Source organism: Rhinoderma darwinii, chromosome 13 (assembly GCF_050947455.1).
Source record: "Rhinoderma darwinii isolate aRhiDar2 chromosome 13, aRhiDar2.hap1, whole genome shotgun sequence".
NCBI classification, from domain to species: domain Eukaryota; kingdom Metazoa; phylum Chordata; class Amphibia; order Anura; family Rhinodermatidae; genus Rhinoderma; species Rhinoderma darwinii.
In genome coordinates this window covers 57,588,809-57,653,773 of record NC_134699.1, presented here as the reverse complement: position 1 = coordinate 57,653,773, position 64,965 = coordinate 57,588,809, and the positions used below count along the sequence as shown (strand labels likewise).

General features: G+C 44.1%; 2 protein-coding genes and 1 long non-coding RNA gene across 5 annotated transcripts; 2 read left to right on the top strand and 1 right to left on the bottom strand.

The window, feature by feature from the left end:
• The first annotated feature begins 1,573 nt into the window (after nt 1-1,573).
• On the top strand, nt 1,574-2,601 carry LOC142665923 (uncharacterized). Its single transcript, XR_012851599.1, has 3 exons — nt 1,574-2,129; nt 2,212-2,317; nt 2,406-2,601. It is a non-coding gene; the product is annotated as an uncharacterized LOC142665923 (long non-coding RNA).
• A 5,527-nt stretch (nt 2,602-8,128) lies between these two features.
• Nucleotides 8,129-19,385, bottom strand: LOC142666391 (zinc finger MYM-type protein 1-like). Its single transcript, XM_075846421.1, has 2 exons — nt 19,131-19,385; nt 8,129-10,980 (listed from the first exon to the last, which is right to left on the bottom strand). Exon 2 carries the CDS (start codon nt 10,950-10,952, stop codon nt 8,253-8,255), a length of 2,700 nt encoding a protein of 899 aa, XP_075702536.1. The 5' UTR covers nt 10,953-10,980; nt 19,131-19,385; the 3' UTR covers nt 8,129-8,252.
• On the top strand, nt 19,188-60,877 carry FAAP100 (FA core complex associated protein 100). Of its 3 annotated transcripts, XR_012851676.1 has the most exons (14): nt 19,189-19,715; nt 22,142-22,324; nt 23,279-23,397; nt 23,792-24,684; nt 25,843-25,996; nt 29,741-30,456; nt 31,017-31,141; nt 32,736-32,852; nt 33,532-33,621; nt 34,734-34,940; nt 38,874-38,953; nt 40,792-41,005; nt 43,894-44,002; nt 58,259-60,877. XR_012851676.1 is itself a non-coding variant. In XM_075846423.1 (10 exons), the coding sequence occupies exons 2-10, from the start codon at nt 22,172-22,174 to the stop codon at nt 34,863-34,865; spliced, it is 2,499 nt and encodes an 832-aa protein (XP_075702538.1). In that variant the 5' UTR covers nt 19,188-19,508; nt 22,142-22,171; the 3' UTR covers nt 34,866-35,338. The 3 variants fall into 3 exon arrangements, 2 of the variants coding, with proteins under 2 accessions (XP_075702538.1, XP_075702537.1); XM_075846423.1 differs by lacking the exons at nt 38,874-38,953; nt 40,792-41,005; nt 43,894-44,002; nt 58,259-60,877 and having other exon boundaries at nt 19,188-19,508; nt 34,734-35,338; XM_075846422.1 differs by lacking the exons at nt 38,874-38,953; nt 40,792-41,005; nt 43,894-44,002; nt 58,259-60,877 and having other exon boundaries at nt 34,734-35,338.
• Nucleotides 60,878-64,965: the final 4,088 nt, after the last annotated feature.

Below are 64,965 nucleotides of genomic sequence, written 5' to 3'. Positions count from 1 at the left end.
TTTACTCCTGATCAGATCTAAGGTCTCTTGTACACAACTGTTGTGCCGTTTTTTTACGGCATCCGAGTGGCACCCGATAGTCTTCACGGACCCATTCACTTTAGCGGGTGAATCGGGTCGGTGAAAAATGGTCCGAGTCTCCGATCCGAGGAAAGATAGAACATGTCCTATCTTTCCTCGGATCACTGGCGAGACTCGGACGACACACACGGCCGTGTGCATGAGGTGTAAAACTCCTGTACCAACGGAAAATCTCAATGGTCCTGTTCACACCTGTGTCGGAGGCTCCGCCACAGATTCCGTCATTTTTGCTGGACACAATAGCGCAACACGCAGCTCTACTTTATCCGTCAAAATGACGGATACTACTAACGTCAATAGATTTCTTTTGGTGCCATTGGTTTGCATCATGTGATGGATCCGGCTCTTCCGATATTCTCGTTGTTCTGGATTGAGCAGCATAACAGAACAGTCTGAGCCCCTTATACATATAGGACCTTTTCACATGCTTATGTCACTTCCGTTTTTTACCAGTTACTGGGAGCGCAAACAATGAATATAGACCATTTACGTAACATGACGTGACTTCCGCTCCGCACCCAGTATTGGCTGGAGTGAATTACATACACGTCTTATAACCCGATCAGTATGAATCCCACACGACCCATTTATTACTGAGCGATATTCACACGTTACCTTTATTCTGTGTGTCGCTACGATTCTGGTCACACCACATATGTAGAGGTTTTTTATATTTTACTACTTTTGCACAATAAAAACAATTTAAAACAAAAATAATTCATTTTTGCATCGCCTCCCCAGAGCCGTAACTATTGTATTTCTCCGTCGACGTCACTATATGTTTGCTTGTTTTCTGCGGGTCGAGTTGTATTTTAATGGCACCATTTTTGTGTGTATATATTATATGAATTAACTTTTAGTATATTTTTTTTTGGGGAGGGGGGGGGGGGCAGATTTTTTTTATGGTCTTCACCATGCGGTTTAAATATTGTGTTAATTTTATTGCTCGGGCCATCACGATCGCGGCGATTCCATATATGTGTCTTTTTTTCACTTATTAAAAATAAATAATAATTTATGGAAAAAACTGACAACACATCGGCGGCCGGGGATCACATTCGTTGGCTGCCAATGGGTGAAAAACATTAAGCGATTTTTCTATGGGGTCACATATTACACCACTTTGCGTGAGAGTCCATGAACACGTATGTAAATGCCTGTGTTGTATGTTTTATGGGTGCGATTCTACATTTTAGAAAGTCTGTGGCATTGACCACATTGATTTGGGAATTCTTTGAGGTGATAGAAACCTCCCCAGAGGGTGTAGTGTGACCCTACTGTCTGTATTCTTGTACCATATTACATTTTATATGGCCGCTCGGGTGTAACGGTTCACTGGGTTACGCTTCTTGTGATGTCATCCAGAATGTGGGCAGATTCTATTTCTCTGCACTGTGAAGAACCTGAGCGTGATGTCATGAGGGGCGTGGCCTGTAATCTGGACGTGTTCCGTTTCCACATAATGGCCAGCCGGTTATGACATCAGAAAGTTTATAAATTGGGGTCACACATTGACCACGGTGTCAGTTTCTCTTGCTGGCTCTCATCGTGGGGGCATCGCGTAAGAAGAGGAGGTTGGTGAAGACGTTTCCCAAAATGAGCACTGTAGAGAAAATGGAGGTTGGCGGACGCCGGCTTCCGGATGATGTGGAGATGGTAGACGTGGAGGACAAAGACGAAAAAATGGAGGTTGGCGGACGCCAGTTTCCGGATGATGTGGAGATGGAGGACGTGGAGGATGAGGGTGACAAAATGGAAATTGGCGGACGCCAATTTCCTGATGATGTGGAGATGGAGGACCTTTCGGGGGCACCGGTTATCATCAGGGCCTCAAACCCCCGGAAGAGAAAGCGGCCCTTTTAATTCCATCTGTCGCTTGGGGCCCATTTACCATCAGGGCCCCAAACCCCCGGGAGAGAAAGCGGCCATCTTAATTCCATCTGTCGCTTGGGGCCCATTTACCATCAGGGTCCCGAAACTCCCGGGAGAGAAAGCGGCCCTTTTAATTCCATCCTTTGCTTAGGGCCCATTTACCATCTTTAGGTGAGGTAAGTGCCGTCCACTGATGATCTTCTCCCCTCACATCTCTTCTACAGCCACCTGGGCACTGAATTTCTTATTATTTTGTAGTGGTCACCCCAACATCGTGGCCTTTACCACCTAAACCATCTGAAATTCCCACGAAGACTCCTCCAGTGCGGAGAACCAGTGACGAGCAGAACAGAAGCGAGATCCGGTAAGTCTGACGTCTTCTGCTCCGTCTTCAGCTTCTGGTGGTGAAGGTTTTGTGAATGTTTTTTGCTTATTGGATTTTTCTTTTCTAGGATTCGACTATGAAAAACGTGAGAAACATGAAAAACGTCCCGGTCTCTTCTGATCCAGGACTGAGCTGTGTAAAGGTGGACTGACGGCCATATCCATGTGTGAAGACGGACCCTCCCCCTCTTCATCTCACCCATCACCGCTTGTTAAGGGGCCGGAGCCACAGAAGACATCGCAGCAACTCTACCACATTCTACAATAAACATTTATTTTTTTTAAACTTTTTCGTTTACTTTTTTACTCTTGCATTGGGCAATCATCCTGGGAATCTGTATTTTACGGGGCACTCGGGCATAGCGGTTTTGTCGTGTTTTCTTTCCACAATTTATTTAAACCATGCAGCCGTTAATGCGGAGTTCTGGTGTTCAGTTTTGTGAAATTGCTGCGTATTTTGCATTCGTGGCAGAAAAATGTTAAAAAAAAATCTGCATGCTCCGCACTTAAAGGGAATCTCCGACACCATCAATATCTGATCATCTCCGGGGACCTCCAGCATTAGTGGGGGGTAAATTGGTTGTCCGGGATTTTCAGCCCATGCAAAGCTGGGTTTACACGTTGCGGTAATGTGTTGCTCGGTCCAAAGGTTTTACCCCGAAATCCAGCATTAGTGTCCCCCTAGCAATGATAGAAACCCCCCCCCCCCCCCCATTAAAGCGGACCTCCTCTCCTGCCACATCTGTTTTAGTAAAAACAAAATAAGGGCCAGTTCACACTGTGTGAGTTTTTTTTTACGTGTTTTTTTTTTTTTACACGGAAAGTGTCGGAAAACGCGCCAAAAAACGGCCAAAAATGCCTTCCATTGATTTCAATGGGAGGCGGAGGAGTTTTTTTTGCGAGCGGAAAACCAGTCTCGCGGTAAACAGAAGCGACATGCCCTATTTTCGGGCGTTTACGTCTCCGACTTCCCATTGACATCAATGGGAAGCAGAGAAAGCGTATGTCTCAGTTTTTTGCCCACCGCCCGCAACGTACGTTGGCGAAAAACGTGGCAAACGGCGTGCAGGCAGATTAAAACCTGCCTCAAAATTTCATACGGAATGTTGAGGCAGAATTTTCTGACTTTAAAAAAACTCAGTGTGGACAAAGCCTAATAATAAACCGTACCAGAATCAAAAAATGTCACTTCACCCTCCAAAAATTGAATGAAGAGATCAAAAAGTGGCATGTACCTAACAATGGTGCTGATCGAAACTGCAGTTCGTTACGCAGAAAACAAGTCCTCGCACGGCTTTCTTAATGGAAAAATAAAAAAGTTATGGCTCTTGAGCCTTATTCACACGAGCGTATTTCATGTCCGTGTTACGCGCGTTAAAAAAACGTCCGTCGCGAGGACCTATGCAATTCAATGGGGACATTCAGTGTTTTTCACGCATCGTATGTCCTAAGCGTGAAGCTCACTGCATGTCCTATACTTGTGCGTTTTTAACGCATCACGCACCCATTGAAGTCAATAGGTGCGTGAAAATCACGGACAGCACACGGACACACATCCGTGTGCTGTGCGTGATTCACGCAACCGTTCCTAAAGGAATGAGGGAAAAAAACCAAACACCTCCTCAAGTTGTTTTTGCTGATGTAAAAAAAAACGCGTGATACGGATGACATACGCGCGTAAAAACCACAGACGCGCACCGTACACGGATACCACATGGAAATGCAACGCAGGAAAACGCTACGTTTTTTATGCATGCAAAACGGACACGTTCGTGTGAATAAGGCAACACCAAAAGTAATTGCTTTTTTATAAAAAGTATTTTATTGTGTAAGTGCCATAAGACATAAAAAAAACAAAACTATAAAACATCTGGTATCGCCGTAATCGTATCGCGCCGCAGAATAAAGTGAATCTAATTTATAGCGCACGGTGAACGCTGTAAAGGAATAAACAGTAGAATTGCGGTTTTGTAGTCACCACGCCTCTTAAAAATAAAATCTGATAAAAAGTGGCATGCACCCCATGAAAACTATAATAAATTCCTCAAGGGGTCTAGTTTCCAAAATGGGGTCAATTTTAAGGGGTTTCCCCTGTGCTGGTACCTCAGAAGCTCCGCAAATGCGACATGGCGCCCAGAAACCAATCCAGCAATATCTACATGCCAAATAGCGCTCCTACCTTTCTGAGCCCCGCCGTCTGTCCAACCAGCAGTTTATGACCACATGTGGGGTATTGCCGTGATTTTAAATTTCACAGCCTAATTCCACAAAATGCAGCAAAATAAATAAATAAAATGTACGGTCTAAATGCCCACTATACCCCTTGATAAGTTCCTCGAGGGGTGAAGTTTGCCAAATGGGGTCACGTTTGGGGTTTTCCAATATTTTGGCACCACAAGACCTCTTCAAACCGGACATGGTGCCTAATAAAAAAGAGGCCTCATAATCCACTAGGTGCTCCTTTGCTTCGGAGGCCGGTGCTTCAGTCCATTACCGCACTAGAGCCACATGTGGGATATTTATCAAAACTGCAGACAAAAAAAATGAAATTTGTAATTTCACCTCTACTTTGCTTTAAATTCCTGTGAAACACCTAAAGGGTTCATAAACTTTCTAAATGCTGTTGTGAATACTTTGAGGGGTCTAGTTTCAAAAATGGGGTGTTATATGGGAGTTTCTAATATATGGGTCCCTCAAAGCAACTTCAGAACTGAACCCTTAAAAAAAAAAAAAAAAAAAGGCTTTTGAAATTTTATTCTAAGGGTATGTTCACACGCTCATGTGAATCCGGCCTGAGACTGTGTTTTCAGAGAAAATAGCCTCTGATTTTCAGGCTTCTTTTAATCTGGAGCTTCTTTTGCGTCGTTTTTCATGGTGTTCAATGGAAAAATCAGCTCCAAAAAACGCCTCAAGAAGTGACATGCACTTTTTTTTATGGAGCATCTTTTTACGCTCCGTTTTTTAAAACTGCGGAATAAAAAAAAAAAAGACACCCCATAAGAACTAAATGCTGTTTTTCCCATTGATTTCAATGGGCAGATGTTTGTAGGCGTCCAGCTTCCGTTTTTTCACGCGTTTTTCGAGGCGTAAACGCCCCAAAATACGCCTAAAAACACTGTGTGAACATACGCTTAATATGAGAAATTGCTGTTTATGTTCTAAGCCATGTAATGTCCTAGAAATTTTTTTTTTTTTTTAAAACGGATGCCAATCTAAAGTAGGCATCTGGGAAACGTGAACTAGTAACTATTTTGGGTGGTATAACCCTCTGCCTTACAAGCAGATGCATTGAATATTCAGAAAAATGCTATTTTTTCTTCAAATTTTCTCTAAATTTTGCTATTTTCCACAAATAAACACTGAATATAAATCGACCAAATTTCACCACTAACATAAAGTCCAATGTGTCACGAGAAAACAGCCTCAGAATCGCTTGGATAGGTTTATGCATTTTGACGTTATTACCACATAAAAAAAAAAAAATCATGACATTTCACTTTATTAATTTGTTTTTAGTTAATTTTTATTAACACACTTTCTTACTGTAGTGGGGGCTGCCATGTTTTATTTCATTTGTGTATGTGTCTCTTAATGACACACAGATGGAATATGGCAGCACAGGGCATAGGACACGACGAGCGTCTCCCGTTCATTGTATCCCCGGCTTCGGATATCTCACTCCGTACTGCGCAGTTCAGAGCGACCCAGCATAGAAGCTAGTTTGTAGGGGGAAACCCAGCACCATTATCAAGACCGGCCGCACTGCAGGTCAGGTGTCTGTCTGTCTGTCTCACAGCCCCCCCGCCCCCCACACACCTGCTGTAACCGTGTAGTGTTTGTGTGCAGCAGAGCGGTGTCCTATTTTTGTGCAGCAGGGTGTGCATTGGCGCCGCTGATCCTTCATAGCCGCTTAGCTGTTTTGAAGAATCAGCGGCGAGCTCCCCCCCCCCCCCAAACATGGAACTGTGCCCCACACAACCCTCCCCCCCACTGTTAGTTTTTTATGCAAGCGTTTTTATAAAATCGTTGTGTAAAAAAGAACGGCTCGCTTTCCCATTGATGTAAATGGGAAGCATAATCAAGTGTTTGACGTTTTTTTGGGACTCCCATTCACTATGGGAACATTTGGAGTTTTTTTTTTTTTTTACGTGCAAAGGAATTGACTCGACACTTCTTTATTTACACAACGCGTTTTTTAATAAACGAGTGTGTAAAAAAGTGCGTTGTACGTACTAACAGCGCACGTTACCAATTATTTAAATCAAAAGCGCAAGCAAGCATTTGGATGTGGTTTTTGCCACATAAAATGCGCAAAAAAAAAAAGTGTCAAATACACGACGTGTGAACCTGTCAACTGAAGTCGGTCACTTCACTTTCATCATTCTTAGACCGGATTCACACGAGCGTGTGCGTTTTGCGCGCGCAAAAGCACCGTGTGTCATCAGCATATGGTGCGCGGCGGCGTGATTTTCGCGCAGTCGCCGTCATTATGACACTCTGGTTTTGTTTACAAACAGAAAAGCACGTGCTGCTTTTTGGTTTGCATTTATTTATTTTACTACTGTAGCGCGAATCACACGCGGCACCCGGAAGTGCTTCCCTGTGCCGAACGCGATTTGTACGCACCCATTGACTTCAATGGGTGCGTGCTGGGCGAAACACGGCCAAATATAGGACATGTCGTGCGTTTAACAGTCTGAACAGCCCCATAGACTAACATAGGTCCATGCGACGCGCGTGAAAACCACACACGTAGCACGGATGTATAACGCGTTCGTGTGAATAAGGCCTTAGGGTATGTTCACACGCAGTGAGCAAAAACGTCTGAAAATACGGAGCTGTTTCCAGGCGAAAACAGCTCCTGATTTTCAGAAGTTTTTTTTAACACGCGTTTTTCAAGCGTTTTTTCAATGGCGTCAATGAAAAGCGGCTCCAAAAACGTCCCAAGTGACATGCACTTCTTTGACGCGGGCGTCTTTTGACAGCGACACGTAAAAATACACCTCGTAGGAACAGAACATCGGAAAACCCATTGAAAGCAATGGGCAGATGTTTGTAGGTGTAATGGAGCCGTTTTTTTAAGGCGTAAAATGCCAGAATTACATCTGAAAACACTCCATGTGAACACACCCTCAGTCTTTTCAGCCGTTTTTCGGGCCGTATAAGTCTCGAAAAAGGGCTGAAAAAATCAAAAGCAGAACGCCTACAAACATCTGCCCATTGATTTCAATGGGAAAACCGGCGTTCTGTTTCAACGGGCCATTTTTTTTACACCTCATTTTCAAAGACAGCACGTAAAAAGACGTCCGCGAAAAAGAAGTGCGCGTCACTTCTTGAGCCGGTTTTGGAGCCGTTTTTCATGGACTAGAAAGACAGCTCCAAAAACGGCCATAAAATACTTGTTTGATTAAAACACGGCTGAAAATCATGGAGGGGATTTCCCTTGAAAACAGCTCCGTATTTTCAGATTTTTTTTTAGTAAGTGTGTCAACATATCCTTCGCCTTTTGGTGTGTCCTATAGCTTCTGCCAGCCGCCATTTGTACAATCACTCAAAATGGCAGCCGGACAATGCGTAACAATATGAAGACACCTTTTCCTGGCTTGTAGCCAAAAATAGGGAGGGGGGGGGGGGGGAGGTGAGATTCCCTCCCACATTTACAGCAGCTGTAAATGAGCTAGCTTTACCTTTTTCACCTTGCTGTGATTCTGGGAAGTGATCCCTCTGGTGGCCAACATAGAAAAACCAGTCAAATTATTATTACATTTTTAATACTTTCCACCATGTGGAAGAAAAAATACAGCAAAAAAAAAAATCTTAAAAAAACATAATAAAAATAAGTAACTTACAAAAAAAAATTATTTGACGACTTACCCTTTAAGGGTTTAACCATAAACCTAACGTGAGTAACAAAGTCAAGTAATCGGCGCTCTGCGTGCCTTTTGGGATGCAAATGCCTGAATTGCATCATCCAAGTCTAATTTATAGGCAAGTTCATGTTCGATTGAAATCGTAGCTAATCCAACAAGCCGTTCCTGCGGCGGGGTTGAGCGCAGGTACGTTTTAACAAGTTCCAACTTTGAGAAACTGCGGTCACCACTGGCAACAGTCACCGGTAGTGAAAGAAGAATTCTGAGAGCGATACAAGTGTTGGGAAACATGGTGGACATCTTGCTCCGGCAGATGTACCCCAGGACGCTCTTTGGAGTGTAGCAGTTTGCGGGAACGTATCTGGAGAGCGATTTCAGCTCGTAACACAGGTCAGCTCCATCAATGTCACGCAGGTGGTCGTGCGACAGCCGTTTTTCGAGATGATCACACTGCTCTCGAAGGTTTTCTTGGGTCAGATCCTTGATTTGTTGTAAATTATACAGTACCCCAAACGCGTTGCGGTGTTCTGTCAATTGCAAGATGCGATCTTGAACAGTCTGCACGGCGGAATCAAGAATCCGGGTAAAGAACCCGACTTTGAATAATTGTTTCGGATCTCTTATCGGTTCATCTTGCGATTCACAATCAAAGCGTCTCTTTCTGCGACGCGTTTTACCTTCTTCCGCAGGTGGAAAGTCTCCTTCTATTTCCAATGCTGCTGCCAGGCCCTGTGCTTCTCGGATAATATTTTCCAATTGCTCATCTGAACAGTAGCGTTGCAGAAATAATTTACAGGTCTCTAATTGTTTCATTGCCCCCGAAATATCCAAGTCGATCTCCTGAAGTTTTTTACTTGCGATGTTAATTTCAAATAAAATGTCGTACCACGTAACAAGTCCGCACAAAAATGTGAAGTTGCAGATGTTCTTCCGGATGCCCCTAATCTCCGCAACGGTTTTTGAAAGAGCAGCCCCTTGTAGAGTGCTGTCCTCCATAACATCTGTAAGGGCGTCATCTATCTTTGAGATTTGGTTGCGGATAGCCCTCACCGCCTCTACGCGGCTCTCCCATCTGGTGGTACTTAATGAAAGGGATTCGTGTGAAGCGCCAAGGTTATATTGAAGAATAGCCCACCGGTGAGCGGAAACCGAAAAAAAAACATAAAGGCTTTGAATTATGTTGAAAAACTCCACCGCTTCCACACAGGCCGATGCTGCATCACTGACCACAAGGTTTAAGGGGTGCGAGTTGCAAGGCACATAGAAGGCCCGCGGGTTTATATGCCGCACACCAGCTTGTACCCCGTTAATTCTACCCTTCATGTCGGAGCCGTTGTCGTAACCTTGCCCTCGCATGTCCTTAATATCAATACCATTTTCTTGAAGGCTTTGTAAGAGTACTTTGGTCATGCCCGATCCTGCGGAGTCATCGATTTCGAGGAACCCTAAAAAGTGTTCCTTTATTTTCACCTCCGGTGGTTCATTTCCGTAGCTTTCCTTGACGGTAACAAAACGTACCGTCAGAGTCATTTGCTCCTTATGACTTCTATCAGGCGTGCAGTCCAGGATTACAGAATAGTATTTGGCGGCATTTAACTGTTCGAGAATTTTCCGCTTGATTTGCGTCGCTAATAATTGGACAATCTCATTTTGAGTGCCGCTTCCCAGGTAGTGAGTGTGAACGCTATGGTTGGTTATCCGCTTGAGGTGTTTGTCAAGAACCGCATCAAACTCGGCCATCGCCTCCACAAACTTGAGAAAGTTGCCGTTGTTCGCTTCATAAAGCTTTTGAGACCTCCCGCCAAACGCAACGTTTTGAACCGCCATTGTTCTGATCAGAACAATCAACCTTTTTAGGACATTTTGCCAATGCTGAGTTTCCGATGCAATAAGTTCTTTCTTTGTATCCTCAATGGTTACATTCAGCCTTAGTCTAGTCTCCAAGTCCTTCCATTTGAGGAAAGCTCGCTCATGGTATTCCGTCTTTTCATGACTAGCCAAATTACGAGAAAGATTTTTCCAAACACTTGTCCCGGTCGTGCACAGCCCAGATTCGTCTGATCCATGATGAAACAATTTGCAGCACAAGCAATATACAGAATTGTTGGTGGTGGAGTACATCAGCCATTGCCTCTCTGACATCTCCCGGTTAGGCAACTCTCTGCGATAATGTTTCCGGTCAAAGCTTCGATTGCGTTTGTCCTTTGGAAACGTGAAGGACATAATCTGCTGCGGACCATTCAAAATAAGGAATTCTCTTAACTTCTTGCTTTTTTTTGGCCACAAACCAGGATCGTGAAGAAGTGAATTGCTGAATTCGGAGGCGGCTTCAGACGGCGTTTGCCGCCACTCTGTCACCTCATCGTCGCTATTTTCTTCAACTTTGATTTCCGTTTTTAATGTTAGTGTTGAAACGGTCCTTTGTGGGACTTCCACATATCTTTTTGCTGCAGTAACTAGCACTTTGCGGCGCGCGGCTGTGGTGATGTGTAGTTCAGGTGCATACGAAACCGGCGAAGATGGAGATGAAGGTCTGGACAATTCTTCAGTTACTGCCGGACTGCTAGAAGAAAAACTACAACTTGCTGCAACATCAGGACCAAGGCCTTCATACTCGTTTTGGCCTTCAGAGGATTCGTGCAAGAACTTCCGAATCGCTCCTTTCTGTATTATAAGAGCGGCCTTCTTGGCTTCCCTCAGCTTCCTGTACGCTGCTCCAGAAAGTCGTTTCCGTACATCAGACATTATTCAATTTCCAGGTATGCGCAATTTTCTAGGGAAAGAAACAGTAAAGACTTGATATAGATTATGTCTTTTACAATATATATATAAAAAAAAGAATACATATAAACTTATTGTACGAGAGCACTGGCAGGGGACTGGGTCACAAACTAATGCTTGCCTGCTAAGACTGGAGCCTGGTGGTCTCTCTTGGCTGACACTCAAGACAGGCTAAACTAATCCACAGCGGAGCCTAGGCCTGCCTGGAGCTGGAGGAGAAGTAAAAGAAAACCGTTACACGGGCGGGAGGGCGAGGAAAAGAAGCTTTGACCATACGCTTCCTTGTGACCTCGATGTCCTCAAGTGACCTGGCGGGGAAGAAAAGACAGCGAGACTGCCGCCCCCCTTGGTAACTAAGTGTGCTGTGCCAATCAGTGCAAATAGCACGGCTGCGCTGCACTGCCCTGTATCTCTCCTCGGCAGCGTGACGCTCTGCAATTACATTCAAGCCAGCCCAGGACGGTACGCACATAGCCCTGCCTCGAAGCGGCACATCCTGGGCTGGTTTCTTTGCTATACCTGCTGTATTGTTGTGGTCTGCCTGTGCTGGCTCGATGCCAGTGGTGGATAAATATGATCTTAGGCCCTCGGCTGTACACAAGTTATGGGCCCACATCCCACATGTAAGTATCACCTGCATGTCAAAGTACATCACATGCCACTCTGCAGACTGTCTCTTACCTGATCATCTGCTGCCACTCACACTTCCCCACAGCCCCCACCACTGTAATGTACATAGATTGTAAGACCAACATTACAAATAATACCTCCATACTGCTACTGAATAATACCCCATACTGTTACTGAATAATACCCCCATACTGTTACTGAATAATACCCCCATACTGTTACTGAATAATACCCCCATACTGTTACTGAATAATACCCCCATACTGTTACTGAATAATACCTGCATACTGTTACTGAATAATACCCCCATACTGTTACTGAATAATACCTCCATACTGCTACTGAATAATACCCCATACTGTTACTGAATAATACCCCCATACTGTTACTGAATAATACCCCCATACTGTTACTGAATAATACCCCCATACTGTTACTGAATAATACCCCCATACTGTTACTGAATAATACCTGCATACTGTTACTGAATAATACCTCCATACTGTTACTGAATAATACCCCCATACTGTGACTGAATAATACCCCATACTGTTACTGAATAATACCTCCATACTGTTACTGAATAATACCCCCATACTGTTACTGAATAATACCCCCATACTGTTACTGAATAATACATTTATACTGTTACTGAATAATACCCGCATACTGTTACTGAATAATACCCGCATACAGTTACTGAATAATACCCCCATACTGTTACTGAATAATACATTTATACTGTTACTGAATAATACCCCCATACTGTTACTGAATAATACCCCCATACTGTTACTGAATAATACCTCCATACTGTTACTGAATAATATCCCCATACTGTTACTGAATAATACCCCCATACTGTTACTGAATAATACCCCCATACTGTTACTGAATAATACCCCCATACTGTTACTGAATAATACCCCCATACTGTTACTGAATAATACCCCCATACTGTTACTGAATAATACCCCCATACTGTTACTGAATAATACCCCCATACTGTTACTGAATAATACCCCCATACTGTTACTGAATAATACCCGCATACAGTTACTGAATAATACCCCCATACTGTTACTGAATAATACATTTATACTGTTACTGAATAATACCCCCATACTGTTACTGAATAATACCCCCATACTGTTACTGAATAATACCTCCATACTGTTACTGAATAATATCCCCATACTGTTACTGAATAATACCCGCATACAGTTACTGAATAATACCCCCATACTGTTACTGAATAATACATTTATACTGTTACTGAATAATACCCCCATACTGTTACTGAATAATACCCCCATACTGTTACTGAATAATACCTCCATACTGTTACTGAATAATATCCCCATACTGTTACTGAATAATACCCCCATACTGTTACTGAATAATACCCCCATACTGTTACTGAATAATACCCCCATACTGTTACTGAATAATACCCCCATACTGTTACTGAATAATACCCCCATACTGTTACTGAATAATACCCCCATACTGTTACTGAATAATACCCCCATACTGTTACTGAATAATACCCCCATACTGTTACTGAATAATACCCCCATACTGTTACTGAATAATACCCCCATACTGTTACTGAATAATACCCCCATACTGTTACTGAATAATACCCGCATACTGTTACTGAATAATACCCGCATACTGTTACTGAATAATACCCGCATACAGTTACTGAATAATACCCCCATACTGTTACTGAATAATACATTTATACTGTTACTGAATAATACCCCCATACTGTTACTGAATAATACCCCCATACTGTTACTGAATAATACCTCCATACTGTTACTGAATAATATCCCCATACTGTTACTGAATAATACCCCCATACTGTTACTGAATAATACCCCCATACTGTTACTGAATAATACCCCCATACTGTTACTGAATAATACCCCCATACTGTTACTGAATAATACCCCCATACTGTTACTGAATAATACCCCCATACTGTTACTGAATAATACCCCCATACTGTTACTGAATAATACCCCCATACTGTTACTGAATAATACCCCCCATACTGTTACTGAATAATACATTTATACTGTTACTGAATAATACCCCCATACTGTTACTGAATAATACCCCCATACTGTTACTGAATAATACCCCCATACTGTTACTGAATAATACCCCCATACTGTTACTGAATAATACCTCCATACTGTTACTGAATAATACCTCCATACTGTGACTGAATAATACCCCATACTGTTACTGAATAATACATTTATACTGTTACTGAATAATACCCCCATACTGTTACTGAAGAATACCCCCATACTGTTACTGAATAATACCTCCATACTGTTACTGAATAATACCTCCATACTGTTACTGAATAATACCCCCATACTGTTACTGAATAATACCCCCATACTGTTACTGAATAATACCCCCATACTGTTACTGAATAATACCCCCCATACTGTGACTGAATAATACCCCCATACTGTTACTGAATAATACCCCCATACTGTTACTGAATAATACCCCTCATACTGTGACTGAATAATACCCCATACTGTTACTGAATAATACCTGCATACTGTTACTGAATAATACCCCCATACTGTTACTGAATAATACCCCCATACTGTTACTGAATAATACCCCCATACTGTTACTGAATAATACCCCCCATACTGTGACTGAATAATACCCCCATACTGTTACTGAATAATACCTCCATACTGTTACTGAATAATACCTCCATACTGTTACTGAATAATACCCCCATACTGTTACTGAATAATACCTCCATACTGTTACTGAATAATACCCCCATACTGTTACTGAATAATACCTCCATACTGTTACTGAATAATACCTCCATACTGTTACTGAATAATACCCCTCATACTGTGACTGAATAATACCCCATACTGTTACTGAATAATACCTCCATACTGTGACTGAATAATACCCCCATACTGTTACTGAATAATACCCCCCATACTGTGACTGAATAATACCCCCATACTGTTACTGAATAATACCTCCATACTGTTACTGAATAATACCTCCATACTGTTACTGAATAATACCCCATACTGTTACTGAATAATACCTCCATACTGTTACTGAATAATACCCCCATACTGTTACTGAATAATACCCCCATACTGTTACTGAATAATACCTGCATACTGTTACTGAATAATATCCGCATACTGTTACTGAATAATACCCCCATACTGTGCCCCACACAGTAAGTGCTACTTTTGTTCCCCTACACAGTGTTAGTGTCCCCTTTATCCCTTACCCAGTGATAGCCACTTTTAGAGCACCCACCCAGTACTAATACCCCCTTTATGTCCCCAAAGAAATAATGTCTCCACTCAGTAGTAATGCAGCTTTTTATGCCCCCATTCAGTACTAATGCCACTGACACTCAGTAATAATACCCCCACTCAGTAAAAATGCCTGCTATATGCCCACACAATAAGGATGTCCGCTTTTGTATGCCCCCTTTTTATTACCTAATAGACTTATGACCGATCTTTTGTAGGCCTCAGGCCTAAACCAGGCTGTGGCCTACAAGAGCAAACGGCAGAGCATAGAGCCAATGGCCAGGGGTTGGCTGGCAAATTTTAGTCTGGGGGCAAGCGCACAGCACTGGCCCAATAGTAGCGGCCCATTCTGGTGGCACTGGGCAATTGGCTAGATTGCCCCCCTAACGCCCCTGCGGAAGAACTCCGCTACCTGTCATCGGAAAAATCATCCGCAGGAGGAAAAATATTTATTGATGGCGGAGTACAAGAAAGCCTCACCTGGGAATTAGACTTTCTTGTACTTCGCCACGGGGAAACATTTTTCCCTCTGGCGGATGACTTTTCAGTTGATAAGTAGCAGAGTGTTCGTGTGCGCGCATAGCTCCGATGCCATGGAACACAAGAAGAATACACATTCTTCTTCTCCTCCTCCTCCTCTTCTGTTGCGTGTTGAAGAAAAACCGGAGGCAAACTGATACTAGAGCGGATCCCATAGTTTTCTATGGGATCTGTTCTGGCATGGAGGACATCAGTTGTGGCGCCGGACCTCCCTGGGAGCCGGATCTAAAAACGTTACTTGCAGCGTTTCTGGTTCGGGCTCCCAGGGAGGTCCGGCGCCATATCCTTTCTATTTTAATGGTGGCCAGGTGAAGCCGCATCCACCTTCCGGCAGCACCAGTCGAGAAGGAGGATGTGAGCTAGGAGCGGAATCAACGGTCATAGCATTGCCGGGATTCCGCTCCAGCTGGAGGCCCTGACGACTACCCTCCCACCCAGGGACGGCCTTAGGGGTGTGCGACCTGTGCCATTGCGCATCAGCCCAGCAGGTGGAAGGGGGCGCTGCGCTGGCTCCCTTCCCCTGCTTGTTTCAGAAGCGCCCAGGCCCGACTACTCAGTCGCCTTTCCGCCCGGCCTCTTCTTCACTCAGTGGCGTCACTGCCGCTGTAGCAGCCATAGCGGCTGCTAGTGGCGACACCGGGCATGAGGTCGCCCTTCAGGACGACACCCCCCCCCCCATGGCCGGCGGTGCCGCTAGCATCCGCTGCTAGAGTGGTAGCGACGTCACTATAGCAGAGCAGGGAGGTATCTCCCTGCTCTGCTATCTACTAGCGCCACTGTAGCTCCCTGAAGGAGCGGAATCTCCGTATGGCTGGGAATTCCGCTCCTGGAGGTGCTCCGCTTGATGTCTCTGTCTATATATATGGACAGTGACATCAGGGGCAACTCCTAAAGCGGAATCCCCACCCACAGCGTTGCCGACTCGGTGACCGGGGATTCCACTCCAAGATAAGCCAGTGATGTCACTGTCCATAAATGGACACAGACGACAGGGGATTCTCCTGGAGTGGAATCCCCGGTCACAGGGTCGGCAACGCTGTATATGGGGATTCCGCTTTAGGAGTTGCCCCTGATGTCACTGTCCATATATGGACAGAGACATCAAGAAGCAGAGCACCTCCAGGAGCGGAATCCCCAGCCAAAGGGGGATTCGTTCATTCAGGGAGCTACAGTGGCGCGCTATCTACAGGAAGGGTGTGCTATCTACATGGGGGCTGTGTGGCGCAACTTTCAAGGAGACTATGGGCTGTGCGGCGCCACCTACAAGGGGGGGGGGCACTATCAACCGAGGGCAATGCGGTATTTACAGGGGGTGTGGCACTATCTACAGAGGGAACTGTGGCATTATCCTCAGGGGGCATGGCACTATATACAGGGGGTTGTGTGGCACTATATACAGAGGGCACTGCAGCATCATATACAGGGGGTGGGTGGCACTGTATACAGTAGGGATGCACGACGCATCGAAACTTCGATACGGTTTCGATACTGTGCATCCCCAAACGGTTCGATAGCGTTATTGCATGACTATTACACAACCGCAGCCCCGCTCTATAACAGCGGAGATCAGAGAAACCTCTCCTCTCCGCCGCTATTACCGTGAATGCTGCGATCACAGCGGACTGCAGAATTCAGGGGAAAATGAGAAGGGGGGGATGCCCATTGGATCGAGTCACAGGGAATTACTGTGACGGGATTGGGGGACATACCATATATGGGCAAATAGCCCAAGGTCCATTGAAGGACCCCAGGGCTATCCTACCATATTTCCTGTTAGGGCACACTTAGGTATGTCCTAACAACTGCCTGTGTACTATCAGTATATAGATATATGCCTGTGTGCTATCAGTATATAGATATATGCCTGTGTACTATCCGTATATAGATATATGCCCGTGTACTATCCGTATATAGATATATGCCCGTGTACTATCCGTATATAGATATATGCCCGTGTACTATCAGTATATAGATATATGCCTGTGTACTATCAGTATATAGATATATGCCCGTGTACTATCAGTATATAGATATATGCCCGTGTACTATCAGTATATAGATATATGCCCGTGTACTATCAGTATATAGATATATGCCTGTGTGCTATCAGTATATAGATATATGCCTGTGTACTATCCGTATATAGATATATGCCCGTGTACTATCCGTATATAGATATATGCCCGTGTACTATCCGTATATAGATATATGCCCGTGTACTATCAGTATATAGATATATGCCTGTGTACTATCAGTATATAGATATATGCCCGTGTACTATCAGTATATAGATATATGCCCGTGTACTATCAGTATATAGATATATGCCCGTGTACTATCAGTATATAGATATATGCCTGTGTGCTATCAGTATATAGATATATGCCTGTGTACTATCCGTATATAGATATATGCCCGTGTACTATCCGTATATAGATATATGCCCGTGTACTATCAGTATATAGATATATGCCCGTGTACTATCAGTATATAGATATATGCCCGTGTACTATCAGTATATAGATATATGCCCGTGTACTATCAGTATATAGATATATGCACATGTACTATCAGTATATAGATATATGCCCGTGTACTATCAGTATATAGATATATGCCCGTGTACTATCCGTATATAGATATATGCCCGTGTACTATCAGTATATAGATATATGCACATGTACTATCAGTATATAGATATATGCCCATGTACTATCAGTATATAGATATATGCCCGTGTACTATCAGTATATAGATATATGCACATGTACTATCAGTATATAGATCTATGCCCGTGTACTATCAGTATATAGATGTATGCCTGTGTACTATCAGTATATAGATGTATGCCTGTGTGCTATCAGTATATAGATGTATGCCCGTGTGCTATCAGTATATAGATGTAGCTGCGATCACAGCGGACTGCAGAATTCAGGGGAAAATAAGATGGGGGGGATGCCCATTGGATCGAGTCACAGGGAATTCCTGTGACGGGATTGGGGGACATACCATATATGGGCAAATAGCCCAGGGTCCATTGAAGGACCCCAGGGCTGTCCTACCATATTTCCTGTTAGGGCACACTTAGGTATGTCCTAACAACTGCCTGTGTACTATCAGTATATAGATATATGCCCGTGTACTATCAGTATATAGATATATGCCCGTGTACTATCAGTATATAGATATATGCCGGTGTACTATCAGTATATAGATCTATGCCAGTTCATTCAAGTTTAAAAAATAAAAATACACATACACCTTTTTTACAATTAACATTAAAATAAGTCTCAACACATAAAATACACACATTCAGTATTACCTGCACAACTATTTTTTTGCATCATTTATGACGTGTACGCTGTAAAAAAATAAAATAAAAACATCCCTAGTGGCCGGGGCCACATTTTCAGAGCCTAAACTAACATCTTGTGGACAATGGTGGTAAAAACTGACGACTGATGGTTTTGTAGTAAAATCGTGAAACAGCCGGATGGTAACGGATACATTTTTGTCTTAGTTTTTGCATTAGTTGTAATCACTTGAGACCAAAAAAAAAAAACCCTGATGCTGATACAACCGCTATATGTGAACGCACCCAAAGTGGCGCTCAGTTTTGAATACAGTCACCGCTCACCTCTCTCGTCACTTCCCGCAGATCTCCTCCTCTCTGGCGGCGCGTGCTGCGTCAGGGACGAGTGTTCCTACAGATATGTCCCCTCCCCCCCGCTCCGGTCCGACCGTGGCTCAAAAATGCCACCCCGGTTTCCGGCTGTCGCCTCGTCTAATGGCAGATGCGGCGCTATAGAACTAAAGATCCTCCGGTAAATCCTCTGCAGCTCAATGTAGACATAACCCCGCTCTCTGCCTCACATCACCATAAACCACGCCCACCTTCCGATGCGGGATACCATGCTTCGCGTAGGGGCGGGGTCTCTACTTCACGTCAGCCAATGAGCTCAGAGCTGGCGTTCCAGTCTTCAGATGGCGGGCTATTCGTGTGAAGGTTACCATGGTACCGTGAAACCGGGGAGCGGGAAATGGAGCGGGATAACGATGTTATTTACCGTAATTGGGTTTTGCTGAGCAGCTGTCGGACGTGACAGTGGCAGCTGTGTGAGTTCTGGGACATGACAGTGTGAGCTCTGGTCTCGCCTCACTTGTCACATACGTTTGCTGCTTTACGGTAGTCGTTGAAGAGGCGCCATTTTTAATTTCTGAGGTAAAAATGTAGAAATATATCAGTACATGACATAGTGCGCTGAAAACCGGCGAAAGTTGTGGCGACTGAATGCAACTTGTCGGAAGTTGTATTTTATTATGTTTTATCTATCCACAAAATAGCATAAAAAATACAAGTAAAAGGAAAAATTGTAAAAACAATACCCCGTACATACGAAGTCGGAAGGAGCATGCCGCTGTTTTTTTCGTATTAAATCCAACACACATAAACTGTACGACATCTGCGGAGGAACCGTATAAACCGCGTGCAGCTCTCTGTACAAAACCGGGCCGTCATTTGGGCGTGTGAATGATGCCTAAGCCCCCTGCGCGCGCCGTAGCCGTAATCCTGGTCCGTAATCACAGCCGGCGGTGATCGATCAACCGCATTTGCGGACCGAGGTCCCATAATGGGAGCACAGTCCTAAAAGCAAAAAATAGGACATGTGAAGTTAACTTCACTCTGCGGGTCAATATACGATGACTGGGATACCACATTTTTATCGTTTTTTTTAATGTTTTACTACTTTTACAAAAAAATGAATAGTTAAAAATAAAATGTTGGTGTCGCCTTCTTCTGAGAGCCAGAACTTTTACTTTTCCGTCACTTTTTATTCCATTTTTTTTTTTGTGGGAAATGAGGTGAACAAAAAAAACAGCGAATCTGGTGTTTTCATAGATTTTTTATTTACGGCGTTCACCGTGCGGGTTAAATAATGTTATATTGTAATAGTTTGGACATTTACGGACGCAGCGGTGCCACTTATGTTCATTGTTTTTCAAGAAACTTTTAATAGTTTATTTTGTATATATATAAAAAAAAACTTTGTTTAACAGTTTTTTTTATCATTAGTCCTTTTAGGCCTAGGGGACTAGAAGCAGGGATCGCTTGCTGCATTTATGTATTGTGCCTTTTACCGGTTCCTATTATGCCTTTATTAGTCCCCCAGGTTACCACGACAACCATCGATACCCTGCGATCACATGCCGGGGGCTGTAAGAGTGGGACTGCTGTTAAATATTGAACAACATGATACAGTACAGAACAGCAGTTCCGCGGGGAGGCAAGGACCTCCAGCATCATAGTGTGTCTCTGATGGCAGGAGTCCCGTTCACCTGTACCGTGGTTGGGCCAGGACATCCAGTCGACACTTGGACCGTTTTTCGGTCGTGTACAAGAGCACCAAGGAAGGGTACACTAGGACGGGACTGAGTTGCAGTACCAGGCATTGCACCCTGCGAAGTGTGCAATAATTGGGTGCCCAGGTCTTCAGGCATTGCACCCTGTGTGACCGCAGAGCCAGACTTGGAGCCCCTTTAAAGAGGCTCTGTCACCAGATTATCAAACCCCTATCTCCTATTGAATGTGATCGGCGCTGTAATGTAGAGAACAGCAAAGTTTTTGTTTTTGAAAAACAATCATTTTTGCCCAAGTTATGAGCTATTTTATATTTATGCAAATGAGCTTTTCAATGGACAACTGGGCTTGTTTTCTCATTTTACCAACTGGGCGTGTATTGTGTTTTTACTAGCTGGGCGTTGTGAATAGAAGTGTATGACGCTGACGAATCAGCATCATACACTTCTCATCGTTCCCACCCAGCTTCTTTCACAGCAGACACACAGCGTGACGTCACCCACAGGTCCTTCAACCTTGTCGTCGGACAAAGAAGATACATCGGCTCCAGGCGTCCAAAAGGTTAATATGCTCGTCTCTAGGGAGTTTACTATACTTACCTGCACACGGTGATGCTGCTGCAAATTCAACTGTACCCTCTGACGCCTGGAGCCGATGTGTCTTCTCTCTTCCGACGCCAAGGTTGAAGGACCTGTGGGTGACGTCACGCTGTGTCTGCAGTGAAAGAAGCTGGGTGGGAACGATGAGAAGTGTATGATGCTGATTTGTCAGCGTCATACACTTCTATTCACAACGCCCAGTTGGTAAAAACACAATACACGCCCAGTTGGTAAAACGAGAAAACACGCCCAGTTGTCCATTGAAAAGCTAATTTGCATAAATATAAAATTGCTCATAACTTGGCCAAAAATGATCGTTTTTCAAAAACAAAAACTTTGCTGTTCTCTACATTGCAGCGCCGATCACATGCAATAGGAGATAGGGATTTGATAATCTGGTGACAGAGCCCGGGCTCAGTTCACTTGTAGTTTTTTAGGCACGTCAGAGGAATACTCCAACGTAGCATCCCATGCGCCCAGCGTATGCCAAGGGAGTGTTCTTTGGGCATACGCTGGGCTGGTACGTGTCTGCATATATTTTTTTCGCTGTATAGAAAGGCGCGGTCTGCAGTGGGGCACAGTAAATAAACGTATACTGTGCGGTATACAACGTTCTTTACAAGGGGCGACGTATCCCATAATGTATGGATTGTAGTTACTTGGTGATCTTCTCGGTTTCTTTTCTTTTAGGTCTTGTTTTGGGCTTGAAGCGATTGCAGAATGTCTCAGATCCAGCACTTGGTTACGTTACAGAGTCCAAATGGAGGCCTGTCCAAATCTAAAGCCCGTATCATATACCGGAACACGCAGGTCTATATCTGCAATGGCACCAGGTTCGTGTATGTCTTCAGCACGGAGAAGAGGCAAATGACGGTGAGACGCTTTATATTCTGTTTATATTCAGAACTATTGGATCTTGGAGGGTGTTCACACCACGGCAACCATCTTTATACTAAAATCTCATCGTTTTATGTATACAGCTCCTATGTCCTCATGGTGACAGGCTACAAATCCTGTGTAGTCTGATGTTACGGTCGTGTGTAGGGCAGCCAACACATGAACGCTCCCACTAGCAGCGTAACCGTAACTGGCCAATCAGGTAGTCAGTTTTTTAAAAAACAAACTCCCTGGTGCCAGCGTAAAGGGGCATTGGATTGGCCAAATTTGGCTGATTAGGCCTTACATACGTAATTTGGCGGACCATGGCGATATCTTCCAACCTGGTGGATCACATCTCTGGAGGACAGAAGTCTCCCATCGGCCACCACGAGCGTTCGTTTCTGTTATTTTTGCAAATAAAAATCACCCGTTTCTGCAGACTTTGACCTCGTGTTTATGACCATCTTTACTCCACTCCCTCCGCCCCTGCTTCCTCCTACTGTAGGATAACACTGCACACAGGATTTGTTTGTAATCTGTAGCCATGGAGAAATGTAGCTCTGCATAGGAGCTGTATACACAAAACAGTGGAAGATTTTGAATCAAGACTATTTGCAAAGTTGTTTCAAGGTGGATATACGCTGTCCAAGATGTGCCCGCTCCTGCAACCAATTTTTCTTTGCTCTAATGCATCCTACTATTTTGTGTCTACAGCTCCTATGCAGACCTATGTGTCGCCATGACTACAGAGTCCGAACAAACCCTGTGTATAGTCTGATTCTGCAGTCGTATGTTACTCCACTCCCTCTACAGTAGAAGAGGCGGCAGAATCAGACTACACAGGGTGTGTTTGTACTCTGTAACCATGGAGACACATAGGAATACATAGGGGCTGTATACACAAAGTGGTAGACGTTATTGAAAACCTAATATGTTCATGTTTTCCAGGCTGTCTATCTATTTCCCTCCAACGTTTGGCACATAGAATTTCCTACAAGTTCACGCCAGCTCTATGTCCTTTGTGCCCAGAATGGATTATACCTTTTAGAGTGGGATGAACAAGGAAGGTGAGACAGATCATTGAGTGTTCAATTCCACTACAGCGCCACCACAGGAGAAATGAAGCATTACATGATTCCCATCTAAGTCAATGTGCTCTCTGTGATGGCATGCCGGGTCCTCTGATGCTCTTTCTAGCAATTTTCGGCTCAGGGAAATAGATGAGGACTCCCCTCTATTTACCCAGAAGTTCAGAAAAGAGTCTGTGAGAATAGTCGTTCAGAGCCTGAGAAGTCCTTGTACGCTGGTTTCAGACGGCCATGATTCCGCTGCAATACCTGGACCGCCTACGTCTCTACCATTTATTTTAATGACCTTGTATTTGTTGTCTTTGGGATGCACAACTTGTAAAATTCCAGTCACTATTGAACACAATTTGTTTTGTTATTTGTTTCTATTTAGGTTGTTGATGGAACCCAGTTCTGCCATCAATAAAGGAGACGTGACCGTGTACCAGATGGGCCCCACGTTTGGTCGTGTGCTGGATCCGTCTATCTGCTCTTTCATGGTGGCCCATGAGGTTCTTGTTGTTGTATTAGCACTGCAGGACAAATGGAAGATCTCAGCGTTTCAACTGGAATCCCTAAAACATGAAGAGCCGTCCACAGCCCCATCCAGAGAAGTGACGTTTTCTCATAAATATGGCCTGGACCGCTGTGACCTGCAGCCCGTCCTGTGCTGTGTTTCTCTGTGGAAAGAAGAAGCAATGAGCGCTGATTCTCCACGTCACTCAGCGCTGCAGGCTGCCTTATTCACTAGACTCTTTGGGGTTGATCTTGCAATATTGGAATCTCCCATGATCCTCTGTGGGTTCCCCGATGGTCAGGTGGTGAGCTTTCCATTAGAGAGTGCTGGGGTGCGTCACTCTACAAATCAAAATATAGCCCAAGGCTCAATGAAGCTTCTTTACCACTTGGAGCAGCCTGTCGTTTCTATTGCCACCATAAGGATGCGATCATGTGACCTCAATACTGAGCAGCCCCCTGCCGAAAATACAGCGTGTGACTGTTTACTGGTTGTTGGCCAGAAGGGTCTGATCGTGTCGGTGACAAGTGGTGATAATCCAGATGCCGTGTCCTGCGCATATAAAGATTACAGATTACCCTCCTCAGTGATCTGCACTTTCTACTCCACGTCCGGTGTCTTTTGCTGCACGTCCAGCGATCTCATCCATGTGACCGTATCACACCGGGGTAAAGAAACCGCAAGCAACAACACCGCCTGCTCCACAGTGTCCTCCCTCCGTCACAATATACCCATGATAGTGGCCTTGTCACAGGTGTCCTCATTAGATGGTAAGTTACTAAAAAATGTTTATTACAAAAATCCTACTTATAGATTATGTACATATAATATATATTTATATGTTGTGGAGGAGAATTGCTATGAGGTCACCGGGAGATTTCCCAACTTCCGAGGGGTTTACATTGGGTGACCCCTTCTGTGCTGGATTGTCCGGTCATACACACTTACATGTAGTGGAACTGAATGACATGAGGTTTTAGGAGTCTCCTTTTATGCAGATTTCCCTGAGAAATAACGCACCTCAATATGTCAATGACGAGAGGTGTGATAACTGACGTCTCGTGTACCCGGATCCCCTCATTACAGGCTTCTCTTCCATTGCTGCTTCTGATGACTGCCGAGCAGCTTCTCCTCCGATGCCACTGCATAGAAAATACTCCCCCTCCTGGGACTGCAACTCATCCACATTCAAGTGAATACTGCAATACCACACACAGCCCATAGATAAAAGTGGCACTGTTTCTGGGGACACAAAGCAGACCCTTTTTTCTAATTATGAGCAACCTCTGTGATTGTTTCAGGTGGTCCTTAAAGGGATATTCCCACCTATTCATTATATATGTCATAAATGTCTGATCGATGCGAGACCCATCTCCAGAATGGGGGTCATCTGAACCCTGTCCCAGCTGGTGAGGTGGTGTCCGCCGGCTGGGGCATTCAGGTGGAGAATAACTGCAGTGGTGTTGGTTTATGTGGGTGATCCCCATTCTGGAGATGGGTGCGGGTCCCAGAGTCTGGACGCTCATCCATCAGACGTTTATGGCATTTCTCGTATTTCAATAGAAAAAAAATAAAACATTTAGCAGCCAGTTGTAGTTTTTTGGGGGCATTAATAGACTTCATCCAGCCCTGACAGAGAAGCTGCAACCAGCAAGACCAGCTCTTCAGGACCAGACTGAAGTCCCAGAGAATCCCGATACTATGGGGGAACAGGTTTACGCCAGTCTTAATAAATTCCCCTTTTTGTGTCTGATGTTCACGTCATCCAGCGTTGTGTGTAGTGGGAGACTCACAGATAATATGACGTCATGGTCTACGATGACGGTGACCAGTGCAGGTGACATCTATGAATGAGCACATCCATGTTACACAGTGTCAATCTCTTTTTAAGATCATGTATTTATTTATTTTTGGTATTTTCTGTAAAGCTACTCAGCTCGTTGCCTTGTCTAAGAGGGGACGTCTTGTGCTCTGCAAGTTACATCAGAATGAAAGCAAAGATCATCGGCATGGATTGAGCTGCGTGATCGCCGGACAGAGGATCAAAGAGATGTTGTCTGGAATTGGCTCCGTGTCAGAAAGGTGGGAAAAGATCAAGACTTTTAATAGGAAGATAAAAGATTTAAGTTATGTGTTTATTTGTATAAATATTTGGTGCAAGTTTAGACTTCAGTGGTCACTAACATTTCAACAAACATTGTGTAAATCGATAGTACAAGTGAATATAATAATCTTTGTAATATATCAGATTAGAGAATCCGGCTTCTTTCCTTTCCCATTCTCCCCTCCTAACGGTTTACTCTGAATTTACTGCTAAATACGTCCCCTCAGATGGCCAAAAACAAACAAATTCCCTGTAAAGTGTCTCCTGGTTCTGGTGTTGGGTTCTCTCTCCCTTCTTGCTTGGGGCATTACTAATGAGTGGCCGTCATCTGTCTGTCTGTCTGTCTGTCTATCTCTCTCTCTCTCTGTCTATCGAACCCAGGTAAGTATAAAGCTGGTCATACACATTAGATATATATCGGCTTAACCCGCCGATTTTCAGCAGGATCGACCGACCATCTAATGTGCATGGCAGCGTCCCGAACCACCCCCGACGTAAGGTGTCGGGGGAGAGAAGGGTCAGACACGTTGAATTTCAACCTCCCCGATCCTTTTGTTCATAGCAGATCAACCGCTTCCAGAGAAGTCTCACAGCAGCTTTCTCCCTATTGACAACACGTGGACACTCGGCTGCGTCATAGGAAAGCTGTCGGCTAATTGTCCAGCCGTCCGCTATGGTAAGTGTATGGCCAGCCTAGGACTCTGGGTTTAGGGAGTTTAACTTCATGTAATATTATGGTCTGGAGTTTGACTTTAATGTAAGATACAATATTAGTAGGTACCATTCAGATTTATAGGGTCACCGAGTTCTGCCTGTCATAGAGTTACAGCCACTATTGCTGCAGTGGATAAAACAAGTCTCTTCTTTAGTCATTTCTGTCTCTAAGCAAAACTACTAGACGGCTGCGAAGCCAAGAGAAGAAAATGGGACGTTTATAAAAAGTCATGTCTCCCAATTGTAATACTCGGAATGCCTGCGGGAACATTTCCTCTACCCCCGCTGTGCTGTCCTATATAGTGGAGACCAGCTATTCAGCACAGTACAGAGGATTCACTCTCCTCATCCTCATGAATCATCCAAACGGCTCAACCATGGAGAATCACACTCACATTTATTCTCTCTTCTCTGGGAAGACATTTAACTAGTAAAGTACCAGAGCATGGAGAAACCCCACTGTAACCGAGGGGAACGTATAAATACCTATAGATTCTCCTTGTGTGGAATTGGATGTAAGTTGTCAGTCGTGACTATTCCGCCCCCTGCTGTATGTAATGTGTACTGCTGAGAGACACTAATGAATGTGGAAGCTGAGAATAGTATTATCTGAGCGCACAATTCACAGTATGGACGGGGTGGCATTTTATATCGCAGCCATCTGCAATCATGCCCACGATACACAGTTCTTCTTTGTTTAGCACGGGGCACTTAATTGTAATGTTATCTGAATTTTGCATAAAGGGCATACACAGATGACAGAGGGCCCTGTGCAATGCAGCATGGGGGCCCCATTTCAGCATCACACATGCATCTTCTCATATTTAAAAAAAATAATGATTGTATAAAAAAAAATATCTCTGGAAGATGGTTAGGTCGTCTCTACGTTTCCTCTACAATGATTGGTGTCATCCCTGGTGGGCTGGTGCAGTGAAGGGGTTAATAGTATCATCTATGGTAGGGCAGTGCAGGGGTAATGAGAACTTCTCTAGTGGGCTAGGGGTAGTGAAGGGTTAATTCCGTGTACTGAACCCTGTAAGATTCCCTCCTCTTTCTACTCCATCTGTGGCTGTAGGCGGCTCCGGTATACAGAATCTGCATTATCAGCTCTCAGACAATGATAGAGGCTTTGTGATTGGCTGACTGGGATGATGCAGCGCCTGTGTAATCTGTGAGGGACCCGTAGAGAATGTGAGATGGGGATGGGAGAAGCGGGATACTTCTAAAAACCCCCTGTGGTCAGAGTGGACCCCTGAACAGGCTGCACAGCCCTTATTTATATATATATATTTATATACTGTACAGTATCCTCCCGTTGTGCAGTAACATTGACTTAAAGGGGTTTTCCAGTCCTAAGAAATTGATGGCTTATCCTCTGGATAGGCCATCAATACCTAATTAGTGGGGGTCCGACTCTCGGCACCCCCACCGATCAGTTGTTTTGAAGGCGCTGTGAATGAATGAGAGAAGGCTGTTATACTGTGTACCGCTGGTATGAATGCGTTGGCGATTCACAGTACGAACAGGTAAGGCATGAAGGGGAAGCAGCTCTCATATGAGCGCCACGGCCCCTTCAAAACAGCTGATTGGTGGGGGTTCTGGGAGTCTGACCCCCACCGATCAGGTATTGATGGCCAATTCTTAGGCCATCAATTACTTATTATTGGAAAACCCTTTTAAAATATTTTTCTAGATGGACCTATAATCTGATCGGTGCGGTCAGTACACAGAGCGCATGTTGATAATCTATGGGACAGCATTGATCTTTGTGGTAAATGTGTGGCGGATCATGCCCAGGCTTCTTTATTGGCTATTAGGGCTTGGCCGGGCAGTAGAAATATTTAGGACGTGTTTTATATATTTCATATCCACCAATAAGTTAAAGCTGCAAAACATTCACTGATTTTTCAAAACATATTGCACAATCCAACAATTGTACAGAAACTAAAAAGTCACCAATGTTGTTCTCATTTGGAAATCCATGTAAATGGTGATCCGGTCAGTGTCTTACTATGCAGGAGTCATGTGAGAGACGATCTTCATTACCGCTCTCCACTCAGGCCAAGAGATGAGGCTCCTGAACACAGGACTCCCCTCTATTAACCCTTTCAGGACCAAGAGTCATCGATGCCTCAATGACCAGACCTAAATTTCAAGTTTTGGCATACATTCTTTTACACCGTTATAGCTTCTGAACTATGATGGATAACGTAACAATTTTTTTTTTAGAGTTTTTCAGCTAACTAAGGCTCAATTCGCATCTGCGTCACAGGCTCAGTTCGGGGCCTCAATCGCAGATCCGGCAGGGTTTACCGGAGAAATTAGCGCAGCATGCTGCACTATTGTGTCCAGTAAAATCACAGACACCACAACGGAATGCTGACACAACCTAGTAAAGTCAGTGGGTTCCATTGGCAACCGGCGGTGTCCATTTGTTCCGTTTTTCCCTTGTTCTGCTCCTCTGACTTAGCCAAACAACGGAATGACACAACGCAGGTGTGAACATAGCCTTATCTACTATGCTTGCCTGCCTATTCTAACACTAAGGGGCACTGGGAATAATTATATAAAATACATTTTTCTCGTGCCTTCTCTCAATCCGTCTCCTCTCTGAAACACTGTGACAGAGTGAAGGAGGCTGAGAGGAGAGGACAAGCGTGAAAAGTTTGTTTACAAACATATTTTTCATAAATCACCATGATTCATTAATCATGGTGATCACATGCTCAGAAGCTGAATTAATTGGTTCGGCTATCTGGCAGCAGGTTGCTGGGAACACCCAGACCGCCGGCGTCATAGCGCTCTCCTCACCGCTATGTCGTGCCATGGGTACACGGGGCATATGCGGCTAGGAAGTGAATGGACAGATTGTCGGCATGAAAGGGTTAATAGGGTGGATAAATAGGGTTTTTCTAAGCTGGACAGCCCCTTCAATTGTAGATTTACAACTCCATACATACATAGTGTAACGATATATCCATACGTGTTACTTTTCCTCTATTTTTTAGGTTCTCTGCATTGAAGACTGTAGTGGATGAGAAGAGCAGGTCCTTAACAAGACTCAACCAAGTGATGTCACTGAGCCGGGAGCTGCTGTCCGGACAGGGGACGATCTGTCCCGTCAGATGTGCCATCAGGGTGTCCTGGACCCACATTCTTCAGGAAGCCTGTATGACCGTATACTGCAATTTGGAAAACCAGAGCGACTACATCTTGGAACATGGATGGACCTTATGTCTCCTCATAAGTACTGACCCAATCACCTCTTATTCTTTCCCTGTTTTGTTGCTAAAACCTGGGGAGACCAAGGAATTTGCATTCCCTTTACCTGGGCTTGGATCTAACAGCCTGGATTTCCCTGTTAAGATATCGGGCTCCTTATTTTACAGTGTAAATGGGTTTTCTGCAGACGGTGGTAACTCTTCAGAGCCCTCCGTGTCTTCCTCACACAATCATGGCGTCTGCCTACCTCTACAGGAGCACATCATTGACATATTGCAATGCCTGCGTATAATCCCCCGGGCTGCCTATTGCTCTGCGTCATCACGTACTTTGCCTGAGGACGCAGTGAGAGCGATTTGGAAGTCGTCTCCGGAAAGTGACCAATGTGGGAAATCGTCTGCGACTGTTTGTAACCAGAGACTTCATTCTACAATGCCTTTTAAAGCTTCCGTTCGATTGTCGGCCGTGCTGTTGGATTGTTCCTTACAGAATAAAAAATCAGGTGAGCGACTGCTGTGTATTATATCTGTATTACACACATTTAGGGGGAGATTTATGAAAACTAGTGCAAAGGTAAAGGGGAGTAGTTTCCCATCGCAAACCAATCAGAATCCAACTTTCCTTTTTCAAAGGCCCTTTGGAAAATGAAAGCAGCAGCCTGATTGGTTGTCAAGGTCAACGACTCCACTTTTCCAATGCACATCTTTCCATAAATATCCCTCTTAGTTTCCTCTGGTGCACAGGGTGGCTCAGTGGTCAGCACTTACCTTGCCGCTCTGTGGTCCTGGGTTCAAATCCGACCAAGGACAACGTGTTTGTATGTCCCCCCTGTATTTGGGTGGGTTTGCTCCAGATATTCTGGTTTCCTCCCACATACTGATAGCTTAAATGGCTTCCTATAAAATAGTCCCTTGCAGCAATTTTTAGCACATTCTGTGGATATTTAAATCTGCAGCGTGTTCATTATTCCGTGCAGATATTTTCCTGAGCGTGTGAACAGGGTATAAAAGACTTAGTTTTATGATGAATATGTAGGATATATTTCTGTCTTCTTCCCCTCAGGGAGATCCCTCTGCTCTGCTGTGCTGCACTGGCTGCTGTCAGAGGTGCTGGTAAACAAGGAAGATGTACAGGAGGTGCAAGGTTTGACCCCAGATGGAAAGGAGCTTTGTATTCGGGTTGAAGAGGTCAGTAATTCTGGATATATCTGATATCCAGAATGTATAATATATAAAATGTACACAGAATGCACATCTGAGGGGATTACCAGCTTGGAATACACTGGATTTTACACTATTCACCATAACACCATGACATGAACTCCATCTGCCTAATATTGTGTATATTCCCCCTTGTGCCTTCAAAACAGCTGTGACCCTTACGAGGCCTGGACTCCACAAGGGCTGAAGGTTCCTGTGGTATCTGGCACTAAGACCTGGGCAGCAGATCCTTTAGGTCCTGTAAGTTGTGAGGTGGGACCTCTGTGGATTGGACTTGTTTTTCCAGCACATCCCATATATGATCGATCGGTTTGAGATCTGGGGAATTTGGAAACATTCGTCATGTTCCTCAGACCATTCCTGAACAATTTTTGCACTGTGGCGGGGGCATTATGCTGCTGAAAAATGGCACTGCCATTAGGGAACACCGCTGCTATGAATGGGTGTACTTGTCTGCAGCAATGTTTAGGTAGGTGCTCCGTGTCATCTCTACATGAATGCCAGGATTCCCAGCAGAACATTGCCCGAAGCATCACACTGCCTCCGCCGGCTTGTCTGTTTCTCATAGCGCATCCAGGTATCTCTTTCCCAGGTGAGCGTCGCACATGCACCCGGCCGTCCATATGATGTAAAAGAAAACATGAATCGTCAGACCAGGCACCGTCTTCCATTGGCCCATGCCCCAGTTCTGATGAACACGTGCCCATTTCCCGTGTGTGGACATGGATCAGCCTGGGCACTCTGACTGGTCTGCGGCTGCACAGCCCCAAACGCAGCAAGCTGCGATGCTCTGCGTGTTCTGCCATCTTTCTGTCATAGCCAGCAGTAACTTTTTCTGCAATTTGTATTACAGTAGCTCTTCTATGGCATCGGATCAGACAGGTTAACCTTTTCTCCTCATGTCTATCAAACAGCTTTGGGCACCCGTGACCTTGTCACTGGTTGTCCTTCCTTGGACCACTTTTGGTCGGTACTAACCACTACATACCGGGAACCCCCCACAAGACCGGCCATATGGAGATGCTCTGACCCAGTCATCTAGACATCACGATTTGGCCCTTGTCAAAGTCGCTCAGATACTTCCATTTCTCCATTTTTCCTGTTTCCAACATCAAATTTAAGACCCGACTGATCACTCAACTGCCTAATATATCCCACCCATGTCAGACGTCATTGTAGCCAGATCATCAATGTCATTCACTTCACCTGTTAGTGGTTTTAATGTTATGGCTGAAAGTTCTATGAGCAGGACAATTAGAATGAAAACAAAGACGAGATCCAGTGTAACTTGGATTTAGTATTGAGAGATCGTCTTCCTATTTTACGGATGTTCAGCCATCACTTTTATGTTGGAAATCGTCATGGATTGTGTTCACTACGCTGACGTTTGTGATGTAAATCAATTAATGTGTAGAAATGTTTGTGTTACCGGTTACTCCCCTATTATCACCCAAGTATCTTATCAGCATTTCATATCTAAAGACAGAGGATTCTTTATTTTCTACACCCAAATCCAGGCCAGACATAGGTCCTTTTATATATGTGCTCCTTCTTCCTTTAGGTGTCTGTGGACGAACTTTCCTCCCATGGATCCATCCCTGCTGTGGAGATGCAGATCCTAAGCTCCCACTTACATGTTGTGGCTTCTCTACATCTTGCAGTTATCAGCCGTTACAAGGTAACATTGTAATAACACCACACATAATTATATATACTCCAATAGGAGACAATCTGATTGTGTGTGGCATTGCCACTAATAGTCACTGACTGGCCACGTCATTAGAGACACCCATCTAGCAGCGGGCTGGACCTCCTTTCGCCTTCAGAACCGCAGCATTTCGTTGTGTAATAAATTTCACTTGGTGTTGGAATCGTTCTGCAGGAATATTGGCGATGCGGACAGGATCGCTTCTCACAGTTATCGCTAAAGTGTCCTGCCATAGGGTGAACACTGCCATGAAGGGATGGATTTGGTTGTCACAATGCTTATGTAAGCCGTGCTGTTCAAGCGTCCCGCCACAGAGGACTCGGGGTGTCTACATGTGCTCGCTGCACGATCGGGTTACCAGTCTTCTGTCCAATGAATGAGAGACATCCAGGGAATCCTGTTTATATCCCGTACATGCAGAGCAGACCTGACTAATCAATCCTACAGGGGGCGCTCACACACAGTCAGTGACTTTATGCAGACGTGGTTTCTGAGATCATTGCTCAGGAACATCATGATGACAGATACTATAGATGTAACCGGCAGCGCTGCACATGCTCAGATCTTACATCTTACCAGAAGGATGATGTTTCTGTGCACAATGTCTCATTCTTCTTCCACCCTCATTTTATCTCATTTTGTTTCCTAGATTTTACTGCAACAAAATAATCCGAACACCGACAGTCGTTCCCCTGATTTGAGTTTGGGGAAGATTCAGCAGCTGTTCAGTGCTCATGAGGTAAGTCATTCACTCTTTGTTGCGGTTTTAAGGCTGTAAATTTATATCAAATTCATGACATTTAAATTAAACCTATAACATAAGGAAGATCATTGAGGGTAAAAATAAAGTGTAAAGAAATGTATCTGGGATAATCAGCGTATACTGCAATGCGTGTCTGGATGCTCTTAATACGCTTATCTTCATGTCCACGTTTTGCATCAACACTTTGAGTTACCGTCATTTAAAGGCATTTTCCGATGTTTTTCTTTTACGTCGTGTCATAAAAATCAGAGCTCTTGGAATCAGGGATACTCACCGATCTCAAGAATATGCCGGTCCCGGTCCTAGGTGCCCATACACATTACAGGAAATTTGTCCTGACTGCGGGATCGTCAGACAATCTGATGTGTAGGGGGTTGTCAAGTGTCTCCTCCAATAGATGTTGGGAAATGTAGAAGGATCGGGTATGTTAGATTTGAACATACCCGGGCCTTTGATCCTGCGGGAGATGGGTGTCTGGCAGCGGCTTATTTTCCTGTGCCGCTCCAGGGGATTTGAAATCTATAAAAAATTTGTGTATTGAATAAACATGTCGGGTCCTCCAGAGTGAGCGATGCTCTGTGTGCCACTTTCTGCTCTGACTATTAGATGAGGGTCCTGAATGGGAATAAGAAGAAGCGAGTCTCCTCCTTGCAGACATGATCCATGTGGATCCCTATTTTTGGGACACGTATACAATCTAAGCCGTTTTCTATTTGTGGCTTTGCTCATGTAGGGCGAGAGGAGTGAACAGAATAACCCCTGTCATATGAGATAGAAACACTACGATTTTGCAGTGTGTTTGAGGGAGCTGTCATGTAAGTTATACGGTGTAAGACTCGCCAGGGCCGGTGTTTCAAAAATGAGCAGCCTTGTAGGGACGCTTTACCAGTAACTGCGAGTCGCTATCATGTTTGCATGGGCCGATATTCCTGCAGAACTTATTTCAGCACCAAGTGGACTCTATACCACAATGAATTGCTGCGGTTCTGAAGGCCAATGGAAATCCAGGTTTGCTTGTTGGATTTAGAAATTGAAAGTCAATATTCAGTTTACACGTCTTCTAATGAGAGATCGTTCTTTATTCTCAGCTTTTACTAAAAGAAGTGAAGAACCTGAGAGAGCGCCTGGGTGTGGATGAAGACCTCATCTCCAGGGCAGCTGCCCAGAGACTTCTCCACATCTATAGAGACCTACGTGATCCAGGACTGCTCTTCATTTGAGTCTGTAATCTTCATTCCTACGCTGAGGATGGAAGCGGCCGCCAGAGATCTGTCAGGATCAGACACGTTACTGAGGTTAGATGAGAATTCCAGTCTACAAACACGAGCGCTGCCTGACAGTATGGAGACGTTTCTATTAAATATGACAATGTTATAAAAAGACAAGCAGCTTCTTATTGAAGAAACGCGCCCGTCCTTGTCCTCCGTGTCGTCCAGAATTCTGCAGCAGAAAATATCTACACAATGTAAACCACAATACAATCAATGCCGAAGATTTGTCATTAAAGTTGTAAAAAAAATATAACACGATTCACTTTATTAAGATAAGCGTTCCCCAATCATCAAAGGTTCTGCTTCTCTCCTCAAAATCATGATGTCAAAGACTCGTAGAATTTGGAATGTTCACGTACGCTTATCATTTGTAGCTTATGTTTAGTGGTCTTTCCCAGTTATCCAATAAACGTGTATTTTGAGATGATCTATTAATATAGGAGGAGGATAAGGGACCGCCAGACAAGTCTGATGCTGCTTATCTCTGTAGGAAACAAAAGGATTGAGCAGAAAAATTCCTTTTGTTTGCTGATGGCCGCCCTCCGTGTAGAGTCTTCCCAGATTTATAACCATTGTACCGCAATTGGTGGTGTCCACTATGAAAACTCTGTCTGTTTTGCAGCTTAAAGGGATTTTCCAGGAACCTGGCAAGAATGCTGCAGGAAATAGAGAAAGTGTGCGGCATGGTACTGGGATTCAAAGGGAGAATCTCTGTATCATGCGCTGCCCCCTCTGGCCGTGCGGTAGCATAACACAGTGTATCACTGCCATCTATTCTGTTGGATATGATTTAGGATTTTACTGCCAAAAGCGTAACCTTGGTGACATTTCTTCAATAATGTTTATTTCTAAGAGGTGTCTGGCAGCGGCTTATTCCCCTCTCACCATTGAAAACACATGCACGCTCATCTAAGTGTGCATGTCAATGGGGGTCGGCAGGAATAGCTGTCGGAATAGTGTACGGTATTGCACTATTCAAGTGAATGGGTTTGAACTGAAATACCAGAAACAGCCTGAAGACCAGAGTGGCGCTGTTTATAGGGGAAGAAAAAACAGACCTTTTTTTCTAGAATACCTTTAAACAACCCTGTTGATCTGTGATCTCACTGCCCCTTTACACCTATCTGAAAGTTTTCACATATAAGCGGATTTTATCGAATGTGACATTCTGGGGTTGGTCTGCGCAGTCTAGGTCACTTCTGGCATCACAAAGCCGGGAACGATGACAGATTGGTAAATTGGATGGAGTAATAGTTCGGATGCATCCTCTCACCCTAAGTGGTGTCTTTAGCCGGGTTTGGTAAATAACATAATTGTTGTGATTGAGCCTGGAAATGAGTCGTGTCCTGTGGAGCCGAGAACAATTCTCTTTGCACTTAGTGATGTCGTTAACACTGCGGATAATTCTGGTAACATTTCTAGAGATGTCAGAGAGAGCAGCAGTTTAATGGTTTCATTGCAGGTACGGCGTACGTATCAGTGTTATTGGAGTTTCCAGACTTGCTATGAATGCGGCGAGTCTCTAGATTTATTACCACTTCAAGGGTTATGTAAGATTAGAAAAAACACGGTTTGCTTCCAGGAAACAGCGCCACTCTTGTCCTTAGGCTGTGGCTGGTATTGCACTATACTAGTGAATAGAGCTGAGCCACAATACCACACACAACCTGGACGCTGATTTTGAAAGCAAGTGGCAATGTTTTTCTCCTCTCATACAACCCCCTTTTTAACCCTTTCAGGACCAGACTCATTTTAGTTTTTATGCTTTTGTTATTTCCTTTCTGCCTTCAAAAGGTCATAACTTTTTTTATTTTTTCATTGACTACCACATGTGGGCTTTATTTTTACGGGACAAGTTGTACTTTCTAATGCTACTATTTAATATTATGTGTGATGTGCTGGGAAGCCGGAAAAAAATCAGAATTGGGGAAAAAAACAGCAGTTCCACCATTTTCTTATGGGTTTTGTTTTTACGTGTTCCCTTTATTCTGCGGGTCAGTACGATCACGGTGATACCACATTTATATCGTTTTTATTATGTTTTAGTACCTTTTAAAAAAATGTAACTGTTTGAAAGGAAGAAAAAAGTTTGCATCGCCATATTGTGACCCCTGTAAGTTTTCTTATATTTCTGTGTACAGAGCTGCGTAAGGCGTCTTTTTGTGCGTGGAAAGTTGTAGTTTTTATTGATACCATTTTGGGAAATATCGGGCATTTCGATCACGCTATTTAATTTTTTTTGTGGGAGTTTAAGTGGCAAAAAAAAAAAGCAGTGATTCGGCCATTTTGACCTTTTTTCCCGCTATGGTGTTTACCGTTTTGGATACATATTTTTCTTATATTTTTATTGGTCATTTTCAGACACGGGGATACCTCATGTGTTTGTTTATTTTTATATGTGATCTAGGGAAAGGGGGTAATTTTGCATTTTTACGTATTTTTAAAAAAAAAAAAACTTTTTCTTTTTTTTTTTTACACTTTAATTTAGCCCCCCCCCCAAGGGGGCTTGAAACTGCGATCATCAGATCGCTTATGCCATGTTTATGGCAAAATTAGTGCATTGCTATTGGGACCTGCCGCAGGCAATCTCCCTATATTAGGGCTGGGAGCGTTCACAAGGCTCCCACCTGCTAGTTGAATACACGAGTCCCGCGATCTCGCCGCGTGGGAGTCGGCGACCGGCCCCGAAGTGAAAGGGGCCGTAAAAACCCCTCACATGCCGGTGGTCACATCTGAAACCGGCATCTGAGGGCTTAAATGCTTGCGATCAGAAATCGTTCCCATTGCAAGCATTGCTGCTGGGTCCCTGCTGTGCAACACAGCAGACACCCCCCGGCTATGGCACCCGCTCCGCCTGTGAGCGGACGCCATATTTAAATCCCCTTTCATGACATAGATTTACATATCTGCGGTCGTGAAAGGGTTAAAGATATCGATCGGTGATTAAATATGTGATCGCTGGGACACTCGCCAATCGCAGCGTCGCGTTTTACTATTTCCATAACTACCATTGAGCTTGTAGAGAGCAGCGTCGCACAAGCTTCACCTCTGCACCACTACTCACGGTGGGTGTGGGGGAATAGGGGACTCGTGGACCCCGTTCTAGTGATCGGCAGGGCCCCTAGCATTCAAACATTGATCAACATGTTTGGTGGGAATACCCCTTTAAGGCCAAGTTCACACTTTATGTCACTGCAGTAAAATTGCAGCATCTAGTTTTTTTTATGGAGCTAATTTTAGACACATTTCCTAAAACAAATACTATATCGCCAGTCCTGTTTTTGGTACTGTTTGCCCCGCTGCAGTACATTTAATCTGTGACAAATATGCTTTTGACAACAGAAGCCGCACCACTACCACAAAGCATTGGCATTTTGGGCATTTATAAGGTTTGGGCAACCCCTCGAAAGCCTGTGATCAGGAGAGGGGGGGCTATTACAAAGCTGAACCTCCCCTTTATCCAGCCTGTCAGGGACTATTATCATATGTGCTCAACAGGTAGTCCGAGTCTTAAAGGGAAACTCCCCAATTATGACTTAGAAGCAAATCTATCCTGATGTCCCTCCATAGGAAGGCTGGACGATCCCATTGGGCTACTGTTACCACGGGCCATTTTTAAAGGTTTCAGCCATTTTTCAGGCTTTCTGCCGGCCCCTCGACCCAGAGGAATAATTTTGTGTTTTTTTTTGTAACGAATTATAAAATACAGTGGGTTTCATGTAATAGTCCTTTTATTTTGATGTTCTCGGGAACTGATTCTGCGTTTGTCATTGTCCCCATTACGGATGTGACTTGCGGCACGGTATGTATTATAAATTGTGTCTCACGTCAAGTCTCGGGCTGACCTCGTTCTGCCCTAGATCGTCAAATTCTGCAGCAGGGAAATATAATTTTGGTGCCAGTATCGGACTGTTCGCCAGCGTCTGCCATTAACCCTCATCTGTCTATTTTCCACAGTTTGTATTCATTGAATTGGTCTTGGCGGATCCGTGCAACAGGCATTGTGAGGATCGGCGTGGAGCGCTGCATTTGTATAGGTATGACGTGTTATGGAGAGAATAAGCATCTGACGGGGTGACAGGGTTAATGCAGAACTCGTATTCCCTTTTGTTCTGCGCTGGGTGTCTGGGGGTATGGATTTAAGCTAATGGACTGGTAGCTGGCAGGCAGTTTCCCAAAAGCGCTGACAGCTTATCAATTATTGAAGCGCACTGTATCGCTTCTGAAAACCCGATCGCGGCTCAAGTCCAGTGAAAAGCTCTTTGTGTTCTCTTCAGATGTAAAAATAAGGTCATTGTGAGCACATACATAGTGCGGAGGAGGCCGCGAGCTCCCAAACCTGAGCATGTCCTGCATGTGTCTTACCCGGCTCTTATCACTGACACCATGAAAACAGAGCAGCTTTGTCTCACCTCCGCTAATGGCAATTATGCTAGGAAAGCAGGGTTTTTTCATTTTTATATATATATATATATATATATGTCTTATTATTAGAAACCTTTTAACAACGGCATTTATTTTTCCTTTTATTTATTTTATTTTTTTTTATCCCTTTTTGTCTTTTTTTATTTATTTATTTTTTTTATCCCTTTTTGGAAAAAATTGCGATTCCTACATTGTTTTTTGGTTTTCGTTTTTACGGCGTTCACCGAACGGTAAAAAAAAGACAACTTAACTTAATTCTGCAGCTCAATACGATTACGGTGATACCAAATTTCTATATATATTTTTTATATTTTACTTCTTTTAAAAAATCAAAACCTTTTTGTTATAAAAAAAATTAGTTTTGTTTCACCACGTTTTGAGAGCCATACCTTTTTTTATTTTTCCGTAGATTGAGCGGTGCGAGGCCTTTTTTTTTTTTTGCGGGACGAGCTGTACTTTTTATTAGTTACATTTATTGGTACATAAAAATTTTTGATCACTTTTTATTACAATTTTTTTTAGAGCGAAGGTGACCAAAAAAACCAAGATTTTGGCGTTTTACATTATTGTTTTTTACAGCGTTCACCGTGGAAGTTAAATAATGGTACTTTTACGGACACAGCGATATTTATTTATTTTGAATTAAAAAAAATTTGACATTACTTTTGAGGAAAAATGGGAAAAGTTATTTTTTTTAAACTTTTTAATATATGTGTATTTTTTTTCCACTACTAATAACTTTAACAAACTTTATTTTACACATTTTATTACCCCCCCCCCCCCCCAGCGATTGAACCAGCGATTGTACTAATGTATTGCCGTATATTGTAATTTTTACAGGCTCCTGTTAAGCCCTGCCAGAGACACTGCTTAACGGAGGCAGACAAAAGGCAGACCTGGGGGCATTCATTAGGCCCCTGGGCTGCCATGGCAACAATTGGCACCCTCCGATCGCATTGTCCGCCGATGAGATGTCCGCCCCCTCTTTTTCAACACTTCAGATGCTGTGGTCACGATTGGCCGCAGAATTCCGTTAGTCCCAGGTGTCAGCTGTAAAACACAGTTGACACCCGCAGTGTATGGAGCGCGCTCATCCCATGAGCGAGCTCCATACTTCCCTACAACGCTTATCACGTACAAGGGAATGGGCCCATTCCGGATTAAAACCTACCGTACCAGGCGCGGTCTACGTCCCCCAACGAACTGGACGAGAAAAGGATTTTACGGTGAGTACTCCAAAAATCCTGTTTTAAGGATGCAGTCACACACGGCAGATTTGGTTGCAGAAATTTTCTGCAACTGAAAATCCGTTCTAATCATGGGGTTGATTGTTCAGCCGGTGCCGGGTTTTCTGCAAGTTTCATTTAGATGAATGGAACTGATTTTCAATCACAGACATTTCTGCTGAGGATCATTGATTGTCATCTAACACCCGCCTGTCTCTCTTTAGGACCCAGGGCTGACTTGTCACGTGAAGAATCCCCAGCGGTCATATCACCAGTTTTTCTTCATGACGTCAAGAGGGAGTAACAGCGAAAACGGAGGAGATCAGACGTCTCTACGTTCTCCGCACCAGAAGATGGCACTCACTGTACCCAGGCCCACGTGTGATATACGCGTCACCTGACCCATGGATGTTTATGAATGTTATGGTGCAGGAAGGGGTTAATATCTCTCATTATACACCTACATTGCTTTTCGGGGGGGGGGGGGGGGGGGGACGTCATGTTTTTTTGCTTTGCTGTCTGGTTATTATAGAGCATTGACAGCTGTGTGTAATGTTGTGCCCTGAGGACTGTGTAGCCTTTTCACCGAGGCGGAATAGAATCATTTTATTTATTTTTAAGTAGGCACTGAAGGTCACTGCATCTGCGCCGTACTATTTTCTGTTTGGAGACGGACATCCATCATGGTCTAGGGGATATTTTACCAATATGGTGATTTACTCCTTGACGGGGCTGATGTGGTGCGGTGTTGTCAGTTCTATATAAACGCAGATTATTATGTAGGGGTACAATCGAGCGTTGCGGTTGATTTGCGGTTCGAACTTAATAGAAAAAAACGCATCCAAAACTCGCTTGCGTTTTACCCGAATTTGTTGCTTTTTTTTTCTACACGGTTGCGTTTTTTTTTATCCAATTGCATTGAAAATCAAATCATGATAATGCCGTTTTTGATGCGTTTTTTCAATGCGAACCGCAACGTGTGCATGGACCCTGAGGCCCCGTGCACACGACCGGAGTTTTTATCCCTTACGGATAATCTGCGGAGCCATTCATTTCTATAGTCCACAGACTCCTCTCCGTATATTTACGAATGTGTGTCTGGGCCGTCTAAATGATCCGCAAAATGTAGAACATGTCCTGTCCGCAATTGCGGCACCTACTCGACCATAGACGTCTATGGGCACGTGCAAAATTGCGGAAGGCTACACATGTGCATCCGTAGCCGTCCGTAATTGCGGCAGTGTTGCTACGCGACGGCAGAGGATTCATCAAGAAAATTGTTCCTGAGCAATCATGTGACCTTTTCAAGGGGTTGGGACATGTTGGTGACAGCGTTTGTAGCCACACTTTTTTTTTTGCGGATCCGTAAATACAGAAGCACTACGGATCATATTTGCGGACGGTAAAAAACAATACGGTCGCGTGCAAGAGGCCCAAGAGATAATGGTGCACTGCGCGCAAAATGTATACACTTATGCCAGGACCTGAGGGGGCGATGTGTGACACAGGGATTCTCTATTGCACTAGACGTAACACAATGGCCGACGTTTACTAATGCTGTACAGGCCCGCACAAAATGCGCCAAATTTATCTTTGTTTAGCGTGATCATTTTGGCGCATCTTGTATAACCTGTTAGGCGCTTTTCTCTTCCTTATACTACTTATGATTTGCCATATTTTGTCGCAGTTTTTCAGCACATTTTTGGCACACGTTGGCATATTTAAGCCACGCCCTTTCTGACAAGCCACGCCTCTTTTTCAGAACCTTTTAAAAAAGCGTCTAGTGAGGCGCACACGTCAAAATTGTGCCAATTTGCACCAAAATTTGGCCAATTTTTCAACAATTTTTAAACCCAGACACAATAGTAAATCCCCCCATTTTTTTTATTTGTGCACAAAGTTTTCCTTTAAAAATTCCATCCGGCATCCTACGTCTTATCTCTACTTTGCCTTTGTTGAAATGAGACGACCCTAAAATGATAACAGCGAGCCCATCTTTCCCAGAATCCTGAACTGCACATCTGTCTAGTTGTATAACCCTACATGAGCAGGGGGTGTACGTCTGCATACACTGCATGTGGAGACCTACTTAAAGGGAATGTGTTGCCAGAAAAACATGTTTTTTTTTTTTTAAATTAAACATTTAGTGTGTGGGTGATTAAACATTGTTCAAATTTTTTTTATTTTTTTCACGAGTCAGGAAATATTATAAATTAATTCTAATTTATAATACTACCCATTTTTGGTCACTAGATGGAGCTATTCCCAAAATTGCAGCATTGCAACATTGGGTTAAAAGCCCTCGCTCTAGTGAGCTCTCAGCATCCCCCCCCTCCTTTATCCTGGCTAGTGCCGGGATAAACGAGGGGTTTGAACGGTGTAACCTCCTACACTGTGTGTCGCCATTTTTTGAGCTAACACACAGTGTAGTAGGTTTACATACAGTAGTAAACACACACAAACACGAACATACATTGAAATCTCTTACCTACTCCTGCCGCCGCGGCTCCCTCCGGCCCGTCCGCTCCGTTTGCTGCCGCTGGTCCAAGTGCACAAATCCGGAAGCCGCGACCGGAAGTAGTAATATTACTGTCCGGCCGCGACTTCCGGTCCACAGGAAAATGGCGCCGGACGGCGCCAATTTCGAATTGGACTGTGTGGGAGCGGCGCATGCGCAGTTCCCACACAGACGCCGTACACTGAAGTCAATGGGACGGGAGCCGTTCGCAGTCCCTATGGGACTGTGGCTGCCGTATTCCATGTCTGTATGTGTCGTTAATCGACACAGACAGAAATGGAACAAAAAATGGCAGCCCCCATAGGGAAGAAAAAGTGTAAAAATAAGAAAAAGTAAAACACAAACACACAAATGAATATAAACGTTTTTAATAAAGCACTAACATCTTTAACATATAAAAAAATAATTTGTGATGACACTGTTCCTTTAACCCTTTTCATGCCACGATCCGGCAACAAAATGAGAGGCCTTTCTTTGTCCCCCCTGGTCAGCCCCAGTTATTGCAATCGCCATGACTGATGGATTTACACGGCAGGTTATATTTGCATTGGAAAACAAGACTTCTCGCAGCAACATCGAAATCACTCAAACCGAGAGGCAAAAAAAAGCCAAATTTAGCCGTCCTTAAAGAGTAAGAAAAAAAGAGGCGTTGCTGTGTAGCCCCATTCTCCTAGATAATGCGGAGAACACTCCCATACCTATATGAAACACATCAAATACCAGATTAATCCAAAAGCTCCATCTAAAGGTTTCCCAAAGAGAATAGAAACATCTGCTACTTACTGACTGTTTCCTTTTTGAATTATAGAGGTTCCCGATCAGGTGAATTGAGCTGAGGAAAACACCGAAACTTGAAAACAAAAGCGTCAGTGAAGAAGTGGTGAAGGGAGATGAGACTCAAGAGCTACACGTGAAAGGTGAGAACATGAAACCTGCTCCGATAAATCGGATCACACAACTTGTCAACACATCCATTTGTTTTCCTTTACCCACGTATGACAATTGTCTGTTATCCTTTGTATTACCATGGCACGCTGAAGTGACGTTACATCCACCACGGCCTACTGAGATTGGCCAATGTGATCACGTGACATCACTATTGACGAAAAATAAAGGATCGGTGCCTGAGGAAGCTACAGAATAAGTAAGGTTCATATATTAGAAAGGTAAAGATCCGGATTCTGGGGGAGCTCTGCTCAGTAGAATTGTATATCTGTAAAACTGAGCATGTACCCTAACAATCAATTACTCAGGTGGGACCCATCTAGCGCTGGCTCTAAGTGTTCAACAAAACTACAGGCACATGCTCCAAACTCGTGTCCTTTAGTTCTTGATGCAACTGCAGACATCAGTGTCAAGTCCATAGACTTTTTGGCTGTGTGACGGCACAACGTGTGAGGTCATATAGATGGTGATTACGGCTGGCAACATTACAACATGAGTCAGATTAATAAATTGGCCAAACCTTTTAATTAGAGGTGGCATTCCCCTTTAATTATCTTTGCTCTAAAAAATTCCCATCATCGAGCCCATGTCCCTGATAACTCTTCCCCTTGTAAATAGTGCCACACACCTCCCCTTGTAAATAGTGCCACACACCTCCCCTTGTAAATAGTGCCACATCTCCCCTTGTAAATAGTGCCACACACCTCCCCTTGTAAATAGTGCCACACCTCCCCTTGTAAATAGTGCCACACACCTCCCCTTGTAAATAGTGCCACACACCTCCCCTTGTAAATAGTGCCACACACCTCCCCTTGTAAATAGTGCCGCACACCTCCCCTTGTAAATAGTGCCGCACACCTCCCCTTGTAAATAGTGCCGCACACCCCCCCTTGTAAATAGTGCCACACCTCCCCTTGTAAATAGTGCCGCACACCTCCCCTTGTAAATAGTGCCGCACACCTCCCCTTGTAAATAGTGCCACACCTCCCCTTGTAAATAGTGCCACACACCTCCCCTTGTAAATGGTGCCGCACCAAAACGATTGCTCACGATGAACGGAGCTCCACAACCTCCTCAGTCCTGTGGCCTGAGATGCCGAGACGGGACCCTTGCTTAGGATGGCGCAATGCAGTGACGCCATCGCACCAGACTGCGCAGGGATCTAATCGGCTGCAGGCCCAACGTGGGACGCAGATACAATTGAATGTGTCAGTCGCCCATATGCCACTGGTCCGGACAACTGGAATCCGCAGTCCGCCAGTTCAGGACCCCTGGTGTAGTTTTTCTAGGGTTCCCTTATAAGAAGAGACTTTTATCTCCTCATGTTCCAGTCTTGGGGTTCAGCTGCTCATATCATGGGTTAATGTTTGCTTCTTGTATAGAGGTGTGATTGGTAATGTTGGTTCAGTATACCGGGTTTTATTCAGTGATAGTATGGTGATATGTGTTCCTTGTGGAGTGGTATTATTTGGTAACTGTAGGGCTGTATATATTATTTAGGGGTTTATTATCATACATAGGTTGATGGAAGTGAAGAGACAAATGATATGTAGGCCCCACATTATAAAATATATCCAGGGACCGTGGACTGCTGAGGCGCTGTATCGAAGCCTGTCATGTGTTATACATACACTACCGTTCAAAAGTTTAGGGTCACTTAGAAATTTCCTTATTTTTGCAAGAAAAGCACAGTTTTTTTCAATGAAGATAACATTAAATTAATCAGAAATACACTCTATACATTGTTAATGTGCTAAATGACTATTCTAGCTGCAAACGTCTGGTTTTTAATGCAATATCTACATAGGTGTATAGAGGCCCATTTCCAGCAACCATCACTCCAGTGTTCTAATGGTACATTGTGTTTGCTAACTGTGTTAGAAGGCTAATGGATGATTAGAAAACACTTGAAAACCCTTGTGCAATTATGTTAGCACCGCTGTAAACAGTTTTGCTGTTTAGAGGAGCTATAAAACTGACCTTCCTCTGAGCTAGTTGAGAATCTGGAGCATTACATGTGTGGGTTCGATTAAACTCTCCAAATGGCTAGAAAAAGAGAGCTTTCATGTGAAACTCGACAGTCTATTCTTGTTCTTAGAAATCAAGGCTATTCCACGCGAGAAATTGCCAAGAAACTGAAGATTTCCTACAACGGTGTGTACTACTCCCTTCAGAGGACAGCACACACAGGCTCTAACCAGAGTAGAAAGAGAAGTGGGAGGCCCCGCTGCACAACTGAGCAACAAGACAAGTACATTAGAGTCTCTAGTTTGAGAAATAGACGCCTCACAGGTCCTCAACTGGCAGCTTCATTAAATTGTACCCGCAAAACGCCAGTGTCAACGTCTACAGTGAAGAGGCGACTCCGGGATGCTGGCCTTCAGGGCAGAGTGGCAAAGAAAAAGCCATATCGGAGACTGGCTAATAAAAGTAAAAGATTAATATGGGCAAAAGCACACAGACATTGGACAGAGGAAGATTGGAAAAAAGCGTTATGGACAGACGAATCGAAGTTTGAGGTGTTTGGATCACACAGAAGAACATTTGTGAGACGCAGAACAACTGAAAAGATGCTGGAAGAGTGCCTGACGCCATCTGTCAAGCATGGTGGAGGTCATGTGATGGTCTGGGGTTGCTTTGGTGCTGGTAAAGTGGGAGATTTGTACAAGGTAAAAGGGATTTTGAATAAGGAAGGCTATCACTCCATTTTGCAACGCCATGCCATACCCTGTGGACAGCGCTTGATAGGAGCCAATTTCATCCTACAACAGGACAATGACCCAAAGCACACCTCCAAATTATGCAAGAACTATTTAGGGAAGAAGCAGGCAGCTGGTATTCTATCTGTAATGGAGTGGCCAGCGCAGTCCCCAGATCTCAACCCCATAGAGCTGTTGTGGGAGCAGCTTGACCGTATGGTACGCAAGAAGTGCCCATCAAGCCAATCCAACTTGTGGGAGGGGCTTCTGGAAGCATGGGGTGAAATTTCTCCCGATTACCTCAGCAAATTAACAGCTAGAATGCCAAAGGTCTGCAATGCTGTAATTGCTGCAAATGGAGCATACTTTGACGAAAGCAAAGTTTGAAGGAGAAAATTATTATTTCAAATAAAAATCATTATTTCTAACCTTGTCAATGTCTGGACTATATTTTCTAGTCATTTTGCAACTCATTTGATAAATATAAGTGTGAGTTTTCATGGAAAACACAAAATTGTCTGGGTGACCCCAAACTTTTGAACGGTAGTGTATATATGTGCCCCTGATCTTTAAAGATCCGGCAACGCACCTGCCAGCCCCGTACACAATGTCCTGACGCTGCCCAATGTCAGCAAGTCGGTACTTAGAAGTGAAATGGACGACCTGTGTCTGGTATAATGGGTCTGAAATATTTTTTTTTGGTCTGGTCTGAGGTCTGATAATAAAGTGGTCTGTTCTGGGGTAACATAGGGCACCCCTCAAGGCCTAGTATTTTTTTTAAACGCCACTTGGCAGCAAAATGCGTCATTGCCTTAAATCTTACTGCACATGGAGCTGATAAATGCTCGAGAATGGGGATTCAAAAGTTTTCTATGGGGCCCAGTCGTTTCTAGTTACGCCGCTGGTCTGACCCAAAGACTACTTTCTTCTCCCTGTCTTACCACCTGCCACTTAAACCCTGCACTATTTAGAGCACGATGTCTGACCACATTGCGCCTTAGAGTAAAAAAGGAAGGAAAAATGGGACCAATTGCTAGGCGCTGCTATAATAAACTTGTTTAATGGATGAAATTAAATACAGGCTGCGCGTTTCGACGCAGGACATGTGTCTTCATCAGGCCATAAATATATAGTATAAAACACAAACATCTCGTGTGTGTGTATATGTATGTATGTATGTATGTATGTATATATATATATATATATATATATATATACATGTCTATCCCCAAAAAGAACCAATCACAGGGGGGAAAAGGGGAGGGGACAAAGGAAACTCCGGAAGAGCAGACATTGAGCAAACTTTGTCTGCCATACTGTGTGTACGGGAACCATGGAAACGCTCCAATCTCACAACGCACACACTGGATGGATAATCTAATAATAGTATACCCCTACACCACTGGACTGCGGGGAAGTAGCCGGCAGCGTTGCCTCATCACCAGTAACATCACCTGCCGGGTTTATTCTACATCAGCATGACGTCAGGAGAGTCCCAGGGCCAGTCCCCTGAGAGGGTGTTAGGGGGTGTTTGTTTTTCACGTCCGAGGTGCACCCCTGCGGGACGTGTTATCACGGATCCCCCACAGACTACAGTCTATATAGGGGATGCGTGACACGCAGTTAAATAGGACATGTCCTATTTTTCAATGGACTGTTCACACGCACCGTTGAAACAACGGTCGCGTGAACGGCTCAATTGAAATACATGAGTCCGTGTGACGGCCGTTGTCTTAATGGCCGTCACACGGACGAGATTCATATTCGTGTGAATGAGCTCTAAGAACAACTGTGGCTATTACTGATTATAAGGGGCACTGTGGATTCTACTTTTATGGGGGCCACTGTTATTAGGGCACTCTTGCTGGCACTGTTATTAGGGCACTCTTGCTGGCACTGTTATTAGGGCACTCTTGCTGGCGCTGTTATTAGGGCACTCTTGCTGGCACTGTTATTAGGGCACTCTTGCTGGCACTGTTATTAGGGCACTCTTGCTGGCACTGTTATTAGGGCACTCTTGCTGGCACTGTTATTTGGGCACTCTTACTGGCACTGTTATTAGGGCACTCTTGCTGGCACTGTTATTAGGGCACTCTTGCTGGCGCTGTTATTAGGGCACTTGCTGGCGCTGTTATTAGGGCACTCTTACTGGCACTGTTATTAGGGCATTCTTGCTGGCACTGTTATTAGGGCACTCTTGCTGGCACTCTTGCTGGCACTGTTATTAGGGCACTCTTGCTGCCGCTGTTATTAGGGCACTCTTGCTGCCGCTGTTATTAGGGCACTCTTGCTGGCGCTGTTATTAGGGCACTCTTGCTGGCGCTGTTATTTGGGCACTCTTGCTGGCGCTGTTATTAGGGCACTCTTGCTGGCACTGTTATTAGGGCACTCTTGCTGGCACTGTTATTAGGGCACTCTTGCTGGCACTGTTATTAGGGCACTCTTGCTGGCACTGTTATTTGGGCACTCTTACTGGCACTGTTATTAGGGCACTCTTGCTGGCACTGTTATTAGGGCACTCTTGCTGGCGCTGTTATTAGGGCACTCTTGCTGGCGCTGTTATTAGGGCACTCTTACTGGCACTGTTATTAGGGCACTCTTGCTGGCACTGTTATTAGGGCACTCTTGCTGGCACTCTTGCTGGCACTGTTATTAGGGCACTCTTGCTGCCGCTGTTATTAGGGCACTCTTGCTGGCGCTGTTATTAGGGCACTCTTGCTGGCGCTGTTATTAGGGCACTGTTATTAGGGCACTCTTGCTGGCACTGTTATTAGGGCACTCTTGCTGGCACTGTTATTAGGGCACTCTTGCTGGCACTGTTATTAGGGCACTCTTGCTGCCGCTGTTATTAGGGCACTCTTGCTGCCGCTGTTATTAGGGCACTCTTGCTGCCGCTGTTATTAGGGCACTCTTGCTGGCGCTGTTATTAGGGCACTCTTGCTGGCGCTGTTATTAGGGCACTCTTGCTGGCGCTGTTATTTGGGCACTCTTACTGGCACTGTTATTAGGGCACTGTTATTAGGGCACTCTTGCTGGCACTGTTATTAGGGCACTCTTGCTGCCGCTGTTATTAGGGCACTCTTGCTGCCGCTGTTATTAGGGCACTCTTGCTGGCGCTGTTATTAGGGCACTCTTGCTGGCGCTGTTATTAGGGCACTCTTGCTGCCGCTGTTATTAGGGCACTCTTGCTGCCGCTGTTGTTAGGGCACTCTTGCTGGCACTCTTGCTGCCGCTGTTATTAGGGCACTCTTGCTGCCGCTGTTATTAGGGCACTCTTGCTGGCGCTGTTATTAGGGCACTCTTGCTGGCGCTGTTATTTGGGCACTCTTACTGGCACTGTTATTAGGGCACTCTTGCTGGCGCTGTTATTAGGGCACTCTTGCTGCCGCTGTTATTAGGGCACTCTTGCTGCCGCTGTTGTTAGGGCACTCTTGCTGGCACTCTTGCTGCCGCTGTTATTAGGGCACTCTTGCTGCCGCTGTTATTAGGGCACTCTTGCTGGCGCTGTTATTAGGGCACTCTTGCTGGCGCTGTTATTTGGGCACTCTTACTGGCACTGTTATTAGGGCACTCTTGCTGCTGCAGTTATTAGGGCACTCTTGCTGGCACTCTTGCTGGCACTGTTATTAGGGCACTCTTGCTGCCGCTGTTATTAGGGCACTCTTGCTGGCGCTGTTATTAGGGCACTCTTGCTGGCGCTGTTATTAGGGCACTCTTGCTGGCGCTTTTATTAGGGCACTCTTGCTGGCGCTGTTATTAGGGCATTCTTGCTGGCGCTGTTATTAGGGCACTCTTGCTGGCGCTGTTATTAGGGCACTCTTGCTGGCGCTGTTATTAGGGCACTCTTGCTGGCGCTGTTATTAGGGCACTCTTGCTGGCGCTGTTATTAGGGCACTCTCTTGCTGGCGCTGTTATTAGGGCACTCTTGCTGGCACTGTTATTTGGGCACTCTTGCTGGCACTATTATTAGGGCACTCTTGCTGGCACTGTTATGAACCTCAGTGGAGGACAATGGTCAGGCCTATTTATTCCGGATTTGCCACATGTATCATTTATTGCAAAGTTGAGGATGAAATATGCTGCAAAGTTTACACAGTGGAAAAACAAGTGATAGAACCATCAGCCTACGAAACCTCTGTAAACACTTCCTGCAAATAGACGTACTATTTCGTCCTGCTTGTGGCCTCCTAACTGCATCACAACTCGTACATCCAGGTGATCGGGCGGGAACAAAAGCTGTGCCTGTGCGATCACGGCAGGAGCCAATCTGTGATGGACAGCTGGGCTCCTTCTCATTAGAGAAACCTCTGATCCCGGCTATTAAGCCCCTCTGAAGGGGTCATCAAACATCACCATTTTAATTGCACCCCAAGAGAGGACGCCATACGCTAGTTACCCTCTGCAAAAAATTGAATATCAGTGGAGGATGCTCAAAATAACAGGATCTGCCAAAGGAAATCTAATAAGTTTCAAATGAAAAGACCCCAAAGCGAAACACCCTCCATCCACCCATCAGGGACGCAGCAAGTCACATCCTAATCTATTTTTACTGGATAAACCCAAAACCTGAATGGGTTAACAACAACTTCACCAGCCTCTGACTACTCCAGGGCTATGCTGCTGTTACAGCGAGGTCCAGGCTGATGTGAGACCGGGGGGCTACACAGGTAATGCTGGGCACCCTCACAGGCGGTTTACCTTTGATGCCTCACTAAGGTCATGAGTGCGTCTGACTCAACGTATTACATTTTTGGCCGAGTTCACACGTAACGTAAACACTGCAGATTTTCCGCAACGGATTTCATTGTGGATAATACACAGCGTATTACAGGAGCAGCAAAGTGGATGAAATTTGAACAATTTTTGCGGCGGAAAAGCTGAGTTTCTGCAGCAAAAATGCAACTCGGAAAAAAAAAAGATTATACTTACCCAGAATTTTCTGCTTCTGTGTCAATCCCGGCCTCCAGGGATGACGTTTCATCCCATGTGACTGCTGCAGCCAATCACAGGCTGCACCGGTCACATGGACTGTCGCCTCATCCCTGAAGGCCGGACTGCAGGACGTCAGAGGGATCTGTCGCCATGGCTACGGGTAAGTATAGGCTTTTTTTTTTTACATGCTGTTTTCCACAGCGGACATTCCCGGCCGAAAAACTGCACCACAATTTGTTGCGGTTTTTCGGCCGGAATTCCCTGTGGCGTTCAGGTCTGATCGCACTACAACTTGTCAACCCATGCATTTGTTTTCCTTTACCCACATATGACAATTGTCTCATCAGTTTTTCTATCTGTCGCCTCTTATTATATAAACTTGGTGGCCGGACATCAGTATGGACGTCATGTCAATCCTCTGCACTCCTAATAGTGGAGCGGTGGCTGGGAACCCTACAGAATTTCTGGTGGCCGGTCATCTGATACGGCCTTATCTTTGTGGCCTCCCGTGCACCAAATACCATTTTTGGGGGGAGACGAGGTGACAAAAAACAGTAACTCTGGTGGTTTGAGTTTATTTATTTTTACGACGTTCACCGTGCGGGTTAAATAATGTTATATTGTAAAAGTTTAAACTTTTAAGGATGCGGCGATACCAATTTTTTTTTTACATATAAGGAAAGAAATTATTAAACCGTTTATTTATTAGTCCTTCTAGGGGACTTGAACCAGCGATCCCTGGATCGCTTGCCCAAATTACTGCAATACCAATGTGTTTTTTACGGCTCCTATTAAGCTGCTTAATAGAAGCAGTAAGATGGCAGACCTGCGGGCCTTCATAACACCATGGTGTGTCGGAGTGGGCCACCCCCTGTTACTAACCCCTTAGATGCTGTGGACGCTATTAACCAAGGCATCTAAAGGGTTAGACAAGCAGGATCCGAGTTATCTCCAATCTTGCCCATCGCGGTGAAGTGTCGGCTGTAACATATAGGGGGGGGGGGGAAATCTTAGTATCCGGATTACACTATATGCTATTTTTGGACATCCCCTTTAATGACATATGTTCTGATGAAACAATTTCAGAGCCCTGAGGGTCCTCGTGTCTATGGCCAGCCTGCATTAGTAGGTTTTAGAGTCTGTTGACCACAAGGAATACTTACTAGATTTCTGTATAGCAGCGGGAAGCCATAGTGACGTATGGAAGCCGAGGTCTCATTACTGATAGGTCTGATGGGTTTTCGGAGTAGTGTTCAACCTCTTCAAAAATTCTCTCCAATAGTCATCGTCTCCCAAAAGGATGACGGGGAGTAAAAGCAGGAATTAGGTTCAGAAGGAGCTGCGCTCCGTATGCAGAGAAGCAAGTGGGAATTGAAGGCAGCTCCGCATCCCTTGGAGTATTGCGCTTGTGGTTCTGTCGGTAAGGATTTGACACTCTGCTGCATGCACGTCCCATAGAGCCCCCGTCTTCAGGACTGCATGGTCCAATTGGCCTCTCCAAGCTGACAGATCTGGGTCTTGTGCAGCCGCCCTGCAGGGATAACCTAATTGGATTCCAGCCAGATGAGATATACAGACACGCTGCGCTCCTTTAATACAGAGCACGTTGCGTTTAACTCTAGTGGACAAGCTGATTCCCTTATCTCAGACTGGGAGTAATTGGTATTCCTAATGGAAAGTATGGAGAGGGAATCAATACCGTTACCATAGCTTTCTCCGTTATAGCTGAACGGGCTATAATGGGCCCTTCGGATAATAATAGTTGCATCTATGGTAGCAAAATGATCGAATATAATCAACCGGCATTACAATCTAATTCTTTTCAAAGGTTCAACCATGCCTGTCCCTTAGCACAGCAAAAAATTCTGAAAAAAAACCCGTAAAAAAATTATTAACGGACAGCCTAAAAAGATAGAGAATAAACGACGGAGATTAATATAGCAATTTACAGACGTATCAGCGTGATCAGGTGGTTCACCTTTATCCATGTTAGGACGGGTTCACACAACAAAGTTGCCTCCTGCATTTTTTTTGACCAATACTGAGATCAGGTCTAACAGAGGCGATATAGAACAACCCTGTCCATATGCCTTGTTACGTATATGGAATCATAGAGGGGGGGGGGGTCTACTGCTCAGGACTCCCCTCTATTAACCAGAGTGGAGAGCTATTGCAAAGAACGTGATCAGTGCCATAGAGCTTCTAGTAGTAACAGCTGTTCGCAGAAGGTTTCAGCTGCCGGACCCTCGGCAATCAGCTGATCGCCAGCACGTCCAGATGGGACGACCCTTTAATAACTATTTTTTTCCCTTGTTAAATCTTTTTTTTTTAAATCAAACCAAACCAATTTTATTGATACGAACACAGAAAAGAAATAACATAATAACATTCACATTACAATTTACCAACATCGTATACAATAATGACAGCATATCAGAAAATCCCCAACTACCCCCCTCCCCGCACGGCCCCCCACTATATCTCCGCCCTTTGTTTCTAGTACCATTCCTGGTCAGAGCACGTTTCTCTTATCAAGTTTCCCCACCATCCCTTTTTTTGCTCCAGACTCTATCACCTCTCCCTTGTTAAATCTTATCTCATTATAAACATTATCCTGTACTGATCCTGAGTTATATCCTGTATTATACTCCAGAGCTGCACTCACTATTCTGCTGATGGAGTCACTGTGTACATACATTACTTATCCTGTACATATCCTGAGTTACATCCTGTATTATACTCCAGAGCTGCACTCACTATTCTGCTGGTGGAGTCACTGTGTACATACATTACTTATCCTGTACTGATCCTGAGTTACATCCTGTATTATACTCCAGAGCTGCACTCACTATTCTGCTGGTGGAGTCACTGTGTACATACATTACATTACTTATCCTGTACTGATCCTGAGTTACATCCTGTATTATACTCCAGAGCTGCACTCACTATTCTGCTGGTGGAGTCACTGTGTACATACATTACATTACTTATCCTGTACTGATCCTGAGTTACATCCTGTATTATACTATAGAGCTGCACTCACTATTCTGCTGGTGGAGTCACTGTGTACATACATTACATTACTTATCCTGTACTGATCCTGAGTTACATCCTGTATTATACTCCAGAGCTGCACTCACTATTCTGCTGGTGGAGTCACTGTGTACATACATTACATTACTTATCCTGTACTGATCCTGAGTTACATCCCGTATTATACTCCAGAGCTGCACTCACTATTCTGCTGGTGGAGTCACTGTGTACATACATTACATTACTTATCCTGTACTGATCCTGAGTTACATCCCGTATTATACTCCAGAGCTGCACTCACTATTCTGCTGGTGGAGTCACTGTGTACATACATTACATTACTTCTCCTGTACTCATCCTGAGTTACATCCTGTATTATACTCCAGAGCTGCACTCACTATTCTGCTGGTGGAGTCACTGTGTACATACATTACTTATCCTGTACTGATCCTGAGTTACATCCTGTATTATACTCCAGAGCTGCACTCACTATTCTGCTGGTAGAGTCACTGTGTACATACATTACATTACTTATCCTGTACTGATCCTGAGTTACATCCTGTATTATACTCCAGAGCTGCACTCACTATTCTGCTGGTGGAGTCACTGTGTACATACATTACATTACTTATCCTGTACTGATCCTGAGTTACATCCTGTATTATACTCCAGAGCTGCACTCACTATTCTGCTGGTGGAGTCACTGTGTACATACATTACATTACTTATCCTGTACTGATCCTGAGTTACATCCCGTATTATACTCCAGAGCTGCACTCACTATTCTGCTGGTGGAGTCACTGTGTACATACATTACATTACTTATCCTGTACTGATCCTGAGTTACATCCCGTATTATACTCCAGAGCTGCACTCACTATTCTGCTGGTGGAGTCACTGTGTACATACATTACATTACTTCTCCTGTACTCATCCTGAGTTACATCCTGTATTATACTCCAGAGCTGCACTCACTATTCTGCTGGTGGAGTCACTGTGTACATACATTACATTACTTATCCTGTACTGATCCTGAGTTACATCCTGTATTATACTCCAGAGCTGCACTCACTATTCTGCTGGTGGAGTCACTGTGTACATACATTACATTACTTATCCTGTACTGATCCTGAGTTACATCCTGTATAATACTCCAGAGCTGCACTCACTATTCTGCTGGTGGAGTCACTGTGTACATACATTACATTACTTATCCTGTACTGATCCTGAGTTACATCCCGTATTATACTCCAGAGCTGCACTCACTATTCTGCTGGTGGAGTCACTGTGTACATACATTACATTGCTTATCCTGTACTGATCCTGAGTTACATCCTGTATTATACTCCAGAGCTGCACTCACTATTCTGCTGGTGGAGTCACTGTGTACATACATTACATTACTTATCCTGTACTGATCCTGAGTTACATCCTGTATAATACTCCAGAGCTGCACTCACTATTCTGCTTGTGGAGTCACTGTGTACATACATTACATTACTTATCCTGTACTGATCCTGAGTTACATCCTGTATTATACTCCAGAGCTGCACTCACTATTCTGCTGGTGGAGTCACTGTGTACATACATTACATTACTTATCCTGTACTGATCCTGAGTTACATCCTGTATTATACTCCAGAGCTGCACTCACTATTCTGCTGGTGGAGTCACTGTGTACATACATTACATTACTTATCCTGTACTGATCCTGAGTTACATCCCGTATTATACTCCAGAGCTGCACTCACTATTCTGCTGGTGGAGTCACTGTGTACATACATTACATTACTTATCCTGTACTCATCCTGAGTTACATCCTGTATTATACTCCAGAGCTGCACTCACTATTCTGCTGGTGGAGTCACTGTGTACATACATTACATTACTTATCCTGTACTGATCCTGAGTTACATCCCGTATTATACTCCAGAGCTGCACTCACTATTCTGCTGGTGGAGTCACTGTGTACATACATTACATTACTTATCCTGTACTGATCCTGAGTTACATCCTGTATAATACTCCAGAGCTGCACTCACTATTCTGCTGGTGGAGTCACTGTGTACATACATTACATTACTTATCCTGTACTGATCCTGAGTTACATCCCGTATTATACTCCAGAGCTGCACTCACTATTCTGCTGGTGGAGTCACTGTGTACATACATTACATTACTTATCCTGTACTGATCCTGAGTTACATCCTGTATTATACTCCAGAGCTGCACTCACTATTCTGCTGGTGGAGTCACTGTGTACATACATTACATTACTTATCCTGTACTGATCCTGAGTTACATCCCGTATTATACTCCAGAGCTGCACTCACTATTCTGCTGGTGGAGTCACTGTGTACATACATTACATTACTTATCCTGCACTGATCCTGAGTTACATCCTGTATTATACTCCAGAGCTGCACTCACTATTCTGCTGGTGGAGTCACTGTGTACATACATTACATTACTTATCCTGTACTCATCCTGAGTTACATCCTGTATTATACTCCAGAGCTGCACTCACTATTCTGCTGGTGGAGTCACTGTGTACATACATTACATTACTTATCCTGTACATATCCTGAGTTACATCCTGTATTATACTCCAGAGCTGCACTCACTATTCTGCTGGTGGAGTCACTGTGTACATACATTACATTACTTATCCTGTACTGATCCTGAGTTACATCCTGTATTATACTCCAGAGCTGCACTCACTATTCTACTGGTGGAGTCACTGTGTACATACATTACATTACTTATCCTGTACTGATCCTGAGTTACATCCCGTATTATACTCCAGAGCTGCACTCACTATTCTGCTGGTGAGGTCACTGTGTACATACATTACTTATCCTGTACTGATCCTGAGTTACATCCTGTCTTATACTCCAGAGCTGCACTCACTATTCTGCTGGTGGAGTCACTGTGTACATACATTACATTACTTATCTTATACTCCAGAGCTGCACTCACTTTTCTGCTGGTTATTAGAAATGGTTAGCAAGCCTGTTGTCAGACATACCCCTCACTACTTGGCCAAAATTCTATAACTGAGGGGGGGGGGGGGGCCTTAGTTTTACTAACATCAGAGTACTATGCAGTGCCTGGTGTAAAGATAACACTTCCCATCATGCAAAGCACCAGAGCAGAACTTCTTGTTCGGAGGAAGGCCCTCTAATATCCCTGGAGGTCTATGGTGTGTTAGTGGTTAATGCTTAACCATTTATTGTATATTGTTTAGGATGGTGCAGGGGTTAATGGTGGTCTCGGGCAGGAAAGTCTACCTATAATTTAATTATAATTAATATATTATATTTTTTTTATATACAGAGCTCCAAATCTCCTTGTTCCCTTCAAAATCAAACACTTCTGTCTTCCTCCAGCTACCACTAGGTGGAGCTCAGTTCGTAGGGTTCTTTTTATAGCGCTCATTGAACTCAATAATAAATTCTTATGCAGTGAGCTCCCCCTAGTGGTGGCAAAAAGAATTTCTGCCTTCAACTGTTTACTTTTATTTATTTTTTGGTGGGTAAAGGTTTCCTTTTTTTTTTTTTTTAGACCTTGTTCTGGAAAAAGTCATCCAAGGCCGGGAAAAATTCTTTATGAGGGGTGGAGAGGAGGCGCATTCATGAAGAGTTTCATTCTATGTTTTTTAACCACCACCAGGGGGCAGCATCTATCTAACATGCCGCCTTTGGCAATGTGAATAGTAAGAGAACCATTGCCCAGTGTTATAAAAATAACTAAGAGAGACTTGTAGCATTCAGAGCTTACAAGGCATGCAGCACTCCCCAAAGGAGAGGAAGCTCTTTGTTCTGTGACAGCTCCGATTATCACAGGCGACAGCACAGGCAGCGATTACTGGCTGCAGAAGAGAGGAAAACCACATGGTGTTACAGAATAATCCACAGGGCTCATGTGCTTCCTGCCAGGTGCTAATCGTATGGAGCCCGTTACATCGTTCTCGCCATCGCCTCCACGTACCATGAAGGCGGACGGTTTAGTCCCCCCAAAAAATAAAACGTGAGAGAAAGACGACATGTCGCACGGAAAGGTCCTATACAGAGAGAGAGAGAGAGCAGGAGCATGGAGGCCTGAGAAGATGTGCAGTACCATCCATGGACAGTAGAAGGAGCTCTTTCACCATGAAGACCAAGAATAACCCATGTGTATGGCTGGTTCTATCCTAAATCTAGCTGTGTGAGCATCAAAGGACGTGGTCTTATTTATTTATGACCCATTATTTATATAGTGCTGACCTGGTCTGTACAGAAAAAACACTAATACCGCCACAGGTGCCCAATTCTTTTTTGAAGGCGTCATTCCGTCACGCGTACACCCACAGTACGTATAGAACGTCTGAGCCACATCTGTAGGGGTGGTATGACCCCTGGCGCTTGCCATGGTTTGGTGTATGGAGCCAGGTAGGTCGCCCACAAGCTCCAAGTGCCCATTTAACGGCAAAGGTGAGGTTGAGTCTATAGGAAGGCAACTAGACTTGGCATGTTTGGTACCCAGTTTGGATTGTAAGCCGTGGCACTGTCCACCAATTATACTGTACTCTTACTACCACAAGGCTGGTGACAATGGGATGCCTCGCTCAATGTAAAGGTCGTTCCGGGCATGGATGGAGCACTAAATCACCCCTTTCTAAAGCATGCCCTCCTCTGTGCCAGCTGTGGCGATGCTGCTGACTGTGCAGCCCGAGAGGGGGAGGGGTGATGCAGATGGGGGTCTACGCATGCTGCAGTATACCCCCTGCTGGAAGAAACCGGTATCGTTTTTCAAAACATCTCATCGCATTATATGAACTGTTACATTGGCATGAGTATTTTTTTAGGGTCGTTTTATGGCACGGGAAGAATGATGCCCATCGTACCCGCACCTTCTAACGACTTTGTTCGCTGCCAGTGAAAGATCGCGGGAAGTAATTTATGAATCACTAAAAGTTACCAAGCATGGCTGTTCAATTCTAGAAACAGCTGAGGTTTAGGCGAGGAGGATAGACAGGCCTCGGTGTAGTACCACTCATCCGCCATGTGAGGGCAGCACCACTTCTTAACATCTCCAACCTAACAATGCAAAATATTTAAACCCCAGTCAGCTGCATTGCTAACATCTGTTTCCACAATCGCACAGCTCATCCTTGGAATAAGTTTCGTGTCTTCCTGGCCGTTTATTCTTAATATCGAACATGTTTCCATATATAGCGACTCCAAGACAGGACGATGAACGAGACAGGACGGGTCAGCAACTAAAACACCGTCCGCTGGATTAACCTCGGTCTCCCGAATGGACTGGATTATGATATTGGATTGGTATTGGGAGGGGGGGGGGGGTGCACTTAAAGGAACATGTAAAAAAATGAAGTGGGACGGGCCTTGTAAAAAATATAATAAAAAAAAAAAAGAAAGCTGCACAAGGAACCCATCTGTGCACTGGCCTATCCCATCCCCTCTGACGGTCTCATTGCAGATTCTCCTTTTATGGCTCAGTCTTTGCACAGACGCTGCTGGTCCTCCCTCCCCCTCCACACATAACCCAGTCATAGGCAGGAAATTGCAGGAGCATGTGAGTCAGCTGGGCCTGCGATCCTGACACGCCGTGTCTCCTCCCGAAATTATTTTCTATTAATGCGTGAAATTATATAAACACGACACACGATGAGCGGCCGTTATGTTTTAATAATTCATTCCACATCAATGTGTGATCATGGGGGACCCCCGGCCATCAACGGTTATCGCATGGGGGACCCCCGGCCATCAACGGTTATCGCATGGGGGACCCCTGGCCATCAACGGTTGTCGCATGGGGGACCCCCGGCCATCAACTGTTATCGCATAGGGGACCCCCGACCATCAACGGTTATCGCATGGGGGACCCCCGGCCACCAACTGTTATCGCATGGGGGGACCCCTGGCCACCAACCGTTATCGCATGGGGGACCACTGGTCATCAACTGTTATTGGATGGGGGAGCCACACACGTTATATGGCTTATATAATCCTCCAGAGCCGTTCTTTGCAGAGGGTCCAGATCAGGATATCCTCCTATATGTGCCCTAAAAGACAAAACCACCCGACCCCTTTAATTGGTGCAAAATGTGTTATATTTAGATTGTAAGCACTTATGGTTAGGGTCCTATCTATCTATCTATCCCATATCTATCTATCTCATATCTATCTATCTGTCTATCTATCTATCTCATATCTATCTATCTCATATCTATCTATCTATCTATCTATCTATCTATCTATCTATCTATCTCATATCTATCTATCTGTCTGTCTATCTATCTATCTCATATCTATCTATCTCATATCTATCTATCTCATATCTATCTATCTATCTCATATCTATCTATCTGTCTGTCTGTCTATCTATCTATCTAATATCTATCTATCTATCTATCTATCTAATATCTATCTATCATCTATCTATCTCTCATATCTATCTATCTATCTATCTATCATCTCATATCTCTATCTATCTATCTCATATCTGTCTATCTGTCTGTCTATCTATCTATCTATCTATCTATCTATCTATCTATCTATCTATCTATCTATCTAATATCTATCTATCTATCTAATATCTATCTATCTATCTATCTATCTATCTATCTATCTATCTCATATCTATCTCTATCTATCTATCTCATATCTATCTATCTAACTCATATCTATCTATCTATCTATCTATCTATCTAACTCATATCTATCTATCTATCTGTCTATCTATCTATCTGTCTATCTATCTCATATCTCTATCTCATCTATCTATCTCATATCTATCTATCTATCTCATATCTATCTATCTAATATCTATCTATCTATCATCTATCTATCTATCTCATATCTATCTATCTATCTATCTATCTCATATCTATCTATCTATCTATCTATCTATCTATCTATCTATCTATCTATCTATCTATCTATCTATCTCATATCTATCTATCTAACTCATATCTATCTATCTACCTCATATCTATCTATCTGTCTATCTATCTGTCTGTCTGTCTGTCTATCTATCTGTCTATCTCATATCTATCTATCTATCTGTCTATCTCCTATCTATCTATCTATCTCATATCTATCTATCTCATATCTATCTATCTCATATCTATCTATCTCATATCTATCTATCTCATATCTATCTATCTCATATCTATCTATCTCATATCTATCTATCTCATATCTATCTATCTCATATCTATCTATCTCATATCTATCTATCTCATATCTATCTATCTCATATCTATCTATCTCATATCTATCTATCTCATATCTATCTATCTCATATCTATCTATCTCATATCTATCTATCTCATATCTATCTATCTCATATCTATCTATCTCATATCTATCTATCTCATATCTATCTCTCTCATATCTATCTCTCTCATATCTATCTATCTCTCTCATATCTATCTATCTCTCTCATATCTATCTATCTCTCTCATATCTATCTATCTCTCTCATATCTATCTATCTCTCTCATATCTATCTATCTCTCTCATATCTATCTATCTCTCTCATATCTATCTATCTCTCTCATATCTATCTATCTCTCTCATATCTATCTATCTCTCTCATATCTATCTATCTCTCTCATATCTATCTATCTCTCTCATATCTATCTATCTCTCTCATATCTATCTATCTCTCTCATATCTATCTATCTCTCTCATATCTATCTATCTCTCTCATATCTATCTATCTCTCTCATATCTATCTATCTCTCTCATATCTATCTATCTCTCTCATATCTATCTATCTCTCTCATATCTATCTATCTCTCTCATATCTATCTATCTCTCTCATATCTATCTATCTCTCTCATATCTATCTATCTCTCTCATATCTATCTATCTCTCTCATATCTATCTATCTCTCTCATATCTATCTATCTCTCTCATATCTATCTATCTCTCTCATATCTATCTATCTCTCTCATATCTATCTATCTCTCTCATATCTATCTATCTCTCTCATATCTATCTATCTCTCTCATATCTATCTATCTCTCTCATATCTATCTATCTCTCTCATATCTATCTATCTCTCTCATATCTATCTATCTCTCTCATATCTATCTATCTCTCTCATATCTATCTATCTTTTTTAACTTAAATATATTAATGCACAATTTCCTTTTAATGCTCTTGCGTCTTGATTTATAATGTTATTTGCTATTCATCCATTTCTCCGTTATATCTCTTCCTGAGAAAGCTGGGTGAGACTTGGGGTCACATTTCTCACAAGGGGTTTCACCCAATTTTTGTTGAAAGTAAATCTAATAGCGATTCAGCAATTTTCCTGCAGGAAGTTCTGGTCCGTCCTCTCTAGACAGATGGGATAGTGGGATAGTGAGTGTCCATGGCAGCTAGGCCTTCTTCATAGTCATTGGTTAACTGGCCCTTAAAGAGTCACTCTAGCAATAGGAACCCTATATTCCCCACATTAGGGGTCATTGTGGGGGTTCGGCCATAATGTGTAATCTTAAAGAACCCCTTACCTGAATGAATGAGTGTGTGTATGTATCATATATATATATATATTGGCACCTGACCTGCCCCTCCCCCACCTCTTATGTCCCATTGTATAAATCTAGTGGCCTTCATGAAACCAGAGCCGGGATCCGCGCTGAATCTTTTATAGATGATAAAACGCTTGGCTCATCACAGCTGCAGGCAGGAGGATGGCAGCTGCAGCTGAGAGCGGGCTGTACCACGCAGGCCTGCCAGGCATTGTAATATCCTCCATGGAGGGATCAGGTTCCATAGCCGCATCCTCAGCCTTGTCTCCAGCCCTGACATAGAGGAGTATATCCTGTGTACACATCGGGTATTACTATTGCGGCAGTAGGCCACCTGGGCTATTGAACTTTTTCAAAAACTACAAGTGCCAGCTTCTCTACTAACGAAGTGATAGGCACTGCCACTCTTACATACTACTTCATGTCAGGGGCATCCATGAACATTGGCAACATCCATATTTGGAGAAGGCTACTTTAGACCTCTGGGGTTTCTCTTGCTGAGGGAACTACCATGGTACCCATGAAAGTGCCCATCACTTCCAGTATGGATATTCATGGTCTTTTGAGTAGAGCTAGATGTGGAACTCTGCTAGTTATGGGGTATCTACTACCTACCCCTACCTACCACTCTACCCTAGTAGGGCATTTGACAAGGGATGGTATAAAACATGCTAGCTTAGGTTGAAGCTCCTGACCTCTGAGGCTATGCCAGGGTCCACCGATGATGTCATCAGGCACCATATAGAATCTATGTACCCCTTGAAGTTTCCATAATGAAAATGGTCCTTGGTTTGCGGTAAGGCCTCTACTTATGTTGTAGCCTCAAGTCCTTGTAAGATAAGGACCTGAAACCTTAGATCACTGGTGGATCCTGCCGACAGATATGTGATGTCTATGGACAGATTTATGTCAGTGAGAAGATGTTCACCTGGTAGGAAAGGTCCATCAATGGCCTATCGGACTTCCACCACCCCACCTGGCAGCCTTAGGGTTATTGAGGACCACCGCACCCTATAGCTACACCCCTGGACGCTATTATTTAGGATTGTTATATGGTGGCTTTATATTTGCACCGTATGGAGAGAAGGAAGAGGCTCCCACACCAATTTTATGACCAGGATCCACCGCGGACCTACGGACATCTGCCCAGACCTCATCATTACAAATATTTCAGTTCTTGGGAAGGCGTTGTATCCGCTCGGGTTAATAGTCATGTCTTCTACACCCCCCATGCTACTTCTAACAGGAGGACAGATGGTTTTTTCTTCTGTGCATTGCTCCTCTGAGTCTTATCCACAGCTTCTCAATCCCATTTAACCCATTAGCGCAGACTTTGGCAGCTGGTCTGAGCTGATGTTCCCCGGAGAGAGCGCTTTATAGGCTTTCACCGTGGTCTTTCCACTCTTTCATTAGGAAAGCGAACCTCCCCCCCGAGCAGCGGCCCTCCCGTACTACGTCTTAGAGACTCATCAGCCTAATTTCTGGCTGCTTGAGGTTCTGTCTGGATGCCAGGATCTTGTGACCGCGCACGGCTTATGCCAAAGAGTGACAACCTGCGGAGACTCCCAATGAGGGGCCATTGGGACAGTGGAGCAGGGACATGGCACTGGCCACATGGCTGGCGGCACCGGGAAGTCTGAGGGTGGTGGAATAGAACAATAGAAGCGGGGAGGGAGCAAAAACGGAGGACAAGGACCGGTGGGCAGGTAGCAGAGGAGGTTAGA

What these genes read in the sequence shown, in the direction of transcription:
- LOC142666391 (XM_075846421.1), bottom strand. Translation starts at nt 10,952, where the DNA reads ATGTCTGATGTACGGAAACGACTTTCTGGAGCAGCGTACAGGAAGCTG.
- FAAP100 (XM_075846423.1), top strand. Translation starts at nt 22,172, where the DNA reads ATGTCTCAGATCCAGCACTTGGTTACGTTACAGAGTCCAAATGGAGGC. An exon ending in TTTGTATTCGGGTTGAAGAG is followed by an intron (nt 31,142 to 32,735) that starts GTCAGTAATTCT and finishes TTCTTCCTTTAG; the next exon opens with GTGTCTGTGGACGAACTTTC. An exon ending in AGCTGTTCAGTGCTCATGAG is followed by an intron (nt 33,622 to 34,733) that starts GTAAGTCATTCA and finishes CTTTATTCTCAG; the next exon opens with CTTTTACTAAAAGAAGTGAA.